Raw genomic sequence first — 68,004 nt, 5'->3', positions numbered from 1 at the left:
GCACAGTAATCGCCCCAGTGGAACCTCTAGCTGCATGCGACCCTGCCATTCCACAGCACCCTTCCCCACCTCGGGACACAGGGTCAGCTCCCTCCCCAGCACCCCTCCGCTCATTGGGACATAGGGACAGCTCCTTCCCCAGGGCCCCACCCCTCCACAAGGCACAGGGTCCTCTCCCTCCCCAGCGCCCCTCCGCTCCTCGGGGTGCAGGGTCCACTTGTGACGAAGTGGGAATGTTCTTAATATTTTCTCTCAATACTGTGTGTGTGCCTCAGTTTCCCCTATGCATTTCTTAAGTATCTAGGTGGTAGGATAAGGGCATATGATTGTTGCAGAGCCCTAGAGGGGAAAGGGTGTGCAGGGGTCTGCACAGAGAATGGCCGACACCCTGTCTCCTGGCAACTGATGGCCGGGGCCTCTCCCCCACAAGGTGCCAACTGAAGGTGTTGGAGAACAAAGAGATCAGGTGGCCTCCTGGCTTCGGAAAGAGACAAAGGCCAGAGGAGCAGCTGGAGGGGTTTTCAGTTTGGAGCTGGCTGGGGAAACGGAGGGAGGCCCAGCATCGGGGTCTGGGTTCTCTGCCCCCAAGATGGACCTGACTGAGGGGTTCTGTTGTCTGTACCTACAAGCTCTGTTTTGGACTGTGTTCCTGTCGCCTAATAAACCTTCTGTTTTACTGGCTGGCTGAGAGTCATGGTGAATTGCAGGAAGTACGGGGTGCAGGGCCCTGACTCCCCTACATTCCGTGACACTGCTCTCTCCCCAGCCCCCTCCCCTCCTCAGGACACAGGGTCAGCTCCCACCCCAGCCCCTCTCCCCTCCATGGGGCACAGGGTCGGTTCCCTCCCGGGTGCCTCTCCCCTACACAGGACACAGGGTCCTGTCCTTCCCCAGCTCCCCTCCTCGGGGCTCAGTGTCAGCTCCATTCCCAGCACCCCCCCTAGACATGTGGAGGTTGGGAGCTGCAGTGGGTGCCTTGAAGGGGAGGAAAGGGTTTCCAGACACATTGTCCACCCCTTCCCTGACTGTAGGGCCCCAAACACTCCCTGAGGTTGGGCAGGGGAGCTGTGCACAGGGGGCGTCTGCATGAATGGGGAACCCTCAGGAGGAGGAGCTGCCCCAACTGCACCAGACCAAAAAGAGGATGCCCCTCCAGCCCCCAACTCCAGGACAGACAGTCACAGCCCAGAGATGCTGGGAGAGGTTACACTGGCCCAGTGTCGGCAGGGACACCAGCCAGTCGTGAGGGAACGGGTGCAGCTGCTGAGAGCAGGGGTCTGGGAGCCAGGACTCCTGGGTTCTGGCTCTGGGAGTGGTGTATAGTAGTTAGAGCGGGGGGGGGGGGGACTGGGAGCCAGGACTCCTGGGTTCTATCCCCAGCTCTGGGAGGGACTGACTTTGATGACAGCTGTGTGCACTGTCATGCAGACTGTTGCCATCTACTGGCCGAAGCCGGGACTCCCAAAGCCTGCAGGAGCTCGCTGTCTCTGGGCCAGTTCTGGAGGCAGCACCTTCCTTCCCTTGCAGGCACTGCTGTGCCTGGCCCCTCCGGACCCCTCTGCCCACTGCTCTCAGGAATTGGGCTGCTCCCAGTGCCTCAAGCTCTGAACCTGCTGGGGTAAGGCCCGGGCCTGCCTGTGCAGCGCCGAGCGCTTGGCAGACGCAGGCAGACACAGGGCAGTCGGTCATCCAGTGGATTCAGCTCTTTATTCGCATCTGCTCAGCCTGGGATGGCGTGCGGCACCCGGGGCTCTCCCCCTCCCGGCTCCTGCCTGTCCATGCAGCACGGACCCCTCCGGGGGAGACAGTCATGTATCCCGGCCCCCAAGGCGATGGCAGGGTTTATCAGGGACGGCTCCCTTGGCTGGAGTTGGAGTGACGGCCCTGGAGACCCGTGCTCCGAGCGGGGCCTGCCAGGGCGAGCTGCCCCATTGTTAGCGAGACACGAGCCCCAGTCTGTGCCAGCGTTGTGCGGCAGCCCACAGAGTGTGGCTCACAGTGGGAGGGGAATGCCCTGGGCGCCTGTGGTTCATCCCTGAAATGGGAATCCCCCCGGGCACTAACCAAGCCATGCCCCTGCACAGCCAACAGCCATCCCTGGGCTGGGCGGGCAGGGCCAGGGAGCCTGGCAGCAGAGAAGAAGGGCCTGGCAGCAGGGGGGATGCACTGAAAGCTCGGGGACGGGGTGGGGGGGAATCAATGGAAGGCCATGGAGGAGCTGTGGCCGGCTCAGCTGTCCTGCAGGATGAAGAGAACATGGGAGGTTAGGGAGCACTGCCCATGGCCTCGGGCGAGGGCTGCAGGGAGCGCCAGGCACCTCACCCAACTGTGTGCTTCTGTCAGCCCCATTCTCACCCCTTCACTGACACAGCCAGTGCCTACGGCCACTCCCTGCCTGGACCCAGGAGTCCTGGCTCCCAGCCCCCCTGCTAGCCACCTGGATCCCACTCCCCTCCCAGAGCTGGGATAGAACCCAAGAATCCTGGCTCCCAGCCCCCCTGCTAACCACCTGGACCCCACTCTCCTCCCAGAGCTGGGAGAGAACCCAGAAGTTGTGGGGCTCCCTGTATCTCCCTCTCCCTGGCTGTGGGCATGCACCTGGCAGACCACACTGACGTCCTCCCAGTGGGTGCAGTCGTTGTAGCTCCAGAAGCGGTGGGCACATTTCTGCAAGGTCTCCTCGGTGCCTTTGCAGCGGATGTCGTCCAGCCAGATTTTCCCCGTACCCTGGCCAAAGCGGGGCCAGTCCTGCGGCTTTGGGGCCAGTGGCTCAGCTGGGCCACAGCCCAGCTCCTGGCATACCACTTGGGCGATGGTCACTGACCAGTTGTCATCGCAAACGGTGCCCCACACCCCATCATACCGCACCTCCAGCCGCCCGGAGCACTTGCTTGGGCCGTCCACCAGCCGCAGTGCGAAGGGCTCTGCGAGGAAGCGGGGGGGTCAGCTGTGTCGGTGCCCCAATGCATGCTGGGAAGGCATGGCCTGGCTGGTGCAGGGGGCTTGCCCGGCACTGACCCCCACATCGCAGGGGCGCCAGTGCTGTGCTCTCTGTGCCCAACTAGGAGGGGCAGCTGTTGCCAGGCTCAGCTGGGGCCATGGCACACGCTGCCCCAGTGGGCAAGGAGGCCGGGGATGGCCGTGCTCCAAGGGGACCAGCTTGGCACTCAGGGGGAAAAGTGCAGCCATCCCTGTCTGACCTGGGCCTCTGGCAGGTGGTGAGGGCCTGGTACCAGCGCTGCTTTCTCACCTTGGCACATGACTCCGGTGTCCCGGTGGTGGGGGCAGTGCCGCCCCTCCCAGGCTTGGACTCGGCAGTGGGTCAGGGAGGCCTCCTGCCCGGTGCACTCCAGCTGGCCCAGCAGGATGGGTGCTGAGCTCTGACCAAACTTGCTGCAGTGGTGGGTGACGTACCGCGGGCTCCCGCAGCCCAGCTCCCGGCAGAGCACCTTGGCGTCAGTCAGGTCCCAGCCCAACCCACACACAGCACCCCAGCGGCCGTCATGGTAAATCTCCACCTGCCCACTGCAGCGCGTGCTGTTGCCCACCAACCGGACAGGTGGCTCTGGGAGCTCTGCAGCTAGAGACAGGGGGAGAGATATGAATGAGGATCAGGGAGAGATCAGGGGCTGTGGAGAGCAACTTACAGAGCTGGGAAAGACCCAGGAGTGCTGGCTCCCAGCCCCCTGCTCTAACCACTAGGCTCCACTCCCCATGTAAGGTCTGAAGCCTTTTTTCTGCAGCCATATTAGGAGAGCAGCAGCCATGAGCCAAGAAGCAGAAAGTCCCGTCCTCACATTCCATCTAAGTTACATTAAAACAATATAGTAGCGGGCTGTTAAGAAGGCTCCTGTCCTAATAGTACCCACATCACCAGATAAAGAAACAGATCTTAAGATGTTTAAATAAAATGTTGTTTGATGCATTCTGTCTGGCAAGGTACCACTTATCAACACTTGTGGGTGTGAAATCTCTATAGCTTTGCCCACTTCTCTCTTGTTTATCTGTATGGTCTCTGTCTGGTTCTTTGATTGTTTCTGTCTATTGCAGTTTCTGTCTGTTGCATAATTAATTTTACAAGATTTAAATCAGCTATGGTGGTGGGGGCTGATTGGTTAAAGAATTGTTTCATAATGGGCTAGGGTTGTGAAAAATACTGTTTTGTAGTTTCTTAGTTTAATATAATCGGTTAAGGTATAGCTAGGCAGGACTCAAGTTTCTTTATATAAACTTGCATTCATCTCCATGCAGCTGAAGAAGTGGGGTTTTTACCCACAAAAGCTTACACCCAAATAAATCTGTTAGTCTTTAAGGTGCCACCGGACTCCTGGTTGTTTTTGTGAATACAGACTATCACGGCTACCCCTCTGATACTATATAAACTGGTGTCCAAAAGGAAGTTTTTTGAAATCAACTCCAGGACACAGCCCCAAGACCAAAGCTGCCAGACCTCAACACCCTGCCAACGACACTGTGCAGAAGTTGGAGTCCCCAGATGATCTGATTTTGACTGGCCAGCAGGAAAATTTCATCTGCCTTATTGGGAGTGCTGAGCATTGTATGCTTAGCCTGTGTATTCTGTGTTGGTAACTGTTAATAAATATAGGTTAAGGGTGTGATGAAGTGGGACTGTTCTTAATGTTTCCTCTGAATACTGTAGGTGTGCCTCAGTTTCCCCATGCATTTCTTAAGTTTCTAGGTGGAGGGATAAGGGGGTGTAATTGTTGCAGAGCAAAGGGTCAGTGTACATAAATGGCCAACACGCTGTCTCCTGGCAACTGATGGCCGGGGCCCTTCCCCCCTGCAAGGTGATAGCTAAAGGTGTTGGAGAACAAAGGAATTAGGTGACCTCCTGGCCCGGGAAAGGGACAAAGCCCAGGAGAGGAGGAGGGGCTGGAGAGTGAGTGAGTTGGGGGCTGGCTGGGGAAGTGGAGTGAAGTGCAGACATGGTTGTCTGGCTCACTGTCCCTCAAAATAGACCCGGCTGAGGGGTCCTGTTCTCTGTACCTACAAGCTCTGTTTTAGACCATGTTCCTGTCATCTAATAAACCTCTGTTTTACTGGCTGGCTAAGAGTCACGTCTGACTGCGGAGTTGGGGTGCAGGACCCTCCGGCTTCCCCAGGAGCCTGACTGGGCGGACTCGCTGTGGGAAGCGCACGGAGGGGCAGAGGATGCTGAATGCTCCGAGGTCAGACCCAGGAAGGTGGAAGCTGTGTGAGCTCTTTGCCCTGCAGACAGGCTGCTCACAGAAAGGAGACTTCCCCAGAGTCCTGCCTGGCTTCGTAGGGAGCAGTTCCAGAGCATCGCCCGGGGACTCCGTGACAACTGGTATTACTGTGTAAGGCTCTTTCCCTGGAAGGCCCCACAAACCCACAGAAGGTTACACCCTGAGCCCTAGGAATTGGGTATGGGTAGCCCTGAGCCCTAGGAACTGGGTAAGGGAAGGTGTCTTTCCCCTGGAGTCCTAGGAACTGGAAAGGGTCAAGGTGCCAAAGTCAACCAGGTTACACCTTAAGCTCTAGGAAGTGGGTAAAGGTGGGTGCCCTAGAGTGTGTAGGTAACACCCTCCCAGAGCCAGGAATAGTCCTCAGGAGACCTGACTCCCAGCTCCCCAACCCACGAGAGCCCACTCCCGTCCCAGAGCTGGGGATGGAACCCAGGAGTCCTGGCTCCCAGCCCTGCTGGGAATGTATTAGTAGCAGATGGTGTGTGTGGATGCTGACCCTACTGCATGAGAGTGTTTTCCCTTCATAACCTTGCCCCATGGCACATGACAGGGAGCAGAGCCCAGGCCCTGCTTGTCCCACCCTCTGGGCCTGTCAGGTCCCCTCCCTGCTCCCTGGGCAGACTGTGCAGTGCTCACCCAGCCAGACCGCTCAGTCAGAACTGAGCACCCTACCCTGGGACTCCAGGCATCCTCCCATCCCTCCCTTAGGGCCAGGGCTCTCCAGGCCGGCTCACCTTGGCAACGAGCCCCCGCGTCCTCATCATGCTTGCAGAAGTTCCCTGGATTCGTGTACAGGCAGCTCCCCAGCGTCGCCTCTGTCCCCTCGCACTCCACGTTCAGCATCAGGACAGGGAGTGACTCAGGGCCCGGGCCGAACACTTTACCACTCAGGGCGTCCATGGCCTGCCCGCAGCCCAGCTGCCTGCACACCACGGCCACGTCGCTCAGGTCCCAGCCGTCGTCACACACGGTGCCCCAGCGCCCGTCCAGACGCACCTCCACCCGCCCGGCACAGCGGTGGTGGCCACCTACCAACCTTACCTCTGGCAAAGCAAACAGCTGCTGGGACACCTGCTCCGGGACTGCGCGGGGAGACCCCAGGGGCTGCAGGGACTGAAGGCCCAGCTCAGCGCGAGACATTGCCAGCGAGTGCAGAACAGGGCAGAATGGGCTTTCCTGCAACACTAACCCTGGGCCCTTCTCCCGCACCTCCCTTCCGCCATGTGCTGCACAGACAAGTCACTGAGCCCCAGGAAATGGTGCAGCATCAGTGCCCCTGCTTTACAGAAGGGAAACTGAGGCACAGAGACAGGAAGTGACTCCATTGCAATGAGTAACAGCTCACATAGAGGCAGCTCCTAGTGCCCTGCTCCAGTTTGCTCCCGTTGTGTGCTTGAACCCAGGCAGCTCCCTTGCTCCCATTGCATGCTGGGATCTGCACTCAGGCAGCCACCTCACTTCCATTGCATGCTGGGATCTGCGTTCGGGCAGCCTCCTCACTCCTGTTGCATTCTGTGACCTAACTTCAGGCAGCTGCCTAATGCCTTTGCACTCTGGGACCTGTGCTTGGGCAGCTGACTCTCCAAAGGGTGGCCGTGGTCACCTCTGCTCAGGCCCCAGCCGTGGTGCCGGGGGGTTGGGATCCTGGCCTGGGTTCTGGCAAAGGGCAGCCCCCTGGGGGCCAGACATACTTACCTGAGGAGGAGGAGACTCCCACGTCGGCAGCTGGGGAGAGACAAGGGGGAAACTGTCAGGAGCAGAGAGGGGCCCGTGCACCCCAAAGCTTCCCAGTCCCAAGGCACCTGAAGGAAAGTGGGGCTGGGCGGGACAGAGTCCGGAGCAGTTAGAGCCAGACACAGCAATGACACATGCTGGGACCCAGGGGAACGGGGGAGCCCCAGGCCGGCTGCCCATCGGCTGCTCTGCTCTGCTCCTCTCCATGGTGCACAGACCAGCCCCATGAGGGCACTGTCTGGCCCCACTAGCACTCAGACTCAGGCCCTTTCCCTGTGGGGGGACTCGGCAGGGCAGGGCTCAACCACATCCCCTGGTCGGGGAAGAACAGGTGAGCTCGTTGTATCCCCACCGAGCTGGCACCTCCCCGTGATGGGGCGGGTGCCTTCCACACCCGGAGGGGCCCTCACCGAAGCAGAGCAAGAGGCACAGCAGCAGATCCATGGCTCCCCCGGGGCGAGCAGCTCCGTCCTGCCGCAATCCAGTGCTCGTCTCACCCCACACCACCCAGGAAGCCCTTTTTAAGGTCTGGCACAGGACTGCCAGGTCAGCATGGGAGGAACCGGAGTGAGGGGCCGGCCCATGAACCCATCACAAGATCATTTCCGGGCACCATGGCACTGGGCTCAGCACGTGTCCCAGGGCTGGGGGAAGGAGGGCAGGGGAGTGACACTGAGGTCAATAGTGTTGCCTGCAAATAAACCTGCTGATGTGGCAATGGATGGCCAGTGCTGCAGGAAGCAGGGCAGGAACTCAGTGGGAGGCAGTCTCCCCGTACAGTCAGTGCTGGCCCCAGTGCTATCCCTGGCTCTGGCAGGGGAGTGGGGTCTGGTGGCTAGAGCAGGGGGCTGGGAGCCAGGACTCCTGGGTTCTATCCCTGGCTCTGGCAGGGGAGTGAGATCTGGTGGTTAGAGCAGGGGGGCTGGGAGTGGGGACCTCAGAGGCACCTCCCCACTCCATGACTGTCCTGAGTCCCATGGCTCTGGCCCAACTTTCTGGGAGCCAGCAGCTGGCTGAGTTCAGACAAACTGGTCTCCAGCTGTAACTCAAGGCTGATGTTGTGCTTATGCCTAGTGAAGGAGGTGTGATGAATGCAGGGATGCTATGGCCGCCCCTTCATAACCTGAGATCCAGGAGTGGGATGCAACCAGGTGACTCTTGGCCTGGAAAGCAAGACAAAGGCCGGAGGAGGAGCAACGGGCAGGGCAGGGGCCAGGCAGCTGGAAGCGAGTCAGTCTCCACTGGCTTGGGGCACAGGAGGAGGGCCAGAGCCCTGGCTCTGGGCTCCCTTCCTCCCAGGGCCAGCCCACAACATTTTGGCACATGAGGCGGGGAGCTCAAATGATGCCCCCATGCCCCCTCGTTTGGGCCAAAACTTTGAAAGATCTCAATTCTGCCTTCTTCCTGTTCTACTCCTCTCATGGTACTGCTCTGCTACCTACCTTAATAAAGGAGAACTAACAATTTAAAATGCCTTGTTCAAAAATTTTAAGTGTAACCCGTCTGCCCGTCAGAGTTGGCAGCAACAAGGGCCGGGTTCAGTATCTAGGGGTTCCGTTTCAATAATACAATGCAAAACCGGCTCGAGCCCCCACCCAGTGACCGGGGACAAATATATACCACCCCCGCTGGGTGCCTCTAAAAGGCAATACTTCCCCTCTCGCAAGCATAGAGTCTGAGTGTAGCAAAAACCTTTTAATAAAGGAGGGAAACAATGCGGGATTATATTGGGGAAACACCACAAACAGGATTCATAACACCAACCACGAGTAAAAGACCCACCCCCAATTAAGTTTGGCAGTGTCCTTTCCCCCTCAGGGTCTTAAGTCCAGCAACCCAATAGTCACCTTCCCCCCACCACAGTTGCTGTCCTTGGTCAGTGCAGCCCCCAGAGTTCATCTGCAGAGTTTACCTCCCAGCCTGGGTGGAAATGAAGGGAGGTATGGGGGGGGGGCATCTTACATGCTACGCTGCTGCTCCTCGATGGCCAAGTGCCATGCCTCCCCATGGGGTTCGCCTCCCCATGGGGTTCTGCTGTAGTCTTTACCACCACCCGCACCTCTCCGTCAGCTTCCCAGCTATTTGCTCTACTCTGCTATCCACGCCTCTTCAGCCACCCAGCTATCCACTCTGCTCGCCAGCCATCTACTCACTAACTTGTCTTCAGGCCCCCCCCCGCTACTTAACACAGCTCTCAACAGCTTCAACTCTTCAGTGATTGCAGCTCTCAGTGATTTTTAGCTGGTAGCAGGGGGAGCCTCAGGGCTGGTGCACCACTACCCCAAAAAGAAAAGGAGTACTTGTGGCACCTTAGAGACTAACCAATTTATTTAGTCTCTAAGTTGCCACAAGTACTTCTTTTCTTTTTGCGAATACAGACTAGGCTGTTACTCTGAAATCTGTCACTACCCCCAAAGTAAATCTAATGCTTAGATCTAGGCATCAGTGATTTCAACTCTACAGCACATAACAAACAAGGCTCCTAATGGAACCCATACATAGCAAGAGAAGAGATTAAAGTACTGTTAAAGACCCACACTACTAAGTACACATACCTATCCCCAACCTCTCTCAATTCCCTGGAGTTTGGAACCCATGTCCCTTTCCTGGCAAGTGCTACTTAGTTGGGGGCGACTCCCTTTGTCATAAAATGCCAAGTACAGTTCTACTGTCCTTGATTCACATAACCAAGATAACAACGCTTTATTACTCTGCCCCAATAACAGAGAGACTGGGGATCCCACAGCAGCCTAAATTACCATTTGGTCAAGCAGCCCATCATACTAGGCAGGGTGGGTGTGCCCATGCAAACGAGAGTGCCCATGCAAATGAGATCAGCCCCTGAAGTCCTTTTCCACAGCTCACCACCGGATGTCAGGGCAGAGCTCATTCTGACTCTGCTTACATAAGTAACACTTAACTTTCAAAAAAAAGAAAAGGAGGACTTGTGGCACCTTAGAGACTAACCAATTTATTTGAGCATAAGCTTTCGTGAGCTACAGCTCACTTCATCGGATGCATACCGTGGAAACTGCAGCAGACTTTATATATACACAGAGAATATGAAACAATACCTCCTCCCACCCCACTGTCCTGCTGGTAATAGCTTATCTAAAGTGATCATCATGTGGGCCATTTCCAGCACAAATCCAGGTTTTCTCACCCTCCACCCCCCCACACAAATTCACTCTCCTGCTGGTGATAGCCCATCCAAAGTGACAACTCTTTACACAATGTGCATGATAATCAAGTCTGGCTATTTCCTGCACAAATCCAGGTTTTCTCACATCCCCCCACCCCCATACACACACAAACTCACTCTCCTGCTGGTAATAGCTCATCCAAACAAGCTTGTGCCACACGCTCTCAAAGAAACTGCGGAACCACCTGATCAACATCCTCTACAGCAAACAGGGAAAGATTAAGAATGAGCTCTCAAAAATGCATACTCTCATAAAAAACCAACCTTCCACACAAACTTCCTAGTGGCTGGACTTTACTAAAACTAGACAAGCCATTTACATCACACACTTTGCTTCTCTACAAAAGAAAAAGGACACTAAACTTTCTAAACTACTACATGCCACAAGGGGCCACAGCAATGGTTCCCTCAACCCACCCAGCAACATTGTTAACCTATCCAACTATACTCTCAGCCCAGCAGAAGCAGCTGTCCTATCTCGGGGCCTCTCCTTCTGCCCCTCCACCCCCACGAACATGATACAGTTCTGTGGTGACCTAGAATCCTATTTTCGACGTCTCCGACTCAAGGAATATTTCCAAAATACCTCTGAACAGCATACTAATCCACAGAGGTCTCCCTACCAACACTACAGAAAGAGGGATTCTAGGTGGACTCCTCCTGAAGGTCGAAACAGCAGACTGGACTTCTACATAGAGTGCTTCCGCCGACGTGCACGGGCTGAAATTGTGGAAAAGCAGCATCACTTGCCCCATAACCTCAGCCATGCGGAACGCAATGCCATCTACAGCCTCAGAAACAACTCTGACATCATAATCAAAAAGGCTGACAAAGGAGGTGCTGTTGTCATCATGAATAGGTCGGAATATGAACAAGAGGCTGCTCGGCAGCTCTCCAACACAAGTTTCTACAAGCCATTACCCTATGATCCCACTGAGAGTTACCAAAAGCAACTACAGCATTTGCTCAAGAAACTTCCTGAAAAAGCACAAGATCAAATCCGCACAGACACACCTCTGGAACCCCGACCTGGGATATTCTATCTACTACCCAAGATCCATAAACCTGGAAATCCTGGGCGCCCCATCATCTCAGGCACTGGCACCCTGACAGCAGGATTGTCTGGCTATGTAGACTCCCTCCTCAGGCCTCTACCAGCACTCCCAGCACTCTACCAGCACTCTACCAGCACTCCCAGCTACCTTCGAGACACCACTGACTTCCTGAGGAAACTACAATCCATCGGTGATCTTCCTGATAACACCATCCTGGCCACTATGGATGTAGAAGCCCTCTACACCAACATTCCACACAAAGATGGACTACAAGCCGTCAAGAACACTATCCCCGATAATGTCACAGCTAACCTGGTGGCTGAACTTTGTGACTTTGTCCTTACCCATAACTATTTTACATTTGGGGACAATGTATACCTTCAGATCAGCGGCACTGCTATGGGTACCCGCATGGCCCCACAGTATGCCAACATTTTTATGGCTGATTTAGAACAACGCTTCCTCAGCTCTCGTCCCCTAAAGCCCCTACTCTACTTGCGCTATATTGATGACATCTTCATCATCTGGACCCATGGAAAAGAAGCCCTTGAGGAATTCCACCATGATTTCAACAATTTCCATCCCACCACCAACCTCAGCCTGGTCCAGTCCACACAAGAGATCCACTTCCTGGACACTACAGTGCTAATAAACAATGGTCACATAAACACCACCCTATACCGGAAACCTACTGACCGCTATTCCTACCTGCATGCCTCCAGCTTTCACCCTGACCACACCACACGATCCATCGTCTACAGCCAAGCTCTGCGATACAACCACATTTGCTCCAACCCCTCAGACAGAGACAAACACCTACAAGATCTCTGTCAAGCTTTCTTACAACTACAATACCCACCTGCAGAAGTAAAGAAACAGATTGATAGAGCCAGAAGAGTTCCCAGAAGTTATCTACTACAGGACAGGCCTAACAAAGAAAATAACAGAACGCCACTAGCCGTCACCTTCAGCCCCCAACTAAAACCCCTCCAACGCATTATTAAGGATCTACAACCTATCCTGAAGGATGACCCAACACTCTCACAAATCTTGGGAGACAGGCCAGTCCTTGCCTACAGACAGCCCTGCAACCTGAAGCAAATACTCACCAACAACCACATACCACACAACAGAACCACTAACCCAGGAACTTATCCTTGCAACAAAGCCCGTTGCCAATTGTGCCCACATATCTATTCAGGGGACACCATCACAGGGCCTAATAACATCAGCCACACTATCAGAGGCTCGTTCACCTGCACATCCACCAATGTGATATATGCCATCATGTGCCAGCAATGCCCCTCTGCCATGTACATTGGTCAAACTGGACAGTCTCTACGTAAAAGAATAAATGGACACAAATCAGATGTCAAGAATTATAACATTCATAAACCACAGTCTGGGCCAGCTCATGCTCTATTGAGATGGTTTCAAAGCTGACCAGCCTCTCCTGCGTCCTTGTGGAGCATAGATGTGTTTTTATTAACTTCAGCTTGGAAAAGCTGCGATCTCCACTGGCAACTGTTACAGGAAGTGTTAGAAGTATGCACAGAGCAACAAAAGCATTTGGAAAGAGGGTGGCAATCTTATTTGTGCACATATATTCCAGAACAGCCTATGGAGTTGATCCTGCTGAAATGTATCTTGAAAGGGCTTTCAGTTCATCACCTAAATCAGTCACATCAATATGGCGCATGTTATCATGTGTCAACACTGTCTCTAGTGCCCTGCATTGCTGGTATAGGTCTTCTTCAGGTATAGTGAGGAGTTTTGGAATATCATACAACATCCCAAATATACTGCTGTGTTCCTTGAGCTGCATGAAACGTTCTTCAACTGACTGTATTGCACAATCTAGCACCTGGTTAAAGAATTCAACTTTGAATTGTTGTTAGGGGTCTCTTATGGGATTATCCCGTGCCTCCTAATCAAAATGTCGTCTTCTTCGGTGACTCTTGTATTCTTGAATGGGTGGGAAAATCGCTTCAGTGTGAAATTCTTCTGCCAACTTCTGTGCACTCTTCAGAACGTTTTGAAATCCCTCATCTGACTGGTAAGACTGTAAGTATGACTATGCTTTGTCCAGTTGTTCCATTGCTCCAGATATATCAAGGTCAACACCTTGGAGTCTCTTGCTTACAACATTTATTTCAAACACTATGTCATGCCACAACACTAAGCCACACAGAAATTTGAAGTTATGTATGTTTCTGGTGATTCCATTTCCCTCTACCACTGTTCTCCCATGAACAGTTCCTGTCACAGCATTATCCTCCATAATGGCAACTATGGCATCATCTATCTTCCCAATTTGGTGTTTGATAGGCTTTATCGCCTCCACTCGACTTTCCCATCGTGTGGCACTCAGTGGTCTCAGTGTCAGAGAGGATGTTCCCAGATGTTGCTTCAAAATTTGCCATCGATGAGTTGATGCAGAGAAAAATACAGAGATGCTTTGAATTACATTAAAAATTCGGCAGCCTCACTAGAAGCTGATGCTGCATCGCTGACCACCAAGGTCAATGAATGAGAACTGAACGGGACAAAAAAAGCTTGAGGGGTTTAACTCTTGGATCCATGTCTGCACTGCTCTGTTCTGTCCTCTCATGTTGGCACCATTACCATAGACCTGACCTCTCCTGTCAGCTATCGCAATTGCCGTCTCTTCCAGCTTGTAAGAAGTACATTTGTCATACCAGCTCCTGTAGTATCATCAATGTCAATAAATTCTAGAAAATGCTCTGACAGTCACCATTGCAGGGACATTTTCACTAGGTTCTGTTGTTATTACAAAACGCACCATTGAAGTCATTTGTTTCATATGGCTGATGTCAGGTGTGCAGTCCAGAATAACAGGGGAATATCTTGCTGACTTCAGATCTGCCCCAATCTTCTGTTTGACTTTTGTTGCCAGTGACTGTATGATCTCATTTTGAATTGTTTTCCAAGGTAGTGGTGTGTGTACATTTCTTGGGTGGTGACTCTTCTTAGATGCTCCTGGAGTACAGCATCAAACTCAGCCATCAGCTCCACAGTGTTAAGGAAGTTTCCATTGTCTGGCACATACAGCGGATCTGAAGTGCCAAGCAGTGCTTGGTTTTGGGTAGCAAGCATTCTCACAATGTCAATAAGCCTTTTCAGAACATTTTGTCAGTAAAGAGACTCTGATGCAATCTTCTCTTGATGCTGATCATCTATGGTGGCCTTTAACCTTAGTCTCATCTCAAGCTCTTTCCACCTATGGAATGAATGCACTCTGGTGATTTGCTGCCTTCTCATGGCATGCCAGATTTCTAGCCAGATTTTTCCAGTCCTTTGTTCCTGTAGAACCCAAGGTGGCTGGAACATTAGACTGGAAGAGTTTGCAACAAAAACAGTATGCAACATTCTGGGTTTTTGAGTACAAAAGGCATGGCCTCTCCACTTTGTCACCATTGGGGATTTCACGCCAGTAATGTGTTGGATGGAAACTTCTATTTTCATTGTCTTTGGGGAACATGAAGTATTTCACTTGCTGTGGCCCATGCAGTACAAGGAACTCCCTCGGGCTACTGCTCAAGTGGGTCCACAGTCCTGGATCATCTAGACCAGGGGTCAGCAACCTATGGCACTCATGCCAAAGACGGCACGCGAGCCAGTTTTTAATGGCACGCTGCTGCCTGCTGGGTCCCAGCCACCGGCCCCGCTCAGTCCGCAGCCGAACCCAGGGGGAGGGGGAGAAGCGGAGGCAGAGCACGCTCACTGCTCGGGGAGGAGGCGAAGAAGAGGTGGAGATAGGGCCTTGGGGAAGGAAGGTGGAATCAGGGCATATCCCCTCCAGTCCCCTGCCGTGAGCCGCTCTGGGCAGGAGGCTGGGAGCACCTCCAGGACCCAAGCCCACACCCCCAGCCCTGACCCCTGCACCTCCCTCACACACCCCCAGCCCCTGGCCCTGATCCCTGCACCCCCCTCACACACACCCAGCCCCCAGCTCTGATCCCTGCACCCCCCTCACACACCCCAGCCTCCTGCCCTGACCCCTGCACCTCTCCCATGACCCCAACTCTGACTCCAGCACCCCACACACACACCCAGGCCCCCCACACCTCATGCCCTGACTCCTGCACCCCCCACATTCCCACCCTCACCCTGAGCACCAAACGGGAGCTCCTGCACACCCCCCCCCACATTCCCACCTGCACCCCTTGCACCAAATAGGAGCTGCCCTTGTAAGCACTCCACACCCAAACCTCCTGCCCCAACCCTGAGCCCCCTCCCTCATTTTAGCTCCTGGCCAGATCCTACACCCCAACCCCCACCCTGATCCTTCACCCCCAGCTCTGTGCTCAGTGCACTCCCACCCTCAACTCAGTGCAGAGAGAGAGGAAGAGAATGGGCTAGAACCAGGGAGAAGGTAGGTACCCACTCTATGTGGGCAGGGACGGGATCCCAGCCCAGCAGCAGGCTGACTGGGGCTGGAGCAGCACCTGGGCCTAGTCAGTGAGCAGAGAACCGAGGGGCTGGGCACTTCCACCCACCACCCGCTTGCAGGCACCTTAGAAGGCAACTTTGGGGGAGAGATCCAGCTGGGAGATGGGTTGCTCAGAAGGAGGTCGCTCCCCCAGCCTGGCTGTCCCCCAGCACCTGGGACCCCGAGACCCACTGGGACACACTTGGCCCGTCGTTGTCCTGAGCTTGAGAGAGACGTCCTGACAGACTAGGCCTGGGGAGGGACCCTCCAGCAGCCCCCACGTGGGAGGTGAGTCGGGTTCCTGCTGACACCCCGCTCCCTCATCATGGGTCCTATCCCTGCCTGCCGTGTTGTGTCTTTCTCCTGGCCTTCCCCGGCTGCCTTGGGTCTGTGAGTGTCTGGCTGGGCCAGCCCGGGCTGCCCCTTCTGGTGTGTGGCTCTCTCCTTGTGCAGCTCCCAGGTGCCCTGCCTAGCTCTCCAGCCCTCTCCTGCTGGCAGTTCCCGGGGCCTTTGCGCTCAGGGAAGCTGGTGTTAATGCCCAGGAGTAACGAGCTTTTGAGCAGATGGTGACCTGCTGGGGTCGCCGGCTGCTTCCCAAGCTCTGTCACGGAGGACGTGCCGTGAACCGATCTCCCCGGCGTAGCGCTGGCCAGTCCAGGGCAGAGATGCTGGAGCCCCCTGCTGCCCGGGTTGCTGGCATGGTCAGGCCGTTAGGGTGTCTGCCAGGTGGTGCAGTGCCACCCCCTGCTCGGCCCTTGGGGCCCCAGCTGCATCCAAACCAGGCCATATGGAACCTAGGCATCTCCCACCCAGCAGGGGAGCTGTTCCCCGGGAAGGGCCGCAGGGGCAGGGAGCTCCCCACCCCCACCTCCCCTGTCGGTGCTGCCCCACCCAGCTGCAGGGCGGGGCTCCTGTTCATTTATCCCTGGGGACAGCATCCCGCTGGGGCTTCTGCATGTCCTTGTCCTTGGCCAGAGCCCAGGGGTTGGGGTGGGGGGAGAGGGTGCAGTGCCCAGGGGTTGGTGGGTGTGTGTGCAGAACTCATGGGATGGGAGGCAAAAGCGCAGGAGTAATGGGGGTATGGTGCAGAGCCCAGGAGACGGGGTGGAGCGCGGAGGCCAGGGGATGGGGTCGGGTGCAGTGCCCAGGGGATGGGGCACAGAGCCCGGGGGTGGGGTGCAGAGACCAGGGGATAGGGTGGGGTGCAGAGCCCAGGGGATGGGGTACAGAGTCCAGGGGGGTGGAGCGCAGAACCCAGGGCATGGGGTGGGAGGAGCCAGGTCAGCGGTTCACCCTTCATATTGCACCCCATCACTCAACGCCTCACCCGGCCCCGGGGGAAGGGGGGTGACGAAGTGGAAATTTTCTGTATAATTTTTATGACTCCTGTGTGTGCCTCAGGGTCCCTCTGTGGTTTGTATCACTACCCAGCGGGGGCACAGGGGTTAACGCTGCTCTTGGAGCCAAGCAGAAGCGAGGCCCCTTGCTGGCGGGTGGCGTGACTGGGTCACTAAAGAACTGAAACCAACCCAACTCAGCAGAGGGTCCAGAGAGCCAAGGGAAGCCCCAGTGCTGATCACGGGACACTCGTGTCTCCCTGGCCTGCTGTGAACTCAGCACGGCCCTGCCCGGCGCCAAGGGGGTGAGTGTGGCAGGCAGTGGCTAAGAGCTGCCTTTGGGGAGAGGCTCAGGGCTCACCTGGGACTGAAAAGGACACTGAGAGCTCAAGCCTGGCCAATGGCTTAGCCCCTGCCTCTCTGTGCTAGTCCCCAGGCTGCGGGATGTGGCAGCCAGGTGACTAATTAGTCCTGCTCTCTGTGCAAAGGCTGCTAGTGTGGCTGGGAAGGCTCCCTTGGCCAGGTGCCCTGGAGGAGCCCAGTACAAGCCTCCTGCAGGTTGGCCTGGGCTCACTGCAGGGAGCCACAGGGAGAGACGGGGTTGCTGGTACCGAGGGCATGGCCCTGCCCCTGGGAACGGGCGGGGGGCCTCAGGGCCCAGCATATTAAAGGGGTCACTCGCAGGAGACTGGTGACCTAAACCAGACCCTGTGGATCTACAATGGGAAGATGGGCAAACTGGGCAGCCAGGCCGAGAGGGCCAGCCAGCTACCCAGAGCACAGACCCCGGGGGCCCTGCATTGCAGAGCACCCTGTGCTGGGGCTACCAGGGGTTACAGGCCACTGCCCTCTGCAAACAGGGCTCCCCAGAACAGACAGACAAGCAGATGCAGCAGATCCAGCTCCTTCCTCTTTACTGGGGGCCGGGCTCAGACTGACGCCTGCAGCCCGGAGCTCGGTGCCAATGAGGGGGGCAGACGGGCGTGATCTCAGGATGGATCCCACAGAGCTCTGCACTGGAGGTTGGGGGGCAGTGCAGGCAGCAGAGGTCAGTCTCTCAGCAGGGGACAGTGCAGGCTGGAGGTGAGTTCAGCCTGGGGGGAAGTCTGTCTCTCACCAAGGGGCAGTGCAGGCCAGGGGCCCAAGGGATCTATCTTTCAGCAGGGGGACAGCAGTGCAGGTTGGGGGGGTCTGTCTCTCAGCAGAGGGCAGTACAGGCAGCAGGGGTCTGTCTTTCACCGGGGGGCAGTGTGGGCTGGGGTGAGTTCAGGATAGGGGATGTCTGTCTCTCAGCGAGGGGGGGGTAGCAGTGCAGGCTAGGAGGGGGCTCTCTCTCAACAGTGGGGGGGAGTGCAAGCTGGGGGGGGGTCTGTCTCTCAGAATGGGGGCAGTGCAGGCTGGGGGGTTGTGACGCTGTGTACCTTGGGGGAACACCCAGCACCCCCATGTTCAGCCTTGTAAAATGCTCGTGTGGTATCTAATGCAAGTTTGTCACATCAGGTGTCTTCGGAAGGCTCATGAAATGATGCTGAAATGAGGCTCAAAGAAGAGGAGGCGGCCCACCGAAGGGCTATAGAAGAAAAAGAGAGCGAGACGAAAGAGAGAGAAAAAGAGAGAGAGCGAAAACACCAACTGGGCATGCTAGAGAAGCAGAATGAGAACCCCCTGACCCCAAGGACCCCCATCACTCCTAAAATCCACAAATGGGAACACTTATGCCCCGCATAGAGTGAGGACGATGATATTGCTGAAGCTCTGACTGCCTTCGAGAGGCTGTGTGTAATACAGGAAATCCCTGATGACAAGAGAGTTCCTGCCCTGATTGCGAAAGTAACTGGTAACGCTGGAAACGTCGTCAATGGAATGCCGAGTGAAGATGCTTTAGACTATTGTAAATTTAAAGATACTGTTTTGCAAAGGTTTCAGATTACCCCTGAATCAGATAGAGTGAAATTTCAGAATCTCAAGAGGGATATTGGGATGAGTAATGGGGAAGATGTGAACAAAATGAAAGATTTGTGGGGAAAATGGGTGAGGGGCAAAGAGGGGGCGAGTTTTGAGGGGATGTTGGATCTTGTTGCTCAAGAGCGTTTCCTAGGCATGTGTCAGCCTGAAGTGAAGCAGCGCCTGTGAGACAAGGATGTAAAGTCTGTGGATGGGATGGCTTTTTTGGCTGATGCCTTCAAACAGACTCAGGCGTCTATTGAGGGCAGGCCACAGAAAGTGCGGTTTAAAACTGGTGAGAAGGGAGGATCCCATTTTGCCCCTGGGAAAAGAGAAGGGGGCTGGGAGCCTAAACATTCTCTTACCCAAAACCATTCCTTTAACCCTCATCCCAAATCTCCTGTAAAAGCAGAAAGAAGAGGAGTACTGGTGGCACCTTAGAGACTAACCAATTTATTTGAGCATAAGCTTTCGTGAGCTACAGCTCACTTCATTGGATGCATTTCCTGGAAAATACAGTGAGGAGATTTATATACACACAGAACGTGAAGGGGAAAAAAAACAAACAAAAAAACCTGTAAGGAGAGCAATCACTTAAGATGAGCTATTACCAGCAGGAGAGCAGGGCGGAGGGCGGGGGGGAGGGACTTTTTGTAGTGATAATCAAGGTGGGCCATTTCCAGCAGTTAACAAGAAAGTCTGAGGAACAGTGGAGGGGGGGGGAAATAAACATGGGGAAATAGTTTTACTTTGTGTAATGACCCATCCATTCCCAGTCTCTATTCAAGCCTAAATTAACTGTATCCAGTTTGCAAATTAATTCCAATTCAGCAGTCTCTCCTTGGAGTCTGTTTTTGAAGAGAGGGTGTGGTATCATAAAGACACTTGTAAAAACACATCTGTGATAAAAATTTTGGTATTAATGTTAAGTTTTGGGGATAAGAATTTTGACAAGGATGTTAAACCTTATGATAATGCTACTTTCCAGTTAATACCTGTAAACAGGTTTAAAGCTTATCACAGCAGAGAAACCATAAAAAACCTGTGTGTGAATGGGGAAACTGAGGCATGGTGCCTCAAGGCCTTAATGGCTGGATGCCAAGAGAACTATAACACAAACTGCCTTTGAGCTAGCCAGGGACTAACCCTCTTGCAGTAAACTAAGAGGGGAGGTGTGATGCTCTGTACCTCGAGGGAGCACCCAGCACCCCCATGCTCATTCTTGTAAAATGATTGTGTGGTATCCAATGCAAAGTTTGTCGTGTCGGGTATCTTCGGAAGGCTCATGATGTACTGAGCATTGTTATTATAATGATATTATAGTAATTGTCGTTACAGTAATTTTATAGTAATGTTATAGGTTATAATTTCATGTATATAGTTATGAGGCTGAAATTGTGTCCCAGGCAAAAACTCTCTAAGAGCAGAGGCGCAGTTCACACCTCATCAAGGCATGTATGGGACAAACTCAACCCAGCCTCACAGGAACAAAGGACACTGGCCTAGAGAGCAACATAGGCTCTGTTGGACTCTCTCTTCCTTTGGTCAGTTTGGGAGTGCGATGAGGTAATGCTCACCTGAATCTGAAGTGGGGGGGAGGGCAAAGCCAAGAGGGAAGAAAGGACATGCTAAAAGGGAGAGACATTTGCCATGATCTCTCTCTTCCACCTACATCTACAGACACCACTACCAAGCAGCTGAAGCGCTGATCAAAGGGGAGAGCCTGGCTGAAGGGCAACCAGCTAGGCTGTGGTGAGACACATCTAAGTTTGTAAGGGCATTGAAAGTGTTAAGATCAGCTTAGAATGTGTTTTGCTTTTATTTCATTTGACCAAACCGACTTGTTATGCTTTGACTTATAATCAGTTAAAAATCTATCTTTTTAGTTAATAAATTTGTATGTTTATTCTACCTGAAGCAGTGTGTTTGGTTTGAAGTGTGTCAGAGACTCCACTTGGGATAACAAGCCTGGTACATATCAATTTCTTTGTTAAACTGACAAACTCATATAAGCTTGCAGCGTCCAGAGGGCATAACTGGACACTGCAAGATGGAAGTTCCTAGGGTTGTGTCTGGGATCGGCGCTATTGTCTAGTTTTGTTCAGTTGCACAATCCAAGGAGCAGCTTACATGCCAGAGGCTCTGCGTGAACAGCCCAGGAGTGCGGGTTCTCATAGCAGAGCAGGGTAAGGCTGGCTCCCAGAGTCGAGGATTGGAGTGACCTAGCAGATAACTGGTCCAGATAATACCAGAAGGGAATGTCACAGGGGTCTGTCTTTCAGTAGTGGGGCAGTGCATCTCAGTGGCAGGGTCTGTCTGTCATGGGGGGCAATGCAGGCTAGGGGATGGGGGGGTCTACTCTCAGCAGGGGGGCAGTGCAGGCGGGTGGGGTCTGTCTCTTAGCAAGGGGGGCAGTACAGGCAGTGGGGGTCTGTCTTTCACCAGGGAGGCAGTGCAGGTTGAGGGTGAGTTCAGGCTGGGGATGTCTGTCTCTCAGCAAGGGGGCAGTGCAGGCTGGGGGCCCGGAGGTCTGTCTGTCAGCGTGGGGGGGGGGGGGCAGTGCAGCCCGTGGCATCTGTCTTTCAGCGGCGGGGGGGGGCAGTGCAGGCCGGAGGGTCTGTCTCTCAGTGTGTGTGTAATGCAGGGGGGGGGTCTGTCTCTCAGCAGGGGGGCAGGGGGGCAAGGGACAGTGCAGGCTGTGGGATCTGTCTCTCAGCAGAGTGGGGGGCGGGGGGGAGTGCAGGCCGTGGGATCTGCCTCTCAGCAGAGGGGGGGGCAGCAGTGCAGGACAGGGGGGGTTGTCTCTCAGTGCGGGGTTAGTTCAGGCCGGGGAGGGGGTCTGTCTCTCAGTGGGGGGTTAGTTCAGGCCGGGGAGGGGGTCTGTCTCTCAGTGGAGGGTTAGTTCAGGCCGGGGAGGGGGGTCTGTCTCTCAGTGGGGGGTTAGTTCGGGATGCGGAGGGGGTCTGTCTCTCAGTGGGGGGTTAGTTCAGGCCGGGGAGGGGGTCTGTCTCTCAGTGGGGGGTTAGTTCAGGCCAGGGAGGGGGGTCTGTCTCTCAGTGGGGGGTTAGTTCAGACCGGGGAGGGGGTCTGTCTCTCAGTGGAGGGTTAGTTCAGGCTGGGGAAGGGGTCTGTCTCTCAGTGGGGGGTTAGTTCAGACCGGAGGGGGGTCTGTCTCTCAGTGGGGGGTTAGTTCAGGCCGGGGAGGGGGGTCTGTCTCTCAGTGGGGGGTTAGTTCTGGCTGGGGAGGGGGGTCTGTCTCTCAGTGGGGGGTTAGTTCAGGCCGGGGAGGGGTCTGTCTCTCAGTGGGGGGTTAGTTCAGGCCGGGGAGGGGGGTCTGTCTCTCAGTGGGGGGTTAGTTCAGGCCGGGGAGGGGGGTCTGTCTCTCAGTGGGGGGTTAGTTCAGGCCGGGGAGGGGGGTCTGTCTCTCAGTGGGGGGTTAGTTCAGGCCGGGGAGGGGGGTCTGTCTCTCAGTGGGGGGTTAGTTCAGGCTGGGGAGGGGGGTCTGTCATTCAGTGGGGGGTTAGTTCAGGCTGGGGAGGGGGTCTGTCTCTCAGTGGGGGGTTAGTTCGGGCCGGGGAGAGGGGTCTGTCTCTCAGTGGGGATTAGTTCAGGCTGGGGAGGGGGTCTGTCTCTCAGTGGGGGGTTAGTTCAGGCTGGGGAGGGGGTCTATCTCTCAGTGGGGGGTTAGTTCAGGCTGGGGAGGGGGGTCTGTCTCTCAGTGGGGGGTTAGTTCAGACCGGAGGGGGTTCTGTCTCTCAGTGGGGGGTTAGTTCGGGCTGGGGAGGGGGTCTGTCTCTCAGTGGGGGGTTAGTTCAGGCTGGGGAGGGGGTCTGTCTCTCAGTGGGGGTTAGTTCAGGCTGGGGAGGGGGTCTGTCTCTCAGTGGGGGGTTAGTTCAGGCTGGGGAGGGGGTCTGTCTCTCAGTGGGGGTTAGTTCAGGCTGGGGAGGGGGTCTGTCTCTCAGTGGGGGGTTAGTTCAGACCGGAGGGGGGTCTGTCTCTCAGTGGGGGGTTAGTTCGGGCTGGGGAGGGGGTCTGTCTCTCAGTGGGGGGTTAGTTCAGGCTGGGGAGGGGGTCTGTCTCTCAGTGGGGGGTTAGTTCAGACCGGAGGGGGGTCTGTCTCTCAGTGGGGGGTTAGTTCAGACCGGAGGGGGGTCTGTCTCTCAGTGGGGGGTTAGTTCAGACCGGAGGGGGGTCTGTCTCTCAGTGGGGGGTTAGTTCAGGCTGGGGAGGGGTCTGTCTCTCAGTGGGGGGTTAGTTCAGGCTGGGGAGGGGGTCTGTCTCTCAGTGGGGGGTTAGTTCAGACCAGAGGGGGGTCTGTCTCTCAGTGGGGGGTTAGTTCAGGCTGGGGGGGGGTCTGTCTCTCAGTGGGGGGTTAGTTCGGGCCGGGGAGGGGGGTCTGTCTCTCAGTGGGGGTTAGTTCAGACCGGGGAGGGGGTCTGTCTCTCAGTGGGGGGTTAGTTCAGGCCGGGGAGGGGGGTCTGTCTCTCATTGGGGGTTTAGTTCAGGCTGGGGAGGGGGTCTGTCTCTCAGTGGGGGGTTAGTTCAGGCTGGGGAGGGGGTCTGTCTCTCAGTGGGGGGTTAGTTCAGACCGGAGGGGGGTCTGTCTCTCAGTGGGGGGTTAGTTCGGGCTGGGGAGGGGGGTCTGTCTCTCAGTGGGGGGTTAGTTCGGGCTGGGGAGGGGGGTCTGTCTCTCAGTGGAGGGTTAGTTCAGACCGGAGGGGGGTCTGTCTCTCAGTGGGGGTTAGTTCAGACCTGAGGGGGGTCTGTCTCTCAGTGGGGGGTTAGTTCGGGCTGGGGAGGGGGGTCTGTCTCTCAGTGGGGGGTTAGTTCGGGCTGGGAGGGGGTCTGTCTCTCAGTGGGGGGTTAGTTCAGACCGGAGGGGGGTCTGTCTCTCAGTGGGGGGTTAGTTCAGGCTGGGGAGGGGGTATGTCTCTCAGTGGGGGGTTAGTTCAGACCGGAGGGGGGTCTGTCTCTCAGTGGGGGGTTAGTTCGGGCCGGGGAGGGGGGGTCTGTCTCTCAGTGGGGGGTTAGTTCAGACCGGAGGGGGGTCTGTCTCTCAGTGGGGGGTTAGTTCAGGCTGGGGAGGGGGGTCTGTCTCTCAGTGGGGGGTTAGTTCGGGCTGGGGAGGGGGGTCTGTCTCTCAGTGGGGGGTTAGTTCGGGCTGGGAGGGGTCTGTCTCTCAGTGGGGGTTAGTTCAGACCGGAGGGGGGTCTGTCTCTCAGTGGGGGGTTAGTTCGGGCTGGGAGGGGTCTGTCTCTCAGTGGGGGGTTAGTTCAGACCGGAGGGGGGTCTGTCTCTCAGTGGGGGGTTAGTTCGGGCTGGGGAGGGAGGTCTGTCTCTCAGTGGGGGGTTAGTTCGGGCTGGGAGGGGTCTGTCTCTCAGTGGGGGTTAGTTCAGACCGGAGGGGGGTCTGTCTCTCAGTGGGGGGTTAGTTCAGACCGGAGGGGGGTCTGTCTCTCAGTGGGGGGTTAGTTCAGGCTGGGGAGGGGGTGTCTGTCTCTTAGTGGGGGGTTAGTTCAGACCGGAGGGGGGTCTGTCTCTCAGTGGGGGGTTAGTTCGGGCCGGGGAGGGGGGGTCTGTCTCTCAGTGGGGGGTTAGTTCAGACCGGAGGGGGGTCTGTCTCTCAGTGGGGGGTTAGTTCAGGCTGGGGAGGGGGGTCTGTCTCTCAGTGGGGGGTTAGTTCGGGCTGGGGAGGGGGGTCTGTCTCTCAGTGGGGGGTTAGTTCGGGCTGGGAGGGGTCTGTCTCTCAGTGGGGGTTAGTTCAGACCGGAGGGGGGTCTGTCTCTCAGTGGGGGGTTAGTTCGTGCTGGGAGGGGTCTGTCTCTCAGTGGGGGGTTAGTTCAGACCGGAGGGGGGTCTGTCTCTCAGTGGGGGGTTAGTTCGGGCTGGGGAGGGAGGTCTGTCTCTCAGTGGGGGGTTAGTTCGGGCTGGGAGGGGTCTGTCTCTCAGTGGGGGTTAGTTCAGACCGGAGGGGGGTCTGTCTCTCAGTGGGGGTTAGTTCAGACCGGAGGGGGGTCTGTCTCTCAGTGGGGGGTTAGTTCAGACCGGAGGGGGGTCTGTCTCTCAGTGGGGGGTTAGTTCAGGCTGGGGAGGGGGTGTCTGTCTCTTAGTGGGGGTTAGTTCAGACCGGAGGGGGGTCTGTCTCTCAGTGGGGGGTTAGTTCAGGCTGGGGAGAGGGGTCTGTCTCTCAGTGGGGGTTAGTTCAGACCGGAGGGGGGTCTGTCTCTCAGTGGGGGGTTAGTTCGGGCTGGGAGGGGTCTGTCTCTCAGTGGGGGGTTAGTTCAGGCTGGGGAGGGGGGTCTGTCTCTCAGTGGGGGGTTAGTTCAGGCTGGGGAGGGGGTCTGTCTCTCAGTGGGGGTTAGTTCAGACCGGAGGGGGGTCTGTCTCTCAGTGGGGGGTTAGTTCAGGCTGGGGAGAGGGGTCTGTCTCTCAGTGGGGGTTAGTTCAGACCGGAGGGGGGTCTGTCTCTCAGTGGGGGGTTAGTTTGGGCTGGGAGGGGTCTGTCTCTCAGTGGGGGGTTAGTTCAGACCGGAGGGTGGTCTGTCTCTCAGTGGGGGTTAGTTCAGGCTGGGGAGGGGTCTGTCTCTCAGTGGGGGGTTAGTTCAGACCGGGGAGGGGGGTCTGTCTCTCAGTGGGGGGTTAGTTCGGGATGGGGAGGGGGTCTGTCTCTCAGTGGGGGGTTATTTCGGGCCGGGGAGGGGGGTCTGTCTCTCAGTGGGGGGTTAGTTCAGGCTGGGGAGGGGGGGTCTGTCTCTCAGTGGGGGGTTAGTTCAGGCTGGGGAGGGGTCTGTCTCTCAGTGGGGGGTTAGTTCAGGCTGGGGAGGGGGTCTGTCTCTCAGTGGGGGTTAGTTCAGACCGGAGGGGGGTCTGTCTCTCAGTGGGGGGTTAGTTCGGGCTGGGAGGGGTCTGTCTCTCAGTGGGGGGTTAGTTCAGACCGGAGGGGGGTCTGTCTCTCAGTGGGGGTTAGTTCAGGCTGGGGAGGGGGTCTGTCTCTCAGTGGGGGTTAGTTCAGACCGGAGGGGGGTCTGTCTCTCAGTGGGGGTTAGTTCAGGCTGGGGAGGGGGTCTGTCTCTCAGTGGGGGTTAGTTCAGACCGGAGGGGGGTCTGTCTCTCAGTGGGGGTTAGTTCAGGCTGGGGAGGGGGTCTGTCTCTCAGTGGGGGGTTAGTTCGGGATGGGGAGGGGGTCTGTCTCTCAGTGGGGGGTTAGTTCGGGCCGGGGAGGGGGGTCTGTCTCTCAGTGGGGGTTAGTTCAGGCTGGGGAGGAGGGGTCTGTCTCTCAGTGGGGGGTTAGTTCGGGCCGGGGAGGGGGGGTCTGTCTCTCAGTGGGGAGTTAGTTCGGGCTGGGAGGGGTCTGTCTCTCAGTGGGGCTCTTTGGTAGGTAGGTACCAGGCGAGGCTGTCAGTGTGGGGTGCAGGGCCCTGCCTGCGCCACGCTGGAGGGGGAGCTGGCTCTGCCCCCTAAGCACCTGGCTGGGCAGCTCCCCTACCAGCTGCCCTACAGCCCCCACGAGCTCAGCCAGGCTGCCAGCGATGGCTCCCAGCTGGCGACGCTCCTGCCGCTGGGTATGGACGAGGGCCTGCAAGTCCCCCCGCAGCTCCCGCACCACCTGGATCAGCTCCTGCAGCTGGGGAGATTTGTAGCCTGGCTCCTGGCAATCCCCCTTCCCCCTGACTGCCCCCAGCCCTGCAGCCGGTAAGGGGGCTCTTGTCTCCCACACCATAGTCACTGCCCCCTGGGCAGGGGGTGGAGCAGGGGTGGTGGTGGCCTGAGGGGTGGTGGTGTGGAGAGCAGTGGCCAGGGATGGGAGGGCCAGGGTTGAGGGCATGGTTGGGGGGAAGGCCGTGGGTGGGAGGGCGCGGGTGGCAGGGTGTGGCATCTCCAGGACAGGTCCCTGAGGCTGGCCTGGCGTGGTGGCAGCATCTGTGGGATGGGACACAAGAAGCCACCTGTAAAGCTCCATGCTGGACAGACACGCCCCCCCCCCCCACGCCACTATGTGGTCTGGCCACCAGCCACTCACCCACTGACAACAGCCTTGTCTGCTACTGCACAGGCCAAGGCAGCTCTGGGAGGGGAGTGGGATTTAATGGTTAGAGCTGGGGGAGGGCGAGCTGGGAGCCAGGACTCCTGGGTTCTATCCCAGCTTTGCGAGGGGAGTGGGGTCTAGTGGGTTAAAGCAGAAGGGCTGGGAGCCAGGAGTCCTGGGTTCTATCCCAGCTCTGGGAAGGGGCATGAGGCACAGTGGGTTAGGGTGAGAGGGGACATGCTGGCCAGGACTTCAGGGTTTTCTCCCCAGCTTAGGCACTGTCTCACTTCAGAGTCCATGCCTCAGTTTATCCACCTACAAAGGTGGATAATGGTATTTTCCCCTGTGTAAAGGCCTGGGGATCCCAGAACTGGGACGATATTGGGTGGAAAGAAAAGGAGTACTTGTGGCACCTTAGAGACTAACCAATTTTGGCACCTTAGAGACTAACACGGCTGTTACTCTGAAACCTGTCATTATGCAAGGCACTGCATTTAGCCGTATGGAGTGGAATATTTTTATAAATTGGTTAGTCTCTAAGGTGCCACAAGTACTCCTTTTCTTTTTGTGAATACAGACTAACACAGCTGTTACTCTGAAACCTGATATTGGGTGGGTGTCATGGCGGAGAAGGATGGGTTATTGGAGGGCCGGGTCTGGCCCGGCCAGTCTAGGGAGGATGCTATCGCCCCAGGAGGACCTAGTAGAATCCCCCTGACACACATACATGGTGACATTTCCAGTCAGCCTTGGTGTCTAGATGCTGTCCACACACCCTCTGGCCCAGGCCTTTGGACCCCCCCTTCCTGGGACCAGTGCCCCCAGACCCCTACCTGTCTGTGCAGCTGGGGTGCCTGGAAGCCAGGGCGCTCCAGGTGTCTTGGCACAACCTGTCCCATTAATTGCTGGGCTGGCATACTGCGTCCGAGTACCAGGAGGCTCACCCTGGGGCTTGGAGGGAAAGGCCAGGCCCATCCGGGAGCTGTGGGTCTCGTCCCGAGGCTGGGTGGTTGTGGGGTCGGAGGGAGCCAGGCCCATCTGGGCGCTGTGGGTCTTGTCCTGAGGCTGGGTGGTTGTGGGGTTGGAGGGAGCTGGGCCCATCCGGGCGATGTGGGTCTCATCCTGAGGCTGGGTGGTTGTGGGGTTGGAGGGAGCTGGGCCCATCTGGGTACTGTGGTTCTGGCTAGGAAGCTGGGTGATTGTGGGGTTGGAGGGAGCCGGGTCCATCTGGACACTGTGGGTTTCATCCCGAGGCTGGGTGGTTGTGGGGTTGGAGGGAGCCGGGCCCATCCAGCTGCTGTGGGTCTCGCTAGGAAGCTGAGTGGTTGTGGGGTCGGAGAGAGCTGGACCCATCCAGGCACTGTGGGTCTCGTCCTGAGGCTGGGTGGTTGTGGGGTCGGAGGGAGCTGGGCCCATCCGGGCGCTGTGGGTCTCGTCCTGAGGCTGGGTGGTTGTGGGGTCGGAGGGAGCTGGGCCCATCTGGGCGCTGTGGGTCTGGCTAGGAAGCTGAGTGGTTGTGGAGTCAGAGGGAGCTGGGCCCATCCAGGCATTGTGGGTCTCGTCCCGAGGCTGGGTGGTTGTGGGGTTGGAGGGAGCCGGGCCCATCCAGGTGCTGTGGGTCTGGCTAGGAAGCTGGGTGATTGTGGGGTCGGAGGGAGCCGGGCCCATCTGGGCACTGTGGGTCTCGTCCCGAGGCTGGGTGGTTGTGGGGTCGGAGGGAGCTGGGCCCATCCGGGCGCTGTGGGTCTCGTCCCGAGGCTGGGTGGTTGTGGGGTCGGAGGGAGCTGGGGCCATCTGGGTGCTGTGGGTCTCGTCCCGAGGCTGGGTGGTTGTGGGGTCCGAGGGAGCTGGTCTCATCCGGGAGCTGTGGGTCTCATCCTGAGGCTGGGTGGTTGTGGGGTCGGAGGGAGCTGGGCTCATCCAGGTGCTGTGGGTCTGGCTAGGAAGCTGAGTGGTTGTAGGGTCGGAGGGAGCTGGGCCCATCCAGGTGCTGAGGGTCTGGCTAGGAAGCTGGGTGGTTGTGTCGGAGGGGGAGGTGGGGGCCAGGCCTGGCCAGGTGCTGTGGGCCATGTTCAGAGACTGGGTGGTTGCCAGGATGGGGATGCTTGGGTCTGTTTGGGCTCTGTGGGTCATTGTGAGGATACGGGTGGTAGTAGGGGAGGCCAGGCCCATCTGGGTGCTGTGGAGGTGGCTGGAAAGGGGGGTGGTTGTGGGGATGGGGGAGGCTAGGCTGATCCAGGTGCTGTGGGGCTGGCTGGGAGAGTGCATGGTTTTGGGGATGGGGGTAGGGGAGGCCAGGTACATCCGGGTGCTGTGGGGCTGGCCAGGAGGGTGGGTGGTTGTGGAGGTGGGGGTAGAGGAGGCTGGGCCGGTCCAGGTGCTGTGAGGCTGGCTGGGAGGAGGGGTGGGGTTAGGGTAGGCTGGGCTGGTCCAGGCACTCTGGGGCTGGCCGGGTGTGGGGGTGGGGGTGGCTGGGTGGGTCCAGGCGCTGTGGGGCTGGCCGGGAGTCGGGGTGGCTGGGTGGGTCCAGGCGCTGTGGGGCTGGCCGGGAGTGGGGGAGGGGGTGGCTGGGTGGGTCCAGGTGCTCTGCGGCTTGCCGGGAGTGGGGGTGGGGGTGGCTGGGTGGGTCCAGGTGCTGTGGGGCTGGCCGGGAGTGGGTGTGGGGGTGGCTGGGAGGGTCCAGGCGCTGTGGGGCTGGCCGGGAGTGCGGGTGGGGGTGGCTGGGCGGGTCCAGGCGCTGTGGGGCTGGCCGGGAGTGCGGGTGGGGGTGGCTGGGCGGGTCCAGGCGCTGTGGGGCTGGCCGGGAGTGCGGGTGGGGGTGGCTGGGCGGGTCCAGGCGCTGTGGGGCTGGCCGGGAGTGCGGGTGGGGGTGGCTGGGCGGGTCCAGGCGCTGTGGGGCTGGCCGGGAGTGCGGGTGGGGGTGGCTGGGCGGGTCCAGGCGCTGTGGGGCTGGCCGGGAGTGCGGGTGGGGGTGGCTGGGCGGGTCCAGGCGCTGTGGGGCTGGCCGGGAGTGCGGGTGGGGGTGGCTGGGCGGGTCCAGGTGCTGTGGGGCTGGCCGGGAGTGGGGGTGGTTGGGCGGGTCCAGGCGCTGTGGGGCTGGCCGGGAGTGGGGGTGGCTGGGCTGGTCCAGGCGCTCTGGGGCTGGCTGGAAGGGTGGGCTGCGGAGGCCACAGTCGTCAGAGTGCTATCCCCAGGCCGGCGTGGGGGACGAGGCACGTTGGGGTCAGTCTGGGCCCCAGCGTGGGTCCCGAGGGTGGGGGTGGCAGCAGGAGCTCGGTGCCGGATGGCGTCTATGTAAGGAAGGGGACAGACACATGGACGCAGGTTTCCAGAGCGCTCTGGGGATGGCTGGGTCTTTCCAGCCCTGCCCCGCCCCAGTGCCCAACGGGCTCCATCCCACGACACCTTCCAGCCCGGCCCACTGTGTCCTGCACCGCCTGGCAGGGGCAGAACGCACTGACCCTCCCTGGCATTTTGCCAGGATGCCAGGGTTCATACCCTGCCCCACTGACTGTCACAACCAACAGGCCCCCTTCAACACCTCCCCCGATGACCACTGTCCTACACCACGGCCCAACTGGCACCCCCTGGGCATCGGGGCCAGCACAGACAGCTGGGGACAGTGCCCCCTACGGAGCCCCCCGCTCCCGGCAGCACAGAACCCCTAGCGCTACCTTGGGCATCGGGGCCAGCACAGACACCCTCTCCCATAGACCCCGAGGGCAGGCCCTGGCCACAGCACGCCGCACAGTGACACTGGTACCTGTGCGTGTCTCCAATGTTTTGGGGTGGGGCCGCCGGTTCTTCGGGACGGGGTGCTGCACCCCCGGGGCTCCATGCCGTTCAGGATGGAGCCCATCCCTGGGGCTGCTCACCCCCATGGCAGCATGTGTCACAGCCTGGCTGTGGGGACAAAGCCGCAGAGCTGGAAGGCGGGTAATGTTCCCCATGCAGAACCCCCCCACCCTGATTGCCCTTCCAGCTGCAGCTCCAGGGGCTGGGTCCGGATGGTGGGTTTCCCCAGAGATGTGCATAGACACCAGGCCGGCACCGGCGCAGCGAGCCACTCGCTGGGCCCTGCCAGCTCCACAGGGTGGGAGACAGAGAACAGGGCCCTGCTGCTCCAGCCAATGGAGACTCCCCTCCTCTGCCTGCAGTGCAGGGCCTCTGAGCTGTGCTGCCAATTGCCTCCTGCTCCCCACACCGTACAGCCCAGCCCCAGCTCAGTCTGCTCAGCCTTACCCGACACTGCCCAGCCTACCCGGATGCTTCCCCAGCTCAGTCTGCCCACCCCGGCGCTGCCCCAGCTCAGTGTGCCCAGCCCTACTCCCACACCACCCACCCAAACCCATCCCTGCCCCAGCTCAATCTGCCCAGCCAGGCCCCACACCACCCATCCCACCCCGGCGCTGACCCAGCTCAGTCTGCCCAGCCAGGCCCCACACTACCCACCCAAACCCATCCCTGCCCCAGCTCAGTCTGCCCAGCCAGGCCCCACACCACCCACCCAAACCCAGCCCTGCCCCAGCTCAGTCTGCCCAGCCCGGCCCCACACCACCCAGCCCACCCTGGCGCTGCCCCAGCTCAGTGTGCCCAGCCCTACCCCCCACCACCCACCCAAACCTAGCCCTGCCCCAGCTCAGTCTGCCCAGCCCTACCCCCACACCACCCACCCAAACCCAGCCCTATCTCAGCTCAGTCTGCCCAGCCAGGCCCCACACCACCCACCCAAACCCAGCCCTGCCCCAGCTCAGTCTGCCCAGCCCAGCCCCACACCACCCAGCCCAGCCCGGCGCTGACCCAGCTCAGTCTGCCCAGCCCAGCCCCGCACCGCCCACCCAAACCCAGCCCTGCCCCAGCTCAGTCTGCCCAGCCCGGCCCCACACCACCCACCAAACCCAGCCCTGCCCCAGCTCAGTCTGCCCAGCCCAGCCCCGCACCGCCCACCCAAACCCAGCCCTGCCCCAGCTCAGTCTGCCCAGCCCGGCCCCACACTGCCCAGAGCAGCACTTAAGATCCATGGCCCTGTATTTGAAAGGCTGAAATAAACTGAGCTATAGAAAGTTAAAGTCACTTGTAAATCCCCTGTTAACAAGAACATAAGAATGGCCACTGGGTCAACTCAACGGTCCATCTAACACACCCATTGCACAACACACTGCCCCACACCACCCAGCGCAGCACTAACACTATCTGTCTATCCCCATACACCCCCCTTCTATCCTTCCCCATACACCCCCTCTATCTCTCTATCTACCCCATACACCCCCCTATCTGTCTATCCACATACACCCCCCATCTATCCATCCCCGTACACCCCCTCTATCTCTCTATCCATCCCCATACACCCCCTCTATCTCTCTATCCACATACACCCCCCATCTATCCATCCCCGTACACCCCCTCTATCTACCCCATACACCCCCTCTGTCTATCCACATACACCCCCCATCTATCCATCCCCGTACACCCCCTCTATCTCTCTATCTACCCCCTCTATCTGTCTATCCCCATACACCCCCCCATCTATCCATCCCCGCACACCCCCTCTATCTCTCTATCTACCCCATACACCCCCTCTATCTGTCTATCCCCATACACCCCCCCATCTACCCATCCCTGTACACCCCCTCTATCTCTCTATCTACCGCATTCACCTCCTCTATCTCTCTATCCCCATCCACCCCCTCTATCTATCTATCTATCTGTCTGTCTATCTATCCCCTTTGTAGCCTATGTTAATTACAAATTAGGGTTTGGCCTAACCCTTTCCCCAAGCTCCTACTCCTATCCTGCCTCTTCCCGCCCCCACTCCACCCCTGCCCCGTCTCTTCCAACCCAGTTCCCCCCCTTCCTCCCCACCCAGCATTTCCTGTCCCGCTCCTCCCCCTTCCTCCCAGTGCCTCCTGCACACCTGGAACAGCTGAGTGCAGGAGGGAGGGGGAGGAGTTGATCCGTGGGGCCGGCAGCAGACGGGAAGCACCGGGGGGAAGGGCGGGAGCTGGCTGTGGTGGGTGCTAAGCACCCACTAACATTTTTTCATGGGTTCTCCAGCTCTGGAGCACCCATGGAGCTGGTGCCTATGAAAGAAACAGTTTTGCTGAATAGCAGTTAACATCCAAAGGGCACTGCTCGGTTCACTTCACTCTGCTGTCCGTGGTACACCCGTCCATCTTTGGTGCGAGTATAACCGCTGTGCTGCCTACGTGGCAATCATTGAAAAGGAAAATGATTAGTTAAGCGAAGCTTGGTTTTATCCCTCCAAGTGCTGCCCTGTGGCCTTTCACTGACCACGGCTTGTCAGCGCTCCAGAGGCTCAACCCTGAAAGCTAAGCTGGGTTTCATCGCACCTTTATCCTTCACAACTTCATATTAATAGCAACTGGGAACATTTCAATGTAAAGGTTGCAGAAGGTTGCATCTGACACACTAACCCTCAGTCCCCATACACCCCATCTGTCCAGCCGTCCGTCCCCATGTGCACACCCCGATAAAACCACCGCTCCCCCACTCTGCCCTCTCCACCCCTCATCTCACAGCACTTTACAAGGGAGGTGGGTAGCCACTGCCTAGCCCCAGCCCATGGGGAAGGGGGCTGGGAGATAGGACAGGCAGAGGACTGGGGGGCAGAGGGGCAGAGCAAGGATTAGGGCCTAACCCAGCCTGGTTCTTTGCCCTGGGGGCTCAGGCCCAGCCCAAGAGGGCGTCACCCACAGCACTAGCTGGCCCCTGGCTCATCGCTTTGACAGTGAGGCCAGCGCCGTTTGAGCTGCAGGCGTCCCCTACGGGGGGAGGGGGGCAGGGAGGGTCTCCCAGGCAGAAGTGCTGGGGAGATCTGGACAGACAGCAGTGGAAAAAACAGGTGCTCTGCTGGGCGGAGCGCTCGGAGCCAGGGCAGGATGGGTACAGCGAGGATGGCTGGGCAGCTCGAGCTGCAGGTTCCCAGACTGACCTGCGGGTCCAGCAGTGGGCAGCTCTGGCTCTCCTGAGGGCGGGGGGCCCCGTGTGGTCCCCTCTGGCTGGGCGGCCTCCCGGGGGCTGGTGACCTCCAGCAAAGACAACGGCTTCCACTTCCCTGGAATACAGAGCAGCTGGCTTAGCACCCCCCACCAGCCAGGACCCCCCTCACCCACCGCCAGCCAGGACCTCCTGCCAGCCGGACCCCCCTCATCCCCCGCCAGCCAGACCCCCTCACCCTCCACCAGCTAGGACCCCCTGCCACCGGACCCCCCTTACCCTCCACCAGCCAGACCCCCTCACCCCCCGCCAGCCAGGACCCCCCTCACCCCACGCCAGCCAGGACCTCCCTCACCCCACGCCAGCCGGACCTGCCCCAGGCACACGGGAAACAGGAGCCCAGCCAGCAGCAGAGGGACAGCCTGGCAGCGGGGAGTACAGGGCTGGTTGGACTGCAGGGGTAGAATGAGGGGCATATGGGGGGCTGAGGGCTGGCTGGGCGGGTGGGGCGGGATGGGGGGCAGATGGGGAGCTGTGGGCTGGCTGGACTGCAGGGGTGGAATGAGGGGCATATGGGGGGCTGAGAGCTGGCTGGGCAGGTGGGGCAGGATGGGGAGCAGATGGGGAGCTGTGGGCTGGCTGGACTGGAGGGGGGACTGGAGGGGCTGATGGGGGGCTGAGGGCTGGCTGGGCGGGTGGGGCGGGATGGGGGGCAGATGGGGAGCTGAGGGCTGGCTGGGCAGGTGAAGTTTGGGGCAAATGAGGGGCTGGGGGCTGGCTGGGCGGGTGAGGGCAGGATGGGGCCGGACTAAGGGCTAGTGTGCCAAGGCAGGAGTTGCCAGTACTATGTTTCTGATGGGCAGGCGTGGCAGTGCCTTACTGGGCTAGGGAGGGCTGCCAGGGGCAGGGAGGGAAGCTGCTCTGGGGCAGAGCAGGTTGAGAGGACACCACGGTGGCACGGTTCCTTCAAGAGAGTCCTGGCTTGGCCACTCTGGACAACGTCCTGCTACCCTAAGGCCTGCCCCACGCCAGGTGTCACTGTCAATCCCGGCTGAGGTGCAGGAATCCCTGTAGGGCGGCCCAGGAATCCCTGCAGGGCGGCCCAGGCTCTCCCAGGAGTCTCTCAGCTGGACGCGCTGGGCAGAGCTCGCCGGGTGGAGCAGAAGGGCTGGACCCCAGAGGTTCAGTCTCGGAGGCAGTGAGGCTGGTGTGGCTGATCCTGGAGGAAGATTGGGACCCCTTGGGGGTCTAGCACACTGATGGGTTCCTTCAAGGGACTGTCTAATGCAGGATCCTGAGGATCAGGGACAGATGGGTTGGGAGCTAGCAGGGGGATGGCTTTGGGTTGGGATGGGGCAGGTTGGAGGCTGGACTAGGGAGTGGTTGGTGACTGGCTGGCCCGGAACAGGGGGCTGGCTGGGGAGGGTAGTCCCACTGCTCACTCACCTGGTAGCACTGCCTGTGGGGATACCTGGGCTGGTGCCTGTGTCTCCTCCCGTGCCGCTGAAGGGGGCCGGGGCCGGGGCTTCTGCGTCCGTGACTTCTGCGTCCGTGGCTTCTGCATTCGTGGCTTCTGCATTCGTGGCTTCTGCATTCGTGGCTGTGGGGCCATGGGCTTGGCAAAGCGCTGCCTCACATGGGCCAATTCGTCTGTGAAAGAGATGGAGGAGTGTGACAAAGCGGGACTGTTCTTAATGTTTCCTCTGAATATTGTGGGGGTGCCTCAGTTTCCCCTAGGCAGTTCTTAAGTATCTAGATGGTGGGGTAAGGGTGTATGATCATTGCAGAGCCCTAGAGGGCAGGTGTGTGCAGGGGTCTGGACACAGAGAATGGCCGACACCCTGTTTCCTGGATGCTGATGGCCTGGGCCCTATCCCCCCTGCAAGGTGAGAGCTAAAGGGTTGGAGAACAAAGGAATCCGGTGACCTCCTGGCCCGGGAAAGGGACAAAGCCCAGAGGAGGAGGGGCTGGAGAGAGTTTCAGTTTGGGGCTGGCTGGGGATGAGGAGTGAAGTGCAGACGGGGTTGTCTGGCTCACTGCCCCCCAAAATGGACTCAGCTGAGCGGTCCTGTTCTCTGCACCTACAAGCTCTGTGTTAGATCATGTTCCTGTCGTCAAATAAACCTTCTGTTTTACTGGCTGGCTGAGAGTCACGTCTGACTGCGGAGCTGGGGTGCAGGACCCTCTGGCTTCCCCACGACCCTGCCTGGGCGGACTCGCTGTGGGAAGCTCATGGAGGGGCAGAGGATGCTGAATGCTCCAAGGTCAGACCCAGGAAGGTGGAAGCTGTGTGAGCTGTTTGCCCTGCAGACAGGCTGCTCCCAGAGAGGAGACTTCCCCAGAGTCCTGACTGACTTCATGGGGAGCAGTTCCAGAGCGTCGCCCGGGGACTCCGTGACAAGGAGATCCTAGCAACCTGAGGGGGTTGGCACAAACACACTCCCAGAGATATACACACACTGTGCACGCTATACACAGACACACTGCACGGACACTGCACACACTGCAAATACACACTGCCCATGCACAATTCACACTGCACACACTGCACACACAGACAGCACTGCGCCCATGCACAATGCACACACACACTGCTGCACACACAGATTGTACACTGCAAGCACACGCATACACTGCACACACAAACCGCTGCACACACAATGTACCCACACACTCCCCACTGCACATATGCACTGTATGCACACACACTGCATTGCACAAAAATGCACACTGCACACACACGCTGCATGCACATACACGTGCACACACAGCGCACACAGCAAGCTGTACGGAGGTTAAACGTGCCTGGAATAGCTTGGTAAGAGCTATATGCTCCCCCGCGCCTTTGATCAGGTGCTCTCCCTCTGTTCCCCTAGCGAGGGTACTGAAGAAGGTTGCGAGATGGCCCTGGCTCATCCCATCACTTGCCCACAATCCGTGGGCAAGCAGGATCTGACTGAGCTCTGCCCTATCCTCTAGTGACGCAAGATGCGAGGAACAGGCTGTATTTGCATAGACACCGCCTCCTTTGCCTAGGCACTCAGCAGACAGCTGCCTGGCCAAAGTGATCCATTTGGGCTGTTAAGGGTTAATAGTCTTGGATGCAGGGCACCTTATTGTTATCCTTATTGCAGGAGTAAAGGGCAGCAGACCTGTACTTAGCCTGCCCTGACTGAGAGGGTCTCCCTAATCTCCTCACTAAGCAGGCACAGAGATGCCAAACCCCAGGGAAAAGCAACAAGGGCCGGAATAGGGGTTTCTAGCTGGGGGTTAAAGCGTTTTAGCTACTGTGTGATGCTTCTCCAGGGTGTAAAGAGAGCCCTGAGTGGACACCATGGAGCGGCCTGGCTTCTGCTCAGCGCTCACTAGAGCAGGACCTGGGGATGAGCCTTGGCGCGGGTGTCGGGACAGTGGGGTGGTGAAAGCACGGCAGAGGCTGCAGCAGTTAGGCTCCTCGCTGTCCCGTGAAATCCCTGCGGACGGGGCGTCAGACCACGGCATTGCAGCAAGCAGCAGTGACAGAGGTATTGCCCAACCCCCCTTCAGGAGCGGGAGCTGAACCCTGTGAATGCCCCCCGAATTCTGGGAGTTCGCCCACCTCAGACAACCAAGTGGGGTGCAGCGCAGGGGGAGGGGAGTGGCATACTAAAGGGACACTTGTCCATTGGACTTTCACACTGCAATGTGGGAAACTGAGGCAAAGGACACTGCCGGGCGGGTGTTTTACTTACTGATTGCTTATTTGGGAGTCACTGTTATGGTGTCTTCTCAAATTAATGCTGGGTTCCTTTTGCCTTTTCTTAGAAGTTTTCTCTTCTATACTGTACGCAGACTCAGAGTTTGTGAGGGGGAAGCATTGCCTCTTGGAGGCACGTGGGGAGGTGGTAACTTTTCCCAGATTTCTGGGTGGGGGCTTGAACCAGTTCTGTTTTGTGGTGTTAAGAGGAACCCCTAGAAATTGAACCTGGCTCTTGTCGCTGCGACCACTAGCTGGCAGCGGGGTTACATACCTTTTAGACACATTGGCCAAGGAATTTCCATGAGCCCAGGAGTAAGAGATGCGATGGTTAAAGCAAATCTACATCCTGCTCAGTGACCAAGCAAGTCTGACAGCCACCTAGGAGCAGAGCTTCTCTCCCTCTGTCCAACTACAGAGACCCTCCAAGGTTCAACACACAGGGGGAGCCCCGGCTGCCAGGGGTAAGTCAAGCATTAGAGAGGAGTGTAAAAAAAACCCATCTAGGAAGAGCTCACTGTGCGCCCAGACAGCTGAACGGCCTCGCGAGCAAACTAGCTGAACTCCAGCGTACAGACACATATCTCACGCCCAACTAGCCACTGTTCCTTTGTGTGCCTTACGAACCCCATCGACAGCTCTCCTTGAGCAAACCCTTGGTTGTGTTCCTTCACACATTCTCAGGCCAGAGAACTGCCCCGAATGGATTTCTGTTTGCACTGCAGCGAAGTGCCTCTTGCTCTCCATTCAGTACAGGGACATCCAGGCTGGGCCCTGCATTCAGAGGCCCAATCCAGGGTTTTGTTTCTAGCTGAGCGTCCTGCTCTAGAAGTGCGATGGGGGTCCAGCCCAGGGAGGGGAAGGGAAGAATGCCAGATCTTGGCTCCTACCCAGGGTATAACTTTGGAATATTAAAAGAAACTGCTTAACGGAGGGATCCCAATGAACCGTCAGGCTAATTCTGATTTACATGAGAATGAACCAAACCCTCTGGCTCAGCGCAGCATGGAGAAAATGTGCCACAAACCAGCGCCATCTGCTGATGGAAGCAGCAGAGAAACGGAGAGAGTTAAAATCTGGGTGCCGGCAGGCGAGAGCCCAGTGCAAGAGACGAGAGATTCCGCCCGCACACACGTTACCTGTACACACCACACCAGCGTCCTCCGCATGCTGGCAGTCATGCACGCCCCATGGTGCAGCCCGACACCGGCTCAGCGCCGACTCATTGCCCTGGCATCGCACGTTGTCCAGCCAGATGGGACCGCTGCCCTCACCAAAAAAGGCCCCCCTGGGAGCAGAGAGTGGGTTTCCGCAGCCGAGCTCCCGGCACACCACAGCCGCACCTGGCAGCGCCCACATGTCATCACACACTGTGCCCCAGCGGCCCTGGTGGAAAACCTCCAGCCGCCCAGAGCAGGAACCAGCGCCACCCACCAGCCGCAGCACAGCACCCCCTGGGGAGAGAGCAGAGATCAGCCCCCTTGGGAAGAGAGCAGGGATCTGAGGGGGCAGTTTGTCTGGGGGTAGATAGCTCTGGGGAGAAGACTGCTCTGGGAGGTAGTTGGTCCTAGAAGGCTAGGTAGCTTTGGGAGGTAGGTAGTTTGGGGGGTGGGGAGGTAGTTCTTGGGGGGCTAGTTCTGGGAGGGGAAGAGCTCTGAAAGATAGTTGTTCCCAGGGAGGTAAATAGCTCTAAGGTAGGTAGTTTTTTTTGGGGGGGGGGAGGTAGCTCTGGGGGGTAGTTGGTCGAGGGGGTCAGTAGCTCTGGGTAGGAGGTAGGTTGGTGAGGTAAGTAGTTCGGGGTGGAGGTAGCTTTGGGGGGAAAATAGCTCAGTGGGATAGTTCGTCCTGGGGGAGAGGTAGCTCTGGGAAGTAGGTAGTTCTGGGTGGGGAGGTAGCTCTGGGGGAGGGGTAGCTCTGTGGGGTAGTAGGTCAGGGGTAGGTAGTTCTGGGAGGTAGTAGGTCAGGGAGAGGTAGCTCTGGGGAGGGGTAGCTCTGTGGGGTAGTAGGTCAGGGGTAGGTAGTTCTGGGGGGTAGTAGGTCAGGGAGAGGTAGCTCTGAGGAGGTAGGTAGTTCTGGAGAGTAGTTTGTCAGGGGGTAGGTAGTTCTCGGGGGGTAGCTCTGGGGGAGGGGTAGCTCTGGGGTGTAGTAGGTCAGGGGGAGGTAGCTCTGGGGTAGAGGTAGTTTTGGTGAATAGTTTATTTGGGGGTAGGTAGCTCTGGGGAGTAGTTTGTCAGGGTGGTAGGTAGTTCTGGGGGGAGGTAACTCTGGGGAAGTAGATAGTTCTGGGTGGGGGGTAGCTCTGTAGGGGAGGTAGTTCCAGGGAATACTTCATCGGGTTGTAGGGAAGGTAGCTCTGGGGGAGGTGTAGCAAGTCGCTGGGGAGGTAGCTCTGTGGGGGAGGCAGTTCTGGGGAATAGTTTGTCGGGGGAGAGATAGCTCTGGGGGGGAAGGTAGTTCTGGGGGAGGTAGCTCTGGGGGAGGGGTAGCTCTGGGGGGTAGTTGGTCCTAGGCGGGTAGGCAGCTCCTGCGGGGATAGCTCGGAGGGGTACCTGTGCAGATGACGCTGGCATCCTCATCGTGCTGGCAGTTGGTTCGCCCCCAGGGCTGTGCCCGACACTGCTGCAGGGACATCTCCTTCCCACTGCAGCCCACATCATCCAGCCAGATGGGGCCAGTGCCAGTCCCAAAATGCGCCCCCCCGGGGGCAGCCTGTACTGCGCCACAGCCCAGCTCCCGGCACACCACGGCGCCCTCCAGCAGCCCCCAGCCGTCATCACACACCGAGCCCCACTGGCTCCCGTGAAGCACCTCCAGACGCCCCGCGCAGCTGTGGGGGCCCCCCACGAGCCGCAGGGGGGCGCCGCCTGCAGGGCAGATAATAGGTCACCAGGGGATGGGGATCACAGAGGGGCCCATAGGCCAGACTAAGAGGCTGGGGGCTCTCTGTAGAGGAAGGGGCGCCACAGGCCAGGCTGGGGCATGGGGGGGTCTTTCCAAGGGAAGGGAGCCCCACTGCCCAGGCTGATGGGTGGGGGCAAGTCTCTGACAGGGTCATGGCTCTGGCATGCTTGGTGACATCACAGCGGACAGAAAGGGAAGCTTGTAGATTCATAGATCCCAAGGCCAGAAGGGACCCCTTTCATCATCTAGTCTGACCTCCTGAATAGCACAGGCCAGAGAACGTCCCCAGAATAATTCCTCGAGCATATTGTTTACAAAAACACCCAATCTTGAGTCAAAAATTGTCCATGATGGAGAATCCACAACAACTCACGGTAAATTGTTCCAACGCTTCATTACTCTCACTGTTAAAAATGTATATCTTAGTTCCAGTCTGAATTTGTCCAGCTTCAACTTCCAGCCACTGGATAGTGTTAGACCTTCCTCTCTAGACTGAAGAGCCCATTATTAAATATTTATTCCCCATGTAGATATCTATAGTCTGTGATCATCCTCCCTTAACCTTCTCTTTGTGAAGCTAAATAGATCGAGCTCCTTGAGTCTGTCACTCTGAGGCAGGTTTCCTAACCCTTTAATCATTGTTGTGGCTCTTCTTTGACCCCACTCCAATTTATCACTATCCTTCTTGAATTGTGGGCACCAGAACTGGTTGATCACATAAGTGGTTACATCAGTGCCAAGTATAGAGGTAAAAATGCCTTTCTACTTCAACCTGAGATTCCCCTCCATCCCAGCATCTCATTAGCCCTTTTGGTTACAGCTTCACACTGGAAGCTCATGTTCAGCCAATTATGCACCATGATCCCCAAATCTTTTTCAGAGTCACTGCTTCCCAGGAGACAGTTCACCATGTAAGCATGGCCTGCATTTTTTGTTCCTAGATGAATACATTTACATTCAGCCATATTAAAACACATATTGTTGCTTGCACCCACTTTATCAACTGATCCAGATCGCTCTGTGTCCATGACCTGTCCCCTTCATTATTTACCACTCCCCCAATATATGTGTCATTTGCAAACTTTATCAGTGACGATTTTATGTTTTCTTCCAAGTCATTGATAAAAATGTTAAGGAGCATAGGGTCAAGACCTGACCCTAGTGGGATCCCGCTAGTAACACTGCTGCTCGTTGATGATTCCCTCTTTACAGTTACATTTTGAGACCTATCAGCTAGCCAGTTTTTAATCAATTTAATGTGTGCCGTGTTAATTTTATATTGTTTTGTTTCATTCTAGTTGGTCATAGAATCATAGATTAGGATTGGAAGAGACCTCAGGAGGTCATCTAGTCCAACCCCCTGCTCAAAGCAGGACCAAGTCCAACTAAATAATCCCAGCCAGGGCTTTGTCAAGACAGGCCTTAAAAACCTGTAAGGATGGAGATTCCACCACCTCCCTAGGTAACCCATTCCAGTGCTTCACCACCCTCCTAGTGCAATAGTGTTTGCTAATATCCAACCTAGACTTCCCCCATTGCAACTTGAGACCATTGCTCCTTGTTCTGTCATCTGCCACCACTGAGAAAAGCTGCGCTCCATCCTCTTTGGAAACCGCTTTCAGGTAGTTGAAGGCTGCTATGAAATCCCCCCTCACTCTTCTCTTCTGCAGACTAAACAAGCCCAGTTCCCTCAGCCTCTCCTCATAAGTCATGTGCCCCAGCCCCCTAATCATTTTCGCTGCCTTCCACTGGACTCTCTCCAATTTGTCCACATCCTTTCTGTAGTGGGGGGCCCAAAACTGGATGCAGTACTCCAGATGTGGCCTCATCAGTGCCGAATAGAGGGGAATAATTACTTCCCTCGATCTGCTGGCAATGCTCCTACTAATACAGCCCAATATGCCTTTATCCTTCTTGGCAACAAGGGCACACTGTTGACTCATATCCAGCTTCTAATCCACTGTAATCCCCAGGTCCTTTTCTGCAGAAGTGCTGCTTAGCCAGTCGGTCCTCAGCCTGTAGCAGTGCATGGGATTCTTCTAAGTGCAGGACTTTGCACTTGTCCTTGTTGAACCTCATCAGATTTCTTTTGGCCCAGTCCTCCAATTTGTCTAGGTCACTCTGGACCCTATCCCTACCCTCCAGCATATCTACCTCTCTCCACAGTTTAGTGTCATCTGCAACTTGCTGAGGGTGCAATCCATCCCACCCTCCAGATCATTAATAAAGATGTTGAACAAAACTGGCCTCAGGACCGACCCCTGGGGCACTCTGCTTAATACCGGCTGCCAACTAGACATCGAGCCATTGATCACTACCCATTGAGCCCGAAAATCTAGCCAGCTTTCTATCCACCTTATAGTCCATTCATCCAGTCCATACTTTTCTAACTTGCTGGCAAGATAATGTGGGAGACCGTATCAAAAGCTTCGCTAAAGTCCAGATATATCATGTCCACTGCTTTCTCCATATCCACAGAGCCAGTTAACTCATCATAGAAGGCAATCAGGTTGGTCAGACATGACTTGCCCTTTGTGAATCCATGTTGACTGTTCCTGATCACCTTTCTCTCCTCCAAGTACTTCAAAATGGTTTCCTTGAGGACCTGCTCCATGATTTTTCCAGGGACTAAGGTGAGACTGACCGGTCTGTAGTTCCCCGGGTTCTCCTCTTTCCCTTTTTTAAAGATGGGCACTATATTTGCCTTTTTCCAATTGTACGGCACCTCCCCTGATCACCATGAGTTTTCAAAGATAATGGCCAATGGCTCTGCAATCACATCAGCCAAGTCCCTCAGCACCCTTAGATACATTAGATCTGGACCCATGGGCTTGTGCATGTCCAGCTTTTCTAAATAGTCCTTAACCTGTTCTTTCACCACTCACAGCTGCTCACCTCCTCCCCATACCATGCTGCCCAGGACAGCAGTCTGGGAGCTGACCTTGTCTGTGAAGATGGAGGCAAAAATAGCATTGAGTACTTCAGCTTTTTCCACACCCTCTGTCACTAGGTTGCCTCCCCCATTCATTAAGGATCCGACACTTTCCCTGACCTTTTTCTTGTTTCTAACATACAGGTAGAAACCCTTCTTGTTACCCTTCACATCCCTTGCTAGCTGCAACTCCAGTTGTGCTTTGGCCTTCCTGATTACACCCCTGCATGCTCGAGCAACATTTTTATACTCCTCCCTAGTCATCTGTCCAAGTTTCCACTTCTTGTAAGCTTCCTTTTTGTGTTTAAGCTCACCAAAGAGTTCACTGTTAAGCCAAGCTGGTCGCCTGCCATATTTGCTATTCTTTCTGCACATCAGGATGGTTTGTTCCTGCACCCTAAATAAGGCTTCTTTAAAATACAGCCAGCTTTCCTGGGCTCCTTTCCTCATCATATTAGCCTCCCAGGGGATCCTGCCCATCAGTTCCCTGAGGGAGTCAAAGTCTGCTTTTCTGAAGTCCAGGGTCCGTATTTTATTACTGTCCTTTCTTCCTTTTGTGAGGATCCTAAAATTCACCATCTCATGGTCACCGCTGCCCAGGTTGCCACCCACTTCTACTTCCCCTACCAATTCTTCCCTGTTTGTGAGCAGCAGGTCAAGAGGAGCACGGCCCCTAGTTGGTTCCTCCAGCACTTGCACCAGGAAGTTGTCCCCAACACTCTCCAAAAACTTCCTGGATTGTCTGTGCACCGCTGTATTGCTCTCCCAGCAGATGTCAGGGTGATTGAAGTCCCCCATGAGAACCAGGGCCTGTGTTCTGGAAACTTCAATTAATTGTCCAAAGAAAGCCTCGTCCACCTTATCCTCCTGGTCCGGTGGTCTATAGCACACACCCACCACGACATCATCCTTGTTGCTCTTGGTTTTAAACTTAACCCAAAGACTCTCAACAGGCTTTTCTCCAGTTTCATGCTGGAGCTCTGAACAATCATACTGCTCTCTTATATATAGTGCAATGTTTCCACCTTTTCTCCCTGCCTGTCCTTCCTGAACAGTTTATACCCATCCATGACAGTGCTCCAGTCACGTGAGCTACCCCACCAAGTCTCTATTATTCCAATCACATCATAGTTCTTTGACTGTGCCAGGACTTCCAATTCTTTCTGCTTGTTTCCCAGGCTTCTTGCGTTTGTGTACAGGCACCTAAGATAACTAGCCGCTTGCCCTATTTTCTCAGTATGAATCAGGAGGCTGCCCCTGTTGCACCCTCCTCCTTGTGTTTTCTCCCGATATCCCACTTCCCCACTTACCTCAGGGCATAGGTCACCGTCCCCTGGCGAACCTAGTTGAAAGTCTGCAGTGACCCCCTCAAGGTCATTCTTGGCAGTATCATTGGTGCCCACGTGGGGAAGTAGGAAGGGGTAGCGGTCCGAGGGCTGAGTCTCGGCAGACACTCCATCACATCCTGAATTCTAGCTCCTGGCAAGCAGCACACTTCTCGAGTCTCTCAGTCTGGTTGGCAAATGGATGACTCTGCCCCCCTTAGGAGGGAGTCCCCGATCACCACCACCCGTCTCCTCCTCTTGGGAGTGGTGGTCATGCAGTGCTAAGTCAAATGCCTCAGAGAAGACTAAGTATATTACATTAACACTATTACCTTTATCAACCAAACTTGTCATCCCATCAAAAAAGATATCAAGTTAATTTGACAGGATCTATTTTACATAAACCCATGTTGATCTGCAATATTTACATTACTCTACTTTAATACCTTATTAGTCAAGTCCCATGTCATCTGCTCCATGATCTTGCCTAGGATTGATGTCAGACTGACAGGCCTATAATTACCTGGGTGATCCTGTTTACCCTTTTTAAATATTAGCACAATGTTAGCTTTCTTCTAGTCTTCTGGAACTACTGCAATGCTCCAAGACTGAATGAAAATCAACAGTAATGGTCCAGTGAGTCCCTCAGGCAGCTCTTTTAAAACTCTTTGATGGAAGTCATCTGGACCTGCTGATTTAAAAACATTTCTAACTTTAGTAGCTTCTATTTCATATCCTCCAGATATTAGTGGAATAAGAAGAGTGTTATCATCATTCTATGATGAGACTGCATCATCTGTTTTCTTCCCATATACAGAACAGAAATAATTATTGAACACATCTGCCTTTTCTGCATTATTATTAATAATTCTACCATTTTCATCTAGTAATGCATCAATACCATGGTCAGGATTCTTTTCGTTACTACTTCACTTAAAAGTCTTCCCTAATCAATTTTATACAATTTCTAGCTTCTGATTTATATTCATTACTGCCAACTTCCTTTTTTCTTCCATTTGTTATATATATTTGTTTTTATTTTTATCACTGCTTTCGCTCCTCCTTTCAAGCAGGTCAGTTTTTTTAACCAGCAAGGCCTTCTTCCTCAGTTGTGGAATTGTGGCTTTTGGAACATCTAATTCTCAAACTATTCCCAATTATCATACACATTTTTCTGATTAAATTCTTCCTCCCAGATGATTTGGCTCATAATTATTTTCAGCTTTGTGAAATTGTCCCTTCTAAAGCATCAAGTATACAGATTGCTGGACTGGAGTTTCTCCTTTTTGAACATTATAAATGTGATCAGGTCATGCTCACTTGTGACAAAGTGGGAATTTTTGGTAATATTTTTATGAATCCTATGTGCACCTCAGTTTCCCTCTGTAGTTTGCATTGCTACCCAGTGGGATAGCACTACTGCTGGAATAGTGCAGGACACACAGGAGTGTGTGTCATCTCATTGTCTGGGTGGAACAAATGGTTCATTACGGAACTGGTTGAAACAGACCTAGAGCAACAAGGGGTCCAGAGGAACAATGGAAGCTCCAAGGAGTGACCAATGGATACTCCACCATGGGTCGCGCTAGCACAGGGGAGGGAAAACTATGGCCCGCGAGCCAGATCCGGCCCGTCAGGATTGCCAGCCCCATGGCGCAGCAGGGCTAAGGCAGGCTCCCTGCCTGCCCTGGCCTCGCGCCGCTCCCAGAAGCAGCTGGCACCACATCCCTGCAGCCCCTGGGGGTGAGGGGGCAGAGGGTTCAGTGCGCTGCCCTCACCTGCAGGCACTGCCCTCCACAGCTCCCATTGGCTGGGAATGGGGAACCATGCCAATGGGAGCTTCGGGGGTGGTACAGGCAGGCAAGGGCAGCACACGGCGGAGCCGCCTGCCCCACCCCACCCACCCCCAGGAGCCACTGCCAGACATGCTGGCCACTTCTGGGAGGAAAGTGATCAGGAACAGCCAGCATGGATTCACCAAGGGAAGGTCATGCCTGACTAATCTAATCGCCTTTTATGATGAGATTACTGGTTCTGTGGATGAAGGGAAAGCAGTGGATGTATTGTTTCTTGACTTTAGCAAAGCTTTTGACACGGTCTCCCATAGTATTCTTGTCAGCAAGTTAAGGAAGTATGGGCTGGATGAATGCACTATAAGGTGGGTAGAAAGCTGGCTAAATTGTCGGGCTCAACGGGTAGTGATCAATGGCTCCATGTCTAGTTGGCAGCCGGTATCAAGTGGAGTGCCCCAAGGGTCGGTCCTGGGGCCGGTTTTATTCAATATCTTCATAAATGATCTGGAGGATGGTGTGGATTGCACTCTCAGCAAATTTGCGGATGATACTAAACTGGGAGGAGTGGTAGATCTACTTCTTTATTGTTTTGCCTTTTTGGTCCCCACTTCTCTCATGGTCATCTGTATGGTCTCTGTCTGGTTCTTTGATTGTTTCTGTCTGTTGCATAACTCATTTTGCAAGATTTAAATCAATTAAGGTGGTGGGGAATGATTGGTTAAAGAATTGTTTTGTAATGGGCTAGGATTGTGAAAAATACTGTTTTGTAGTACTTTAGTTTAAAACAATTGATTAAGGTATAGCTAAGCAGGACTCAAGTTTAACTATATAAATTGGGGTCCCAACTCCAAAAGGAAGTTCTTTAGAACCTAACTCCAGGACAAAGCTCAAGATCAGAGTTGCCAAACCTCAACACCCTGCCAACCACACCGTGCTGGAAGCTAGAGCCCCGGATGACCTGATCCTGACTGGACATCAGGAAAATTTCGTCTGCCTTATTGGGAGTGGTCAGCATTGTATGCTTAGCCTGTGTATTCTGTGTTGGTAAGTGTTAATAAATAGAAGTTAAGGATATTACTGTATAAGGCTCTTTCACTGGTAAACAGGCCCCGCAAACCCGCTGATTACTTCCTGAGCCCTAAGAATGGGGGTGGGGGCCCTGAGCCCTAAGAACTGGGTAAGGGTAGGTGCCTTTTGCCCATTGCCCTAGGAACTAAATCAACCGGGTTATGTCTTGAGCCCATGGTAGGGTAAAGGTGGGGTGTCCTAGAGCGTGCGGGTAACAGTTTATAGACAAGCTCAAGTGTAAAATTCCCGTGTTGGCTGCAGCACTCTCTGGGTTAGGAAACTGTCATCTACAATATTCTCAAAAAGAAAAGGAGTATTTGTGGCACCTTAGAGACGAACAAATTTATTTGAGCATAAGCTTTCGTGAGCTACAGCTCACTTCATCGGAATGCATCCGATGAAGTGAGCTGTAGCTCATGAAAGCTTATGCTCAAATAAATTTGTTCGTCTCTAAGGTGCCACAAATACTCCTTTCCTTTTTACAAATACAGACTAACACGGCTGCTACTCTGAAACCTACAATATTCTGAAATTCCTATGACAGTTTGATCCTGGCAGTGTGAGATCTCCAGGGTAGGTCACTCCAATTGGAGGGTTTTCTCAAAGCTCTGCTCTAGGAATTACTTGGGGGATGTTCTCGGGCCTGTGTTATGCAGGAGGTCAGACTAGACATTACCACAATGGCCCCTTCTCCCTTGGAATTGAAAAGAATTGAAGTCCCCCAGGATACAGCTGTTCTTCCACACATGGTAGAGAAGTGACTCAGAAACAAGCAATGCCACTTTTAAGGTCGGGTACCCTCCCTCCCCGTTTGCCCACTTGAGGCTTCCTACCTAGGCTCTAATCCTTGATTTTAACATTCCAGTTCTGCGGCTTATCCCATCAGGGGTCAGTAATAGCAGCTAGCTCCAATCAATGCTCATAAATGAGCAATTCCACTTCCCCTGGGATGAAGCCCCAGGAAGCTGGGGAGATGGAATGGAGGGAGGCATGTGCCAAGGAGTGGGAGGGTCATTGGGGGTGGGGGTCTGCTAGGGGGGGAATTGGTTTGTCTCATACTCACTGTGCTCTGGCGTGGTGGAAGCTGGCCTGGCAGTGCTCTGTGCTGGGGGGCTGTGGTCCCCAAGGGCCGGCTGCACCGAGGGCTCAGTGGTGATGATGGGCAGGAAGCGGTGAGCTGTGGGCACAGCAGGGTCAGACAGGGACACATAGACACGGCCACAGGGAGAGTGTGGCCTTTGGGCCCTGGAAGGATCGGTGCCAGCCACAATGGGCACTGAAATGGAACAGGCCATATCACCTGCGCCATACCCAGAGCCCCAGCCACACCATGCTGTAGTGGGACACAGGGCCTTCTAGGGGCATCCGCTCCGCTCCGGCCCAAGGCGGGGACTGGCTGGCTCAGGGGGTGGTGAATGGGACACGGGGCCTGTCCCCTCTATGGGGCGCCGGCTTCCATCCGGCCCCAGGCAGGCACTGGCTGGCTCCGGGGGCGGGGAACGGGACATGGGGACCTCTAGGGGGGTCCGCTCCATTCTGGCCCCAGGCGGGGACCAGCTGGCTCAGGGGGTGGGGAATGGCTCATGGGACCTGATCCCAATAGTTGTCCCAGAGCTCGGTGCGGCCTGGCACAGCTGTGTGGTTTTCCCAGCTGCCACCTCACATGCTCCGGCTGGCCCCACCTGAGCACACAGCGCTGGCGTCCTCCTCGTGGCTGCAGACGTGCTGGCGCCAGCCCCGGTGACGGCAGTGGCGCAGATGTTGCTCTGAGCCCTGGCACCGCACCTCATTGAGCCAGATGGGGCCCGTGCCCTCCCCAAACCAGGCGCCCACCGGGGCGGAGAGCGCGGTGCCGCAGCCCAGCTGCCTGCACACCACGGCTGCGTCGGCCAGGTCCCACTCGTCGTCACACACCGAGCCCCAGCGGCCCTTGTAGTTGATCTCCACACGCCCCACGCACTCACTGGGGCCCCCAGCCAGACGCACCAGGAATGGGCCTGCAGGGATGGCACAGCCTGTCAGACCCACAGCCCCTCTCTCATGGCCCCTCTGACCCATAGGGCCCTCCCCTCTCCACACAGCCCCGCGGGGCCTTATCCCCACCCCCAGGGCCCCATTGCACCACTCCTTCCTCCCAGGACCCCATCCCCCCACAGTCCTATCTGCTCCACAAGACTGCTCTCCTCTAGCCCCACCCCAATAGGCCCCTTCCCTCGAGGGCCCCTCCACCCTGAGGGCCCCTCCCCACAGGAAACTCCTACCCCATATAGTCCTTCCCTCCCAGGCTCCCACCCCATAATGGGGCTGTTCCTCCCTGTGCCCATCACCCCTTGGGCCACTCCGCCCCACTGAGCCCACCCCCATGATCCTTCACTCACCTGTGAACCTTCAACCCCTTTGAGCCTCCACCCCACTGCAACACTTCACACCCCCTGCAACCTTTCACCCCACTGCAACCCTTTCACTGCACTGCGATCCTTCATACCCCTGCCTCACATGGGCTGGAGTTGTGGTTGCCCGGTCCCATCCCCATCACATCAGAAACCCTAGAGCCAGCAAGAGCTGGAGGCAGAGAGGGGACCCCCACAGACAGTGCCAGGCCCAGACAGTGCTAGGGTGAGACAGGCAGGGGTGAACACACACAAGGCTAGGGATACACTGGCCAGGCCTACGCGCAGAGTTTGCTGGCATGGCTGTTGGGCAGGGTGTGAAGAGGTGTCACCCCTGCCCAACATGGCTCTGTCAGCAGAGCCCTGAGTGGTACCTGCAGGACAGAGCTTGCATCATCAAGGTGGCTCAGCTGGGCTGGCCAAGCACTGCTCCATGAGCTGCGTCCACACCAGGCTCACGCAGGTCCTAGGTAGTCCTGTGCCCCGCCTCCCCCCGACACACACAGGGATAGGGACACCCATACCTAGGGCCACACACAGGGACAACAGATACACGCATACACACACACAGAGCCAACAGGGACACATACACAGGGACACACACAGGTGCGCGCACACACCCACAATACGCAGTTACCTGTGCAGTGAAATTCCAGGAACCCAACTGAAAAACAAGAGCGCAATGGGTGAGCAGAGCCCAGCAGATGGCTAATCTCCTGCCCAGTGGGTCAGGACTGTCCTGTAGTGGGGGCTGGCTGGGTGTGGGGGAGCAGCCAGTCTGAGCCCCCAACCCGGGAATGACCAGAATGAGCAGCACTTAGATATACACTGCAAATGCCTGTGAAAGGAGCGAGCCCTGGAGTGCCAGGCACCTTGATCTCCCTGCCTGCGGTTTTGAAACTGAGTATCCCCTGCCCAGAGCTCAGCACCCACTGCCCAGTGCCCCCTGCTTGCTGCCCCCTGCCCAGCATTCAGCACCAGCTTCCCAATGCTCAGTGGCCTCTGCCCAGCACTGTGTCCCCTGCAGCCCTCAGCATCCGGGAGTTCTGACAGTGCCTGAGGTGGGACCCTGGGGCTAGGAAGGGGCTGGGCTTCCCCAGTGCCTGAGCCTCACCCCCAAAGCAGCTGGTACTCACCAAGGAGGAGCAGGGGCAGCCGCATGGTGGCTGGTGGGGAGCAAGCCCTGGGGCCAGGTCTGCACAGTGTCAGGAAGGGGTGTTTCATGGAGCAGGACTGGCCAGGCCAGGGGATGACTCAGCCTGGCCACAATTTCTAAGGAGGGAGCCTTGCAACGCCCACAGCTCAGGGTGTGACCTCGAAGCCTGGGAAGCCAGGGGTGGCAGGGAACCCTGTGTACAGGAGTAGGCAAGCATGACACCAGGGATGCTGGATTGGGCGAGCCCTGCCAGCCACATGTCCCAGGACAGAGAGCAGCATCCTTCAGCCAGACCACTGGCAGGCAATGGGTTAATGAGCTGCAACAGAAACAGCTGCAACAGCTGGGCTCATGCCTGTGTCTGCAGCACAAACCAACACCCAGGGCCACACACACACACCCAGCCATCCCTACATGCCCGCCCATGCGTGTGCAACTATTCATGCAAAGGGATGCACACGCACAGACACACACAGGTGCTGACATACACGTGCACACACTGACACATGCACTGTCAATTCATACACATGCCAACGCACACACACAGTCAGTCACACATATACACACACCGACATACTTGTGCGCGCACACTGACACGTCCTCCTGTGATTCCAGCTGCCAGGCTGGCCTCACGCCCTGTGTGCTGTGCCATGTCCGGACCAAGGGGTGTGAGGGGACAGGGGGAGGGGTCCTGTCCTGCCATGGGGGCCCTGGCCTGGCTGGCGCTCATCTCCCCCCACAGCCCTGGGGATGTCCGGGCCTCACAGTCCCAGCCAGGGGCGAGTCATAGAAAGACTGAGTCAGTGCTGTGCGAGCCAGGCTGGCCTGCAGCCAGCAGTGCCACGGGCAGAGGCACAGCGCAGCCCAGGCCTCTGGGACCCTGCCCGTAAACAGGGGACCCTGGCCACCTGGCACCCCATGCCAGGCACTGCCCCTGCCCAGCCAGCTGCACCGCAGGGCAGTCGCTGCTGAGGGCTGTGTTTCCAGGGTACTGGCAACCATAGCAACCTGTGTTGTCATACAACCAAACATCCCGCTAAACAGCAGCTGCCTGACCCGCCATGGATGGGAGACTGCCAAGGAACAGGCAAGCGGCTGCAAGGAGCAGGCAGGGGCTCTCTCCCCACGCAGTCAGTGCTAGCCCCAATGCCCCAGGGCAGCGCTAGGGGGCTTGTGCTGCAGAAAATGGGGTGCTCAGTAGGGGGCGTTCTCCCCTGGCCATCAGCGCTGGCCCACCATGCACACTAAGATGGGAGGAGGGATATTTGCTGTTGTAAGAACATGTCTGGAGATCGAGAGACAGCTCCCATTGGCCTTTCCTGGCAGTGACTCTCCTGACGACCCCCCTGGGCCGAGTGGATCCCCTTGCTGTGTGTTCCTGCTGGCTGGCCTCTGCCTGGGGAGCTGCCTCAGGCCCATCGGGGTAGGAGATAGATGGAGCTGCTGTATCTACAAAGGCAAGATTTATTCACACACATGCTCGAACATACATGTACCCAGTGACAGCTGGCAGCCTGCGTGACTGCAGCAAGGTCCCATGGCCCCGGGTGGGGCAGTGTGAACTCTGGGTGCTTGGACAGCAGCTGCCAGACTGTGGGGGCAACTGACAGCTCCAGAGTCCCCATTCTCCTGGCTGCAGCAATGCGATCCTCAGCCAGGCCAAACCATGGCCAAATGACTCCATCACACAGCCAAGCTGGTGCTGGGGAGAGCCCACTCTGGGGCAGAAGAGAGACACTCCTCCACAGCCCTGCTCTAATGTTGGGGTCCCACCCTCCCCTGAGGCAATGCCTGCACCTCCACCCCAAGGGCAGGACATCCCCAGTCTCCAAGCTCAAGTTCCCTTTTGCTCCGCTCCATGTCAGGGTCGCCCACCCTATATTTCTTTCCCCAGAGCAGTCACCATAGAGCCTGTGATCCCCACCCACCACAGTCACAATCGGGGCTGTGATCTCCTATCGTAGAATATCAGGGTTGGAAGGGACCTCAGGAGGTCATCTAGTCCAACCCCCTGCTCAAAGCAGGGCCAATCCCCAATTTTCCCCCCGATCCCTAAAAGGCCCCCTCAAGGATTGAACTCAAAACCCTGGGTTTAGCAGGCCAATGCGCAAACCACTGAGCTAACCCTCCTCCCTCCCAGTCACAATCAGGTCCGGCGGGTCTTGTCCTGCTGAAGCTCCAGCAAGGGACTCATCCAGAACAGGTGGTTTCCAGTCCAGGACAAGGTGGCACTGTTGTCCTGGGAGTGAAGTCCGGCGTTGTCACACCCTAAATCCCACATCCCGGCCATCGCCGCCCTGTGTCCCTCGGTGGCATCCATGGAGCAGAGGGACTCCTGGGCATGAGGACAGATACGGCCCGCCAGCCCTTGGCCAGAATTGCTCTCTGCAAGCCGCTCCCCCGACCCAGCAGGGCAGGGGGCAGGGAGGGGCTGCTAGAGCTCCTTGCTGAACTCCTGCAGGATGGTGTAGCCCAGCCAGCGGCGCCCGCCGGTGGGGCGGTAGCCGCTGCTCTCAAAGAGGCCGATGGCAGCCTTGGTGACCACGGCAGCGTAGAGCACCATGCGTTCGTAGCCCTGCGCCCGGGCCTGGGCCTCCAGGAAGGCCAGCAGGCGGCGCCCCACGCCGGAGCGACGGTACCAGCGGCTGACGGCCAAGCGCCTCAGCTCGGCTGTGCGGGTCGCCCCCTGCGGGTGGGGCTGCAGCGCCACGCAGCCGCACACGTCGTCGCCGCCGTACACCGCCACCCAGAGCCCACGCTGCCCCGAGCGGTAGTACGCGCCCAGGCCACCAAGGTCCGGTGAGCGCCGCAGCAGCAGCTTGAGGGCCAGGATGGTGAGGAGCACGGGCCCCAGCAGCGCTGCTACAAAGGAGTTGAGCAGGAAGCGGAGGCCGCTGCTCACCACGGCCAGGAGCAGCAGCACCACGGGCCGTGTCAGGACATACAGGATCAGCCGGTTCTCCGTGTCCTTGAACCCATCCTGGGGGGAAAGGGCATGTCAGCAGGGCCTGGCACAAGGACAGCATAGGCAGGAGAAGCAGGGAGGTTGGGGGGAGGGAGAGAGTGCAACGTAGGGTCAGGCTGTGATGTCGGGTTCGCCCCGGGCAGCAGCTTTCCCTGAGGGATGTGACCCCAACTGAAAGGGCACCACAGCCACAGGGGATGGTATCGAGGGCAGTGCAGAGTGCGACACAGGGCCTCAATCCCATGCATTTCTCACAGGTACTGCACACAGAGCACAAAGGCCAGGGGTAGAGGGAAAGGAGCAGGGTTCTAGCTCTGTATCTTGCAGGCCAGCAGGGTTTAGTGCTCACAGCAGGAAATGGCAGGTCAAGAGCAGGTCTTGCACTGACCCTGTGTGACTTCAAGGGTCAGTTGCCTCAGCTCTCTGCGCCTCAGGTCTGGTCTACACTAGGGAGGGATCGATCTAAGTTACGTAACTTCAGCGATGTGAATGACATAGCTGAAGTCGACGAACTTAGATCGACTTACCGTGGTGTCTTCACCGCAGTGAGCCGACTGCTGCTGCTCCCCCGTCGACTCTGCCTGCGCCTCTCGCGGAGCTGGAGTACAGGAGTCGAGGGGAGAGCGCTCGGGGGTCGATTTATCGCGTCTAGACTAGACACAATAAATCGACCCCCGCTGGATCGATCGCTGCCCGCCAACCCTGCGGGTAGCGTAGACATACGCTTAGTTTCCTCCATGAATAATGGTATTCTCACTGACCTGCTGCAACAAGCTAGGTCGGGGTGGGCAAACTACGGCCCACGGGCCAGAACCGGCCCCTCAGGGCTGTCAATCCAGCCTGCGGGATTGCCAGCCCTGTGGCGCTTTGGGCCCTGTGCCACTCCGGGAAGCGGCCGGCACCACGTCCCTGCGGCCCCTAGGGGAATGATAGAATCATAGAATATCAGGGTTGGAAGGGACCTCAGGAGGTCATCTAGTCCAACCCCCTGCTCAAAGCAGGACCAATCCCCAATTAAATCATCCCAGCCAGGGCTTTGTCAAGCCTGACCTTAAAAACCTCTAAGGAAGGAGATTCTACCACCTCCCTAGGTAACGCATTCCAGTGTTTCACCACCCTCCTAGTGAAAAAGCTTTTCCTAATATCCAACCTAAACCTCCCCCACTGCAACTTGAGACCATTACTCCTTGTCCTGTCCTCTTCTACCACTGAGAATAGTCTAGAACCATCCTCTCTGGAACCACCTCTCAGGTAGTTGAAAGCAGCTATCAAATCCCCCCTCATTCTTCTCTTCTGCAGACTAAACAATCCCAGTTCCCTCAGCCTCTCCTCATAAGTCATGTGTTCCAGACCCCTAATCATTTTTGTTGCCCTTTGCTGGATTCTCTCCAATTTATCCACATCCTTCTTGTAGTGTGGGGCCCAAAACTGGACACAGTACTCCAGATGAGGCCTCACCAATGTCGAATAGAGGGGAACGATCATGTCCCTTGATCTGCTCGCTATGCCCCTACTTATACATCCCAAAATGCCATTGGCCTTCTTGGCAACAAGGGCATACTGCTGACTCATATCCAGCTTCTCATCCACTGTCACCCCTAGGTCCTTTTCCGCAGAACTGCTGCCTAGCCATTCGGTCCCTAGTCTGTAGCTGTGCATTGGGTTCTTCCATCCTAAGTGCAGAACCCTGCACTTATACTTATTGAACCTCATCAGATTTCTTTTGGCCCAATCCTCCAATTTGTCTAGGTCCTTCTGTATCCTATCCCTCCCCTCCAGCGTATCTACCACTCCTCCCAGTTTAGTATCGTCCGCAAATTTGCTGAGAGTGCAGTCCACACCATCCTCCAGATCATTTTTGAAGATATTGAACAAAACCGGCCCCAGGACCGACCCCTGGAGCACTCCACTTGACGCCGGCTGCCAACTAGACATGGAGCCATTGATCACTACCCGTTGAGCCCGACAATCTAGCCAACTTTCTACCCACCTTATAGTGCCAGGAATGGGGAACCGCAGCCAATGGGAGCTTCGAGGGAGGTACCCACAGGCAAGGGCAGCACGTGGAGCCCTCTGCCCCCGCTCCCCCAGGGGCCGCAGGGACGTGGTGCTGGCCACTTCCCGGAGCGGCGCAGGGGCCGGGGCAGCAGTCAGGGAGCCTACCCTGGCCCTGGTGCGTGCCGCTGCCACCCTGGAGCTGCTCCAGGTAAGAGGCACCGGGACAGAGCCTGCAGCCCGAACTCCTCCTGCACTCCACACCCCAAATCCCTGCCCTGAGCCCCCTGCCTGCACCCCAACCCCCTGCCATACCGTGCACCCCAAGCTCCTACCCCGAGCCCCCTGCCACACCCTGAACCCCTCCTGCACCCCAACCCCCTACCCTGAACCCCCTCCCGCACTCCACACCCCTCCCTGCACCACTGCCCTGAGCCCCCTCCTGCACTGTGCACCCCCTCCTGCACCCCAACCCCCTTCCCTGAGCCCCCTCGTACACCCTGCACCGCTCCTCTGCCCCAACCCCTTGCCCTGAGCCCCTTCCTTAACACCACACCCCCCTCCCACACTCAGCACTCCTTCCTGCACCCTAACCTCAACCCCAGCCCTACATTCATGGCCCTGCATGCAATTTCCCTACCCAGACGTGGCCCTCAGGCCAAAATGTTTGCCCACCCCGAGCTAGGGGCGGGGGGACATGCAGGATCATTAACTAGCTTTGAGATCCCCACAGGGCAGGTGCTAAAGGCAGGCAAAGCATTAGAGCTTGAACGGTCGGACAGACAGACAGCTCCAAGCCTGGACAGACTGGCACTGACTGGCCCCTCCCCAGACCTTTAGCAGCTCCAGGACCATCTGCTCCTCATCTTCCTGCATCTCACGGATGGCGAGCTGGCTAGGGTCCAGCATGGGCATCATGTCTGGCAGGAGTGAGAGCACCTGCAAGGCAGGAGACAAGGCTGAGTGCTGGGGCTTTCTCTTTCCCCTTGCAGACCTGGTGAGGCTCCGAATGGCTCACTCCCCCAGCACTGAGAGCAGGCCCTGCTGAGCCAGCTCTGCCACCAGGCCAGTGCCACCCATCACTGCCTTAGAGTCATTCAGCGACTGCAGCACAGAGAAGAGCTGGGCAGGTCCAGGAGGCTGAATCCACAGGGTGTTCCCAGGCAGGAGCAGAGAGAGCACCCCCTAGAGTGGAAAGGCCCCACGTCCCATTCTCCACCCCCTAAGCCAGCCATTCCCCACCCTGAGGCCGGGTGGGAGCTGGAGCCCCCTACAGGGGGAAGGCCCCACGTCCCATTCCCCACCCGGGGGCCCGGGGGCAGCTGGAGCCCCCTACAGGGGGAAGGCCCCATGTCCCATTCCCCGCCCTGGGGCTGGGTGGGAGCTGGAGCTCCCTAGAGGGGGAAGGCCCCACGTCCCATTCCCTGCCCCTCTGAGCCAGCCATTCCCCACCCTGGGGCCAGGTGGGAGCCAGCACCCCCTAGAAAGGAAAGGGCCCCATGGCCCAGGTGGCAGAGGGGTCAGAGAGACAAGGTGGGGCAGAAGCAGCTCTCACCACTGATGAGATCTTTGCTCTCCTGTTCCTGCCCCGCCAGAGCAGAGTAGCCCCCTCACAGGGAGAGCTCCCGCCCCCACTGCCCTAGAGATAATGGAGATATGTCCCTCCCCCCATGAAAGAGAAAGGGACTGCCCACCCCTGCCCCCACGGCCCCTCCCCCCATTAAAGGGAATGGGACTGCCCCCCTCCCCCATTAAAGAAATGGGACTGCCCGCCCCTGCAACCACCTCCTCCCCCCAAGAACAGAATGGTACAGTCCTCCTCCCCAGAAAATGCGACCCCTGCAGCACATGCGATGGAGCTCCCCGGCAGCCCGCAAGAATGGAACCTCCCACAACCCGTCATCCCCCCGCCGCTGTGAGCAATGGACCTGCTCCACGGTCTCAGAGCCTCTCACCCCAGCCCAGTGCGCAGGCACCGGCGGCCTCGCTCCTCCTGCCCAGTACGCATGCGCCGTAGCTCACGCCTCCGACTCTTCCCCCACCCGCCCTGGCACTACCTAGCAACCGTTGCTAAGGCAGCAAGTGCGGCCCAGCGGGCCGCATAGGGCCTGCCTCGCAGTGAGGGGGCGCGAGGAGGCCGAGGCCGGGTCCTGCAGGAGGACAGTGGGGTGTGTGCAAGGATGGGGGCTCCTCCTGGGGCACTCACCAAACGGGCACCAATCCCTGGGGGGGGGGGCATGGCCCCTACCCATGGCACTGCTATGAGGGCTCTTGCAATGGCCCCCCCAAAGCCAAGCTCCTGCCATGCTGGCCTACATGTTGGGACAAGACGCCAGGACTGCCCCTACCTCTTGCCTGATCTGCAGCCATGACCAGGCCAGCGGCCCTGCCCAGCCTGCTCCAGAGGCCTCCCCACAAACTGCCGCCAGCCAGCCAGAGGCCAGCCTGGGTCTCTGTGGATGGATGCGCCGTGGGGCAGGCTCAGCCAGACTGTGACCCAGGAGGGAAGGGAGCAAACTGAGCTGTATTCAGTGACCCAGCAGGTGGCCCGACCCCAATCCACTGACCAGTGAGTGAGGGGGTGGGCCGAGCCAGACCCCGTGATCGGGCTGGCAAGCCAAGCCGGACCTGGTGGCTATTGAGTGAGGGGGTGAGCCAAGCTGGACCCAGGGGGACCTGGTGACCAATGAGTTAGAGGGCGAGCCAGTCTGGATCCACTGACCCAGCGTGCAGGCGAAGCCAGATCTAGCAACCAATGAGCGAAGCAAGTCGAACCCAGTGTGTGAGCCAAGCCAGAGCCGGTGACCAAGTGAACAGACAAGCTGAGCCAGACCCAAGGACTGAGCTGAGCTGGACTCAGTGAGCCAGGCCAGACCTGGTGACCACTGAGCAAGGGGACAAGCCAAGATGGACCCAGTGACCTGACAGGCAGGCCCCACCCAACACATATTCAGGGGTCAAATGTACAGTGCAGGATATGGGGGGGCAAAGGGGCCCTTGCCGAGCCCCACCCCACTCTCTGCAGTACAGGCCCCCAAGCACCATCCTGGGGCATTGGGACCAGCACTGATTGCTGCTTTCCTGTGGCAAAGCCCTGCAGCCCCCAGCACAAGAATTATCTGATGAACACTCCTCAAGCTTGGCAGCTCCCCGGGTCCCTCTACCCCAGCTGCTCCAGCACAGGGACCCATCTCTGTGTCTGAGCACATACTGATCTGTTTCATGCATCCACAGCTGCCGGGCTGAGCCCGCAGGCACGCACCAGCCACAGCTAGGTTCGGCACAGGGGCTGCAGCTGTGGTGGCAGCAGGAGGGCACCATCTACCAGCTGGGCCCAGTTCTCATACTGCCCTGTGTGGTACCTGCCGGCTCAGCCCTAGAGAGATGGGAGTGGACGTGAGGCCATGTCCCCCCCATGCACTGAACAAACCAGATAGAGGCGCTTTTGAAGCAGTCATTTATTTGCCTTCTAGGCTGAAGGAACCAACAGGGCAGCGCCAGGTGCCATCATACACAGTGGGCTCTGGAAGAGACTGGGGGTGTTTTGCCTACAGAGGAGGCCATATGGGCATTGGGGGAATAGGCCAAGGCTTCAGGAAGCAGGTATTACCTGGTTGCCAGGACAGGGATACAGGAGGTGGCAGTTGCTCTCATGCCAGTCTTCTGTCTGCCAGAGTCATGGGGAACCCCCCACCTCTGCAGAGTGACAAGTGCCAGCTGCTCCCCTCACCTGGTGATTGCAGAACTCCCAACTTTTATTCATGCACCCTGAGTGCTAGCCCCCACCCACAGCAGTGAAAACGCCACAGCCAGGGAGGGACTTGCTCAGGGTCACCTAGCCCCCCACAGAACCCAGGAGTCCTAGCTCCCAAACCATTCCCCCTCCTGCCCTCCCCACATACACTTTAACCATTAGACACCACTCCCCTCCCAGAGCCAGGGACGGAACCCAGGAATCCTGGCTCCCACACCTCTTCTTTAAACTAATAGGCAGGAGTATCTGTCACCGTCTTTAAGCCTGACATGGAGGAGTGTCAGGAATGGCAATGGATGAGGGCCCTGCTCAGCTCGCCACGCTGACCCCGCCAAGGGGTGGGCTAAGGGCTCCTTTTGTGCCAGGTCCTGCCCCTCCTAGATCACAGTGCTGCTGGGCAATCCTGTCCCAGCACAGTTAATACCAGCATGGCTCTGACTGTGGCACAGACACCAGCCCTGCATCCCAGAAGGCTGTAGCCAAGATAGCGAGGGCGAAGGAGAGTTAAGCTGCCTGCATAAGTCCCACAGCTTTCTGCCCATGCTGGTCATCATGTGGGGGCATCCCGCTGTCTCCATGCTGCCTGGGCAGGACAATGGGGGTGGGGGACGCCGACAGGGAGCAAGAGCTCTGGCAGATCCTGCGATGCCAACCCAAGCTGCACACCCTCTGGCTGGCGTCTGTGGAAAGGTGCTCAGAAGGTGTGAACCAGCTGCACGCTGGGCACCGTTTGCACAATCTGGATGGAGGAAAGTTCCTGTGGGGGTGGCACTGGGCTTGGCAGCAACTGTACCATCTGGGTGCTGGTGGTGGAGGGCTGCCCACCAGCTGGCCCCCCTCGCCCCACGCCACTGCCAGAGCCCACATTCTCCAGGACTTGCAGGGTCTGCTCACCGGGCGCGCTGCGGATGATGAAGAGCTTCTGCCCTGAGGATGGTGCCAGGGCCCCCACCCCACTGTCTGGGGGCAGTTCCTGCAGGTTCTCCACCTCCTGCACACAGAGTCGGGTCTGCTCACCGTCAGCACCACGCAACACCAGCACACTCTGCACCCCCTCCTCTGTCTGCAGTGTCTCCAGATGCACACCTACCTCGCCACCCGACCCCAGCAGCTCCTCCCCTGGCCCGCTCTGCACCACCAGCAGGTCCTGGCTCTCCTGCAGGCCTGGCACCTCTGGCCCGGAACCCACAGTGTCCGGAAGGGCTGAGGAGCAGGGCAGGGGCTGCTCCTCACCCCCTGCTGGGGGAGGCTGCGGCAGAGTTTGCAGCTGCATGCTGCCCAGTTCCGGGGGCTGAGGCAGAGCCTGCATGCTGGATGCTTCAGCAGGGGGTGGTGGCAGGGCCTGCAGCTGGATGCTGGCCACCTCCTGAGGCTGAGCCTGGATCTGGACACCAGACACCTCTGCAGGGGCCTGATCAGCCATGTTCTGCAGAACGATGATGTTCTGCCCAGCCGGAAGCACTGGTGCCCGCTGTGTGCCTGGCATCGCCTGGATCTGCACACTGGGCAGCGCCGGCCCACCTCCCGGCACCAGGATAATGTTCTGAGGGTTGCCAGGTGCTGCCGGCTTCCTAGCCTTGCTCTGCTGGCGCGGGGCAGGATTGCTTGGGGCCACAGGGCTGCTGGGCACCAGTGTGAAATTGGGGGTGTTCTGGAGGATGGGCACTTTCTGCTGCGTGGGCACCAGCTGCGTGCTGGGAAGAAGCAGCAGCTTCTGGGGGCTCTGCTGGACACTGGGGATGAGCTGCAGTCCCTGAGCCGTCTGCACCAGCAGGAAGGTCTGCGAGTTGGGGGCACTGGGGGCGGTGCCCACCTCCAGGTTGAGGGTGGCCTGCAGGTTGGGCACAATGTGCACCTCCTGGGTGGCAGGCGGGGCAGAAAGGCCTGGGGCCGGGCCCTCCCCCTTGGTCTCAGCAGCGTGGGTGCGCAGGTGGCGCTGCAGGTAGGAGGCCATGACGAAGCCCTTGGCGCAGATGGAGCACTTGAAGGGGCGCTCGCTGGAGTGCGTGCGCTGGTGGAGCTGCAAGTTGGAGGAGTGGGTGAAGCTCTTGCCACACTCCTGGCAGCTGTAGGGGCGCTCGCCCGTGTGGGTGCGCTGGTGCTGCCGCAGGTTGGAGGTCTGGGTGAAGGCCTTGCCGCACACCAGGCAGGCGAAGGGGCGCTCGCCTGTGTGCAGCTGGCGGTGCCGCCGCAGGCACGAGGTGTTCTTGAAGGCCTTGCCGCAGTCGGCACAGCCGTAGGGGCGCTCGCCTGTGTGCAGGCGCAGGTGGTACTGGTAATGCGACGACCACTTGAAGGTGAGGCCGCACTCGGCACACTTGAAGGCGCGCAGGCCGGTGTGCACACGCTGGTGGATGGACAGCAGCGAGGAGCGCTTGAAGGCCTTGCCGCACTCGGAGCACTTATAGGGGCGCTCGCCGGTGTGGTCGCGCAGGTGGTAGCGCAGCCCCGACGAGCCTTTGAAGGCCTTGCCGCACTCGGTGCACTTGTAGGGGCGCTCAGCCACCTCGGGAGGCACGGGGGGTGGGACCGGCTCGGCTGTGGTCTGGGGACAGGTGACCTCGGCCTCAGCCTGGATGAGCTGCTGCTCGGCCGGGTGGCTGCGCTGGTGCCCCAGCAGACTGGAGAGCTGCACAAATGTCTTCTCGCAGATGGAGCACTTATAGGGGCGCTCGCCCACATGGCTGTGCTGGTGGCGTGCCAGGCCCGAGCCATTCTTGAAGGTCTTGCCACAGGTAGCGCAGGAGTAGAGTGGTGGGATGGGTGGCTCAGCGGGTGCAGCAGGGCTCAGGTGGCTCTGCTGGTGGCCCAGCAGCAGCTCCTCGCTGGGGAAGGTCAGCTCGCATTCCCCACACTTCCACAGCATCTCCACCGTTTCTACTGGCTCGGCTGGAGCCAGGAAGAGCTTGGCCGGTGTGCAGGCCAGCTCCGCTTCGCCGTAGGGTGCCAGCGGCTTGACCGCGTGTGTCTGCAGGTGTTTCTGCAGGTAGGCGTCCGAGATGAAGGCCTTGCCGCAGGCCTGGCACTTGTGGGCCCGGCCCCCGGCGTGGGTGCGCTGGTGCAACAGCAGATTGGAGGAGTGGGTGAAGGTCTTGGGGCACTCGGTGCACTGGTAGGGGCGCTCGCCTGTGTGGATGCGCTGGTGCTGCCGCAGGTTGGTGGACTGGGTGAAGGCCTTGCCGCAGGCGGCGCAGACGTAGGGGCGCTCGCCCGTGTGGATGTTGCGGTGGCGCCGCAGGCTGGAGGAGTTCTTGAAGGCCTTCTCACACAGCGTACATTTGTAGGGGCGCTCGCCTGTGTGCTGGCGCACGTGGTACTGGTAGTGAGACGACCACTTGAAGGCCATGCCGCACAGAGCACACTTGAAGGCGCGCAGGCCCGTGTGCACGCTCTGGTGGATCTGCAGCAGCGACGAGCGTTTGAAGGCCTTGCCGCAGTCAGCGCACTTGTAGGGGCGCTCGCCCGTGTGGCTGCGTTGGTGGTAGAGCAGTGCTGACGAACCCTTGAAGGCCTTGGGGCACTCGGAGCACTTGTAGGGGCGCTCACCCGTGTGCGTGCGCTGGTGGTGAATCAGCCGCGACGACCACTTGAACACCTTGCCACACTCCAGACACTCGTACTGGTGGTCGCTGGTGCCTGGCTGCGGCATTGGCGCTGGCTGCATCTCCGCCATCTCCAGCTGCTGAGCTCCCACCATCTCACCCAAGCCTACAGGGAAAGAGTGGGCAGGTCAGCAGAACACCAACAACCGGGCCAGAGCCCGCAGTCGCCCACTGCCAGCCAGAGCCCGCACCTACCCAGAGCCCACTGGCAGCCAGGGCCAAGCCAGAATCTGCAGCCACTCAGAGCCCAGTGTCACCCAGAGCCCAAGCCGCCCAGAGCCAGCCAACGATGGCAGGGTAACTCCAGATCAGTCGTGGGGGAACTGAGATCAGAATCCTGATCCCCCAGCAGTCATGGGGTGACTCCAGCTTTACTCTAGAATACAAAGGGGGGATTTGTCTTCGAATTATGAACTTCATGGTTCACATTAACCCCTTGGTTGCTGGGACTCTCTGTGGCATTCTTTCAAAGCAGGATTAGTAAAGGAATCAGTCCTTCACCTACTGCTCTGGCTCCCACCTGCTTACCATGCAACTGATTACAGCCTGCTGTTACCTGAGTGGATGCTGACCCCACTTTGGGAGTACCAGCTAAGATGTGTCCTGGTGCTGCGTTGGTGACAGCCTAGATCCCTGGGAGCACAGGCTTGAAATGCGGCTGCCTCTGGTCTGGGATGTGGTGGCTGTTAACAAATCCAGCAGTGATTTCTGAGATCCAAACAGGATTTTGGCTGGAAACTTGCTAGATGTCAAAAAGCCGAACCACATCCCCACTTGTCCCTGTCACTGGGCCTGGCACCTCCTGCCCTGACTCACGCTCCACTGTTCTGTCATGCTGTTAATAAGATTCAAAGACCAAAAAAGACCACTGTGATCATCTAGTCTGACCTCCTGCATAGCACAGGCCAGAGACCTGCCCCAAAATAAGACCTAGAGCAGAGCTTTTAGAGAAACATCAAGTCTGGACTTAAAAATTGTCAGCGATCGAGAATGCATCATAACCCTTAGTCAATTGTTCTAAGGGTTAATTAATTTCACCATTATAAATTTACACCTTATTTCCAGTCTGAATTTGTGCAGCTTCAACTTCCATTCATTAGCTCATGTTCTACCTTTCAATTGAGAGCCCATTATTAAATATTGGTTCCCATGTAGGTACTTATAGATGGTAATCAGGTTACCATTTAACCTTCTCTTGTTAAGCTAAATAGATTGAGCTCCTTGAGTCTGTCACTCTGAGGCAGCTTTTCTAGCCCTTTAATCATTCTCATGGCTCTTCTCTGACCCCTCTCCAATTCATCAACATCCTTCTTCAATTGAGGGCACCAGGACTGGGCAGAGGATCCCAGCCGTGGTTCCACCAGGGTCACATAAAGAGAGAAAATAACCTCTCTGCTTCCACCTACAATCCGCCAGCTACTCCAGCTCAGCGTCTCATGGGCCCCCTTGCTGCAGCAACACGCAGGGAGCTTGTGTGAAGAGCTATTTGCCCCCCACCTTCTCAGTGTTACACAGCCCACGCCCCCCACGTACAGCCCTCTCTAGTTATACAGCCTCCCTGGGTACAGCCTCCTCCCCCATGAGTATAGTCCCCCAGCCACACAGCCCCCCCATCTTACACAGTCCCCCTGGGTAAAGGCCCCCCCATGTCACACAGCCCCCCCCGTGTCACACAGCCCCCCTGGGTAAAGGCCCCCCCGTGTCACACAGCCCCCCCCCGTGTCACACAGCCCCCCTGGGTAAAGGCCCCCCTGTGTCACACAGCCCCCCCCGTGTCACACAGCCCCCCTGGGTAAAGGCCCCCCCGTGTCACACAGCCCCCCCCGTGTCACACAGCCCCCCTGGATAAAGGCCCCCCCCGTGTCACACAGCCCCCCCCCGTGTCACACAGCCCCCTGGGTAAAGGCCCCCCCATGTCACACAGCCCCCCCCGTGTCACACAGCCCCCTGGGTAAAGGCCCCCCCCGTGTCACACAGCCCCCCCGTGTCACACAGCCCCCCTGGGTAAAGGCCCCCCCCGTGTCACACAGCCCCCCTGGGTAAAGCCCCCCCCCGTGTCACACAGCCCCCCTGGGTAAAGGCCCCCCCCGTGTCACACAGCCCCCCCCGTGTCACACAGCCCCCCTGGGTAAAGGCCCCCCCCGTGTCACACAGCCCCCCCCGTGTCACACAGCCCCCCTGGGTAAAGGCCCCCCCCGTGTCACACAGCCCCCCCCGTGTCACACAGCCCCCCTGGGTAAAGCCCCCCCCCGTGTCACACAGCCCCCCTGGGTAAAGGCCCCCCCGTGTCACACAGCCCCCCGGGTACATTTCTCTGGCAAAAACAAGGAGGAGTCTGGTGGCAGCTCAGAGACTCAGGGATTTATTGGGGCGGAAGCTCTCGAGGGCAAACCCCCCTCCCCCCCCGGGGCACGGAGTGACAGTTCCGCCCAAATAAGCCCGCCAGGCCTCGCGGGGCTCGCGCTGCAGACTCACAGGGCCGCCCCCGGCGGCTCCTCGGCCAGGCGCCCTCCCCCCGCGGCCTGGAGGGCAGCACACACGGGGCGCGTTCCCCCCGGGGCCGACAGCACCGCCCCGCAGAGGAGCGGGGACTTCCCCTTTAACGGCAGCACCGCCTGCCCCTTTAACCGCCCCGGGGCCCCACCCAGCTTCGGGCCGGCCCCGCATCTTTGAGCCATTCGCCCCGCCCCGTGACACAGGCCAGCGGACACAAAATCGGCGTCGCGTGCCTGCCCCTTTAAGAGCGGCCCCGCCCCTTTAAACACAGAGCCCACCGCGCCGCCCCTCCCTCTAGGCCCCTGCAATCTCACCTGCGGAAGGGAGGGGCTGTTCTCCCGCCTCGCTGCCTCGTGCTCCGGGCCCCTTCCCAGCGGGGGGGAGAGGGCAGCCGCCCCGCGGGGGGAGCGAGGGGGCGGGGCCGCTCCTGGCTCCCAACGGCCGCCGGCGCGAGACACCCAACCTTTACCGCGCGCACACTAACCACCGGGCCGCGCGCGGGCCCTGCCCCCTCCGCCCGCGCCCATTGGCCGGCTGCCTCCGCGCGGGGCAGCCTGGTAGACGGAGTCCATTAGACGGCCCGAACGAGGCGGGCGGCCATGTTGGGTGAGGGCAGCTGGAGGCGGGGCTAAGCCGAGCCCGGGAGGGCGAGAAGCCCCGACTCGCGGTAGAGTGACTTCATCGCCCTATGGGGACGTCACCACGCGGTGAGGCAAGGCCTCCCCGCACCCACAGAGGGATGACGTCAGGGCGTAGGTCACCGGGGTGCTGCCAATGAGGGGCTGTGCGGGGGCCAGGCGGAGCATCATCAGACTCGCCCCCCCAATGACCCCTACATGGTGACCCCCGACCCCGCGGTGACCCCGCTGGCCTCGGCCCTGAGGCGCTTCAGCTCCTGCCCCCCCTCCCCCCTCCCCCCTCCGGCGCGGGCGGCTCCGCAGTGTGGCCCCTCGGGCGGCCTGGGCCCGTCCCCACGGGCGGGGCAGCTCGGGGCGGGGCGTCTGGGCCCGACGTTGGGCCGCGTCGCGGCTCCTTCCCGCGGCCTGTGCGTCCCCCCGCCCCACGGCTCCTGCCCCACGGGTGACGTAGCGCTGCGGCGCCAGGGCTCGGCCGTGGGGTACTGCCCCCGCAGGGTGGGGCCGCAGGGAACCGGTCCTGGCCCACAGGACCGGCTGCGCCGGCGGCGCCCGGGATTGACCTGGCCCCTCCCCTGCCCCAGGCCCTGCACCGCCCCCTTGCCGCTCCCGCTCCGCGTCCACACACGCCTCAGCTCCCCGAGCCTGCCCCCAGCTCCTCCCCGCCCGGGGGCTCCCCACTGTCCGCCTTGGGGCGCGCTGGCGCCGCGGATCCGAGTTCGCTTGGGCAGCCCAGCCCTTGGCTGCGGCGGTCCCGCCCGGCAGGGGGGGTTCTCCTGCGGGACCACAGCCCGCCAGCCTCCCCAGCGCTCCAGGGCCCAGATCTTGCACCCCCTGTCCCTCGCCGACAGAGCCCGCTGGGCGGGGAATAGGGCACACAGCACTGCAGGAGGCAATGGATTGCGCCATGCACACATACCAAGGCCCCCCGGCACACTGAGCCACGTACACACATAGACCCCCCCACACACACCCACCAAACCCTCCACCAGCAGCTGGGTGCACGCGTAGTTCTACACACCCAGCCCTATGCCAGCCCCCAGTCAGCTACACGCATACGCAGCTCTACACACATACACACAGCTACTCACATAATCACAGAGCTCAGCTATGCACATTCACACTCAGCTTTGCACAGGTAAACACAGCTGTGTCCACACACACACAGAGCTTTGTGCACACACACAGCTCTACACTCACACACTGCTGTCACATATACACTGGCAAGGGGTCCTGCAGTGGCTCAGGGCAGACTGTTTTTTGAAGCAGGGCACACGGCCCAAACTGGGTGTGAGTTCTAGACTTACATTTGACTAGCCA

General features: G+C 58.0%; 4 protein-coding genes across 7 annotated transcripts; all 4 read right to left on the bottom strand.

Moving 5' to 3' along the window:
- Positions 1-1,720: 1,720 nt before the first annotated feature.
- LOC140902096 (CD5 antigen-like) lies at positions 1,721-7,438 on the bottom strand. The gene is made up of 6 exons (XM_073321792.1): positions 7,373-7,438; positions 6,924-6,953; positions 5,963-6,271; positions 3,251-3,580; positions 2,599-2,924; positions 1,721-2,238 (listed from the first exon to the last, which is right to left on the bottom strand). Exons 1-6 carry the CDS (start codon positions 7,404-7,406, stop codon positions 2,230-2,232), a joined length of 1,038 nt encoding a protein of 345 aa, XP_073177893.1. The 5' UTR covers positions 7,407-7,438; the 3' UTR covers positions 1,721-2,229.
- An 18,845-nt stretch (positions 7,439-26,283) lies between these two features.
- Positions 26,284-52,607, bottom strand: LOC140901841 (uncharacterized). Its single transcript, XM_073321269.1, has 11 exons — positions 51,218-52,607; positions 50,719-50,745; positions 49,374-49,688; positions 48,755-48,868; positions 40,222-40,536; positions 38,812-39,126; positions 35,383-35,586; positions 33,932-34,054; positions 30,081-30,269; positions 27,813-29,342; positions 26,284-26,873 (listed from the first exon to the last, which is right to left on the bottom strand). Exons 1-11 carry the CDS (start codon positions 51,303-51,305, stop codon positions 26,284-26,286), a joined length of 3,810 nt encoding a protein of 1,269 aa, XP_073177370.1. The 5' UTR covers positions 51,306-52,607.
- A 78-nt stretch (positions 52,608-52,685) lies between these two features.
- On the bottom strand, positions 52,686-58,231 carry NAT14 (N-acetyltransferase 14 (putative)). 3 transcript variants are annotated; one of them, XM_073321803.1, is made up of 3 exons: positions 58,153-58,231; positions 57,032-57,136; positions 52,686-54,217 (listed from the first exon to the last, which is right to left on the bottom strand). In XM_073321803.1, exons 2-3 carry the CDS (start codon positions 57,113-57,115, stop codon positions 53,672-53,674), a joined length of 630 nt encoding a protein of 209 aa, XP_073177904.1. In that variant the 5' UTR covers positions 57,116-57,136; positions 58,153-58,231; the 3' UTR covers positions 52,686-53,671. The 3 variants fall into 3 exon arrangements, with proteins under 3 accessions (XP_073177904.1, XP_073177905.1, XP_073177903.1); XM_073321804.1 differs by having other exon boundaries at positions 58,126-58,185; XM_073321802.1 differs by lacking the exon at positions 58,153-58,231 and adding an exon at positions 57,753-57,854.
- A 1,409-nt stretch (positions 58,232-59,640) lies between these two features.
- ZNF628 (zinc finger protein 628) lies at positions 59,641-66,875 on the bottom strand. 2 transcript variants are annotated; one of them, XM_073321785.1, is made up of 2 exons: positions 66,364-66,875; positions 59,641-63,659 (listed from the first exon to the last, which is right to left on the bottom strand). In XM_073321785.1, exon 2 carries the CDS (start codon positions 63,646-63,648, stop codon positions 60,646-60,648), a length of 3,003 nt encoding a protein of 1,000 aa, XP_073177886.1. In that variant the 5' UTR covers positions 63,649-63,659; positions 66,364-66,875; the 3' UTR covers positions 59,641-60,645. The 2 variants fall into 2 exon arrangements, with proteins under 2 accessions (XP_073177886.1, XP_073177887.1); XM_073321786.1 differs by lacking the exon at positions 66,364-66,875 and adding an exon at positions 66,029-66,192.
- Between the last annotated feature and the right edge of the window lie 1,129 nt (positions 66,876-68,004).

This window comes from Lepidochelys kempii, chromosome 23 (genome assembly GCF_965140265.1).
Source record: "Lepidochelys kempii isolate rLepKem1 chromosome 23, rLepKem1.hap2, whole genome shotgun sequence".
Classification (NCBI taxonomy): domain Eukaryota; kingdom Metazoa; phylum Chordata; order Testudines; family Cheloniidae; genus Lepidochelys; species Lepidochelys kempii.
Note: the sequence above shows the minus strand (reverse complement) of the source record. Positions and strands in the feature narration are given on the sequence as shown.

What these genes read in the sequence shown, in the direction of transcription:
- LOC140902096 (XM_073321792.1), bottom strand. Translation starts at nt 7,406, where the DNA reads ATGGATCTGCTGCTGTGCCTCTTGCTCTGCTTCG. An exon ending in GTGCCTCTTGCTCTGCTTCG is followed by an intron (nt 6,954 to 7,372) that starts GTGAGGGCCCCT and finishes GTCTCTCCCCAG; the next exon opens with CTGCCGACGTGGGAGTCTCC. An exon ending in CACCGGAGTCATGTGCCAAG is followed by an intron (nt 2,925 to 3,250) that starts GTGAGAAAGCAG and finishes GCTTCCTCGCAG; the next exon opens with AGCCCTTCGCACTGCGGCTG.
- ZNF628 (XM_073321785.1), bottom strand. Translation starts at nt 63,648, where the DNA reads ATGGTGGGAGCTCAGCAGCTGGAGATGGCGGAGATGCAGCCAGCGCCA.
- LOC140901841 (XM_073321269.1), bottom strand. Translation starts at nt 51,305, where the DNA reads ATGAAACACCCCTTCCTGACACTGTGCAGACCTGGCCCCAGGGCTTGC. An exon ending in TTCCACCACGCCAGAGCACA is followed by an intron (nt 40,537 to 48,754) that starts GTGAGTATGAGA and finishes TCTGCCCTGCAG; the next exon opens with GCGGCGCCCCCCTGCGGCTC. An exon ending in CGCTGGTGTGGTGTGTACAG is followed by an intron (nt 35,587 to 38,811) that starts GTAACGTGTGTG and finishes TCTCTTTCACAG; the next exon opens with ACGAATTGGCCCATGTGAGG.
- NAT14 (XM_073321803.1), bottom strand. Translation starts at nt 57,115, where the DNA reads ATGATGCCCATGCTGGACCCTAGCCAGCTCGCCATCCGTGAGATGCAG. An exon ending in TGGTCCTGGAGCTGCTAAAG is followed by an intron (nt 54,218 to 57,031) that starts GTCTGGGGAGGG and finishes CTTTCCCCCCAG; the next exon opens with GATGGGTTCAAGGACACGGA.